This window comes from Castanea sativa, chromosome 8 (genome assembly GCF_040712315.1).
Source record: "Castanea sativa cultivar Marrone di Chiusa Pesio chromosome 8, ASM4071231v1".
NCBI lineage: Eukaryota > Viridiplantae > Streptophyta > Magnoliopsida > Fagales > Fagaceae > Castanea > Castanea sativa.
The window spans coordinates 39180921-39253009 of NC_134020.1; the positions used below are offsets into that span (position 1 = coordinate 39180921).

Sequence of the window (72089 nt, forward strand, 5' to 3'; positions counted from 1 at the left end):
CACTCTTGTCCAACTGGAAGGCCTTGATGAGAACGTCAGGATTGATGGGAGGAGTTGATCCGAAGACTGCATTTGCTATGGTGATTAGCCCAGGATTTTGACTGCTGAGACCGGAAAAGGCCAGAGCATTGGTCTCCCCTATGTTGAATTGGAAGTGAATCAGTCCAATTGGAAATACAAAGACGTCTCCCTTGTTTAGAACTTTGGTGAAGAGTTTGTTTGGGTTGGACGTGACAAATCCAACTAAGAGAGTACCCTCTATGACTACCAAAAGCTCGGTGCCGCGAGGGTGAGTGTGAGGAGGATTCAGGCCATATGGTGCAAAGTCAATGCGAGCCAAAGATATGCCAAGAGTGTTGAGACCTGGAAAATTGTTGACGCTCACAAGATTGACACTTGATCCAAGTTTATTTGCAGCTGTGTTTCCAGGAATATTGAGCCCGGAGAAGAAAAAATCGTTGGCTACGACGATTGGTGGGTCCTTGCAAAATTGTCCATTCACAAACACTGCACAAAGAAAAGTTTGTTATTATCACAAATAAGACAGTTCTGTAACAATGGACAATAGCAGGTCAAGTAGGAAAAAATAAAATCTAATGCAGATCATATAACCGTAAGGCATAATTTCATTAATGCGTAAAACTTCATTATAACGATCTCGAAAGAATGTAGATGATGATAACACTACTAAGTACTGCTAATAATAAGGAGAGTGCATGCATGTACATACCAGCAGAATCGGTGTTGTTAATTGCGACACAAAAGTCTTGCAAAGGACTAGGGTCATAAGCTGAAACAAGGGTGGTTGCCAAAGCCAGAATGGCCACAATTACAAGTTTCATCATATTTGAGGTTCTCTCTTGTTGTGTAGTATTTTGCGTATTCTTGCTTTGGTGAGGGATGGGAAACATTGCATATGGGAATGCCTATTTATTGAGAGGAGTCACTGAAGCGGTCCATGTTTTTGCACAAACGAAGCATATAACTTGGTAGTTCTGCAACTATTATAAATATTTTTTAATTTAATGGATGAACCATTCTTTAACCACTACTTGTCGTGTACTACATAGTTCGAAAACCAATCAAACGGGACCTCTTCAATGCCATTTTGCAATTTTAATGTTGACCAATCCGATTCTGTCAAAAATAATGTTTCTTTAGCCCACCCACAAATAAACCTAATGTTGATTGTATATTAAAATATTGAAAGGAGTCAGTGAAGTTGTCTATGTTTTTCACAAACGGAGCATATAAGACTTGGCAATTCTTCAAACACTCTCAATTTCTTATGTAATGGATCAACCATTCTTCATTCACTACTAGTAGTATATATATATATATATTTTTTTTTTCGAAAATGGAAGATATTTATTTAAGAAAAATTTTCTTATACAACAGAAAAGAGAAGTATTATATATTTGGTAACCATTACTTCAAGTTGGACCTCTTCAATGTCAATGTGAAACGTTGCATTGGCAAGCCCACAAATAAAGTGTATGTTGACTGTATCTTTGAAATTAAAATGAATGAAGCTCCCCTATGTTGACTCTATCCTGATTAGTGAAATGTTCCACCGTATTAGGCAGCCTATGGGGATGTGCAATCCAACTTTGCTTCCCGCAATTTCTCTATGTAGAATGGTTTGAATTTATCGTATTCTGACCTTATATTAATTGGTGGGCTCTAAATACTTTTTATTGATTTGTTTGCTTTTGCTTGAACCGATCCCGCTACTGCTCCTAAGGATTTGCCTGCCCCCCTGAATAAGTAAGGCCCAGTTAGCCTGGGCGCACATCCCCGCCCTTTTATGTTATGCAAGAATTTCACTAATTCCTTGTGTGGAATCTTTTATTTTTGGCGTAACAGCGGTGGAAGGTTAATGGCTTAATTTCTAGAACGAACACCTACCAAGGCATCTTGCATATTCTTGCCATTTTCCCTTAATGCAGACAGGGTTCGAACTTTAAATCTATTATTCGATAACAAGATATTTTATCAAGCTAAGTGGAACCTACCTTTCATTCACAAATTTAGTTAATAAAAAGTATGAAGAGAAAAGATCCCATTGCATGATTATACATGGAGTCAACCACGAAAACCAAATTAACTTCAAATGCATGCACAAAATGCAACTAATCCTAGGAATGCATGGGCATTGTTAGAATGCATGCATTGACATGTGAAAATATTGAAATGCAAATTCCAGATGATGTTCCTCTATGATTCATGAGATTATTTCAAGAATGATTCCTCTAAAAAGGATTTTTTTTTTTTTAAATGTTGTGTTGCCCATTTATCCACACGCTGTTTTTTTTTTTAACAAACTTTTTGAGTATCTGACTATTCTCTCGGATGTATATCTGCAATCTCCATGTCTCACAAGCACCGGGTTATTATAAGAAGGAATCCCAGAATGGCCTCGAGATGCACGAAAAAGGTTTTGAACCCATTATTTTACCTAATTAATCTACCTGACATGTGCATGACTGCTATTTAAGAAAGAAAATAAGATTTTATTTTTGATTTCTTGTTATTTAATGTGACGCGAAACAAATTTAACATGCGGAAATTTCTACTACTATGGATAAATGACATCATCTCATGTGATCATTTTGAGATTTGTGATGAAATAACATATCATTTGCATATATAATAAGCACGTGGATTTATGAATCAATAAGAATTAATCATATGAAGTCCTAATCTAAGACACAAGAACTTTTATAAATATCAAGGCATCAAGTTATTTCATGAATGATCTAATCTACCATTTCTCGATCAATTATGTTATGACCAAATACATGCTATCATGTTTATATGTCTTGTAGCTTAATTTGCATATCTCCATGCACAAATTGCTTGACTCTTAAGGGGCAAAGAGTTTAACCTACTGGGTTAGCAGTATATATTATAACTATTTCAACAACAAAAAAAATGCTTATATATTGAATGAATATATTAAAATGCATGACACAATTATGAGATGGCATCTGAGAATGAAATAATAAAGATTCTAAAATTCAAAAGACAACTGTCATAATTTCTATGGCTAACATTAATTATAAACTAGAAAGTAATCAAAATCAAAATGAACATTTGTTTTCTTCATTTTTCGGTTTCTTAAAGAATTCGATTTGAAGGAATGCACTTAAATTAGAAAATACCATATTAAATAAGAGAAACCTACCTAGCTATATCTAAACGCTAGGGATCGGATTACCTGCATGCAATCCTCTTTACATTAGTATGAATCATGAATGGCTTATTCTCCCTTTTCTTTTTTAAATTGTACAAAATAATATTAACACTTTTCTTCATATTTTTTTCATTATTCGTTTTTATCCAATTCTATATTTTTTTTTTTTCATTTTTAAGAGATAAAGTTTTTTATTGATTACATTAACCTTAATCATGATTGGTTTTCCTAAAAAATCAAAACAATTATTTATTCCTAGAATGATAAACAGATATTTTTAATAATATAGAAAATCCACATCATCCTGTAGGATTATGCTATGACTACATGCCCATTATTGTTGCCTTTTAGACCAATGAGAATTAAGTCTTTAGAGAACTCAAAAAAAAAAAAAAAATAGAAGAAGAAGAAGAAGTGTTTAGTGACGTTAAATTGGCCGGCATTTACTTTAAATTAATGAAACAAAACTCCCAATAGTGATATATACACACAAATACTCAAGACTAATATAAACTGCAAATATATAAACAGGACCATGATATGTGGAAAACACATCAAGTTTCAAATTTGAGTAGTAATATGATTTTATCTTAATAATAACAATATAGACAATTCAAAATATGGAACAATATCAAAATTATAATACCTAAGTCCATTATCTTTTATGTTGAATCCACACAAATAATTAATTGAAATTAATCCAAACAAATAATTAATCAACCAAAAATCATAGCTTTTAATAAGAAAAAAAATCACATTAACCTAAATAAAAAACATTTATGGTGAAGAAATAAGATCAACCTACTGAGACGTAAATATCTAAAATCTCAAGACTTAAAACTTCAAAATTTATAGAATCTCCAAATTTTACTTCAAAACCAAACCAAATTCAACAAATTTGTATACAACATACCAAATAAAAACTTATCATTCCCTAGGCTGGAAGACAATTTTTCTACTAGTTTGAGCTTTGAAGTGCATGTTGTGAGGGAATTGTTTACTAGCCAATCATGAACACCTTAGTGCATATCATATGATTTTGTGGTCGAGAAAGTGTAGCACATGCACAAAAAGAACATATGGTGTAGCCTCGAATTAATGCTAAAATTGGTGTGTACATTATTGGACTATAATAACTTCACAGTCAAATAAAATTGGTGTGTACGTTATCTTGGCTATTTTAATAAGTTCCAAAACAAATAAAATTGATGTGTACATTATGAGACAAATTCAAGAAACTTACATGACTGCAAGCTTTTACTCTAGGAGATGTGGGAGTTATATAATGTAACTCTTTAAGGGATAGTCTCTTTCAAATTTATGTGACGAATTTTGTAGAAGTTGTGATTGATTACTATCTACTTATCACCTCATATATATCTTAAGCTTTTGCTAGTTGCACACACTTCACAAGTTACCCTTTGCTAAACTTGGTACATGTTATTGTGTGTGATCTTGTTGTGCCCATCCAAGATTGAAAGAACCTTGATTTTAATGCAAAATGTGTTTAAAGTGTTTTTGAGGAAAATTTGATTGAAAATCTTACTTTTGGATAATGAGGGTTATATTCAAGGGATTTTGAAAAACTTTTCATCTCATACTCATGCATTTCATTCATAAAATACTATGCTTTGAGGAGTTTCTGCATTAAAATGCTTTATTTTTCAAAATTTTGATTTTTTTTCAGATTTTCAATAGATCGAGTGTGTTTTTCGATCGATCGAAATTGCAACTAAAATTTTGGTTTGAATCTGTCTAGCTCTATTGATGCTCGATTGATGCTGGATCAATCAAATGTAATTTTTAATCAATCAAACCTATTTTTTGATCAATTGAAAATCATTCAAAGGGCTTTTAAAACATAAGCTTTTCACGTGCTTATCACTTTTCAAACTTTTTCAAAAAGTTCTTTCTCTCTCTCTTCGATCGGTCAAGGATTCAAAGCAATTTTTTGTCAGTTTCCCTCAAAATTTTTGCAAGGCTTTTGTCTTCTAAGGCTGGTAAGACTCTTTTGCTGCTCCTTTTTCATTTATTTTCATGTTTCATGCATATTTTTTGTTAGGAAATTTAGACCCCGGTTGATCAAATTAACAAGTTTTAAATCCAAGTTGTTAATTAGATTTATTATGCATAAACTTGTTAAAACAAACAAACATCAATATCATGTCAAAATCATATGCAGCGGAAAAATAAATAAGACAAGATATGATGACCTAGGAAAACCAATGAAACCAACCAGTTTTACAGTAAAAAACCTGGGGGGAAATTTTCCTGAAAAGCAATCCACTATAGTAAAGAGAAGTTTCAAATCTAGTACAAAACCTTTGTTCCTAGACTCTACAATCCCCGTAGATGAACTCACAGCAGAAACCTTCTACTGCTTCAGAACCTCTGAACTCTTTAATATATGAACGCCACCCTCTAATGCACGGATCCCTGTACGTGACTCACTCCTTTGCACGAATCCCAGTACGTGACTCACTCACCAACTTAAGAAAGAAGAATGTTGGCTGCAAAGTTCTTCACTTCATCAACAATGAAGATCAAGAAGCACTTGGTTACAAAACCCTAAGGCGCAAAGACACAGTAGCTTCTTTCAGAGAGAATAACGCTTCGGTCACCTTTTGCATATGTTCTCCTTGTATTCTCTTGTGTGACGACCTCTAAAATATGCCTTATATATGTCTAGGGTTGTGAGAAAAGAAGCCATACACAAATACAAAAGCTTGGCCCAAAAATCAGATTTGAAAACTCTGATTTTCGTAACCTTGATAGATAGCATCTGTCGAGCCTCATTAAACCTCGATAGATAGCTATCTGTTGAGCAGCTGTCAAGAAGCTATCCAGCAGGTGTCCAGCATTAGTAAACACCTTTTCTTCACTTGTTTCTTGGTCCAATCTTCATGGTTTTAATACTAGACTTGAACAAGATGTTCTTTGAAGTATTAAAGACATCCTAGATCTACCCAAATACAAGTAAAGTGTGTTTTGACGAAGGATTAGCCAATTATGTAAATAATGAATGACATATGTTCTAAACAACTAAAACACATATGTCCTAACATTTTTCATGCATTTTGGGGAAATTTCGAACCTATGAATATTTGGGGGTTTTGGTGATTTCAAAATTTTCTTTCTAAATTGATCAATGGGTTTTTGTTGTGGGATAATATAAATATGATCTTTGCGAATTGATTTGATCATTATATTCAGTTAACTATCTTGTGTAATGATCAATTTGTTGAGTTTTTTGAAAATGGGTTTTCAAGATTTGGGGTTTTCGACATAACTGTATGCTCAAGCCAATTTTGCGATTTTAAAGTGCAATTGAACTTATTCTCACTACATTAGAGCATGCATCATCTGTTGATATTGTTCATGCATCATATAGATTGTTCTTTCCTATATTATTTCTGTTTTAACTTGTAGTCTGCCCTTGGTTTCTTCTTGTTTTTGCCTTTTATCTCTTTTCTGTCTTTCCATTCTGATCTTTAGCATCATGACTAGTAAGACCAGTGCAAATAGGAAATCCTCTTTTTCTTCTGTCCCCACCTTTGATAGTGAAAGGTTCCTTAGTGAGAAAAACCAGGAAACTTATTAGACATTGAACATTCGTAGGAATGTCTAGGCTGGGAGGAGGGTAGTGTTAGATGAGTTAGATGGTGAGATTCGGAGAAATTTTGAGTGCAGGGGTTGGCTTCCTTTGATGGAAATCTCACATCCCCCTCTGGCTGCCTTGATTAGAGGGTTCTACTCGAACCTCTTTGTCCACTCCTATGATTCCAACACTTTAGTGAGGAGTTGGATAAGGGGTGCCTTTGGTCCAGCGTCCTGTTTATCCTTACGATGAGTCTCCACCCTTTGATGACATTATGTCATATCTTACTGCGACTTCTATCCAGTGGGGTTTTGATCCTCGGATCACTTCTTACGAGTTGACCGAGATTCATTATCTCTTTTTTCGGATTTCTTGCCATTCCATCTGGCCTATCTCTCACCTGCACACTATTCCTTTGGAGAGATGTGCATTATTGTATGCGCTTGTCACGGATGCTTCTATGAGTTTTCCTCATCTTTTCATTCGTTCTTTGATTTAGGTTCACAGGAGTAGTTCTACTGCTCATGGTCTATTCTTTCCCGTTTTTATTCATCGGATTTTATTACATCTAGGATTAGATGAGTTTCCAGCGTCTAAGCTCGTTCATATTATAGCTCTTATAAGTGCCACCTTTCTTAGGTAGAGGTCTGCTCAGATGCGAGCTAGCTCTAAACGTCCTAGAGTAGATTCTTCCTCTGGTGCTCCTCCTCCTCCTCCTCTTCCTCCTTCTACAGGTGATCCGGCTGCTGATGATTATGTCGATCCGACTACTGCTGCTACTTGTCCACCTTCTACTTCGGATGTTTCTGGGTTTTGATCCTCGGATCACTTCTCACGAGTTGACCGAGAGTCATTATCTCTTTTTCCAGATTTCTTGCCATTCCATCTAGCCTATCTCTCACCTGCACACAATTCATTTGGAGAGATGTGCATTATTGTATGCGCTTGTAACGGATGCTTCTATGAGTTTTCCTCATCTTTTCATTCGTTCTTTGATTTAGGTTCACAGGAGTAGTTCTACTACTCATGGTCTATTCTTTCCAATTTTTATTCATCGGATTTTATTACATCTATGATTAGATGAGTTTCCGGTGTCTAAGCTTGTTCATATTATACCTCCTATAAGTGCCACCTTTCTTAGGTAGAGGGCTGCTCAGATGCGAGTTAGCTCTAAACGTCCTAGAGTAGATTCTTCCTCTGGTGCTCCTCCTCCTCCTCTTCCTCCTTCTACAGGTGATCCGGCTACTGATGATTATGTCGATCCGACTACTGCTGCTACTTGTCCACCTTCTACTTCGGATGTTTCTGGGTTTTGATCCTCAGATCACTTCTCACGAGTTGACCAAGAGTCATTATCTCTTTTTCCGGATTTCTTGCCATTCCATCTGGCCTATCTCTCACCTGCACACTATTCATTTGGAGAGATGTGCATTATTGTATGCGCTTGTCACGGATGCTTCTATGAGTTTTCCTCATCTTTTCATTCGTTCTTTGATTTAGGTTCACAGGAGTAGTTCTACTGCTCATGGTCTATTCTTTACTCTTTTTATTCATCGGATTTTATTACGTCTAGGATTAGATGAGTTTCTGGCGTCTAAGCTCATTCATATTATAGCTCCTATAAGTGCCACCTTTCTTAGGTAGAGGGCTGCTCAGATGCGAGCTAGCTCTAAACGTCCTAGAGTAGAATCTTCCTCTGATGCTCCTCCTCCTCCTCCTCCTTCTACAGGTGATCCGGCTGCTGATGATTATGTCAATCCGACTACTGCTGCTACTTGTCCACCTTCTACTTTGGATGTTTCTAGCATTCATCGTGATTTGGACACTGTTATGACCGTTCAGGCGGCTCATGGTCAGCTTTTGGTGGACATGCTTACCGAGCTTCAGGCTTTGAGAGCGGATTTGGCGAGTTTTAGGCGGTCACCTCCACCACCTCATTTTGATGATGAGTGAGTACGCTTTGGCAATTCGTCACAAAAAGGGGGAGTACATATGGAAAGGAGATTTTGTTGATAGGGGGAGATATAGATTGTATCTAGGTGATTGATCATGTATTTATATTTTTTGGCTCATGATGTGTTTTGTTTTATTTGAGTTGTCTATGATAGGGGAAGATACTATGATGTGTTTATTTCTGTTTCTTGTTTCACATTGTACTACATTGATTATTGATTTATATTTATGAGGTTATTCATGATATATGCCTTGTAGTTTATGATTATGTGAAATCAAGAATTTATTTTGTTTACTTGTATTTTCCACACATGCATTTATGTATTTGTTAAGTGTTATAAAAATATACAAGTTGATTTAGTCATGTTGCTGTCTACACTTGCAACTGATAGATAGTAGTTAGGTTGAATTTGTTTTTGTTGGGCAATGTTTTGTAATGGGTTGTTTTTGTAACTTTGAGCACTTTGTTTAGTTTGTGTTTTGTCATGAATTGCCAAAGGGGGAGTTTGTTGGGTTCTAAGACTTTAGGTTCAAATGTATTAGAACTTCATTTTTGTAATGTTGACAAACTGTGATCAAAACGCTTAGTCATGTTTTTAAACTTGTTCAAAGTATGTTTAGGTGTAAAGTTGGAATCGAGTCCACTGCAGGATTTACTGTGTAATGTGCTTGGCTTGATCGATCGAAAATTAGACTCGATCGATCGAAGCTCATGTAGATTGTTTTTTTATAGAATTTTCCAACTCAGCCCAAGCCTGTTTGACGTGTAGTGTTTTACGTTTTGCCCTAGGTATAAAAGGGAAAACCCTAGCCACGTTTTTAAGGTTGTTGCAGTTGTTGTTTATTCTGTGTATGTGAATCCCTTGTGAGATCTAGAGGTGTTTGCCTTCACATATACTTAGGGTTATCAAGAATCAAGATTATGTCAAGAGCTTGATGATTATTCTGCTACTGCATTAAGAGCTTAAAGATACACAAGCGAGAGTGCTTGTACTTGCTGTGAATCCAAGAGAGAAGTAATCCGTGAACTCGGAGCTGTCACGTGGTCGTGGTAGTAAGTTTCCTACTCGAGGTAGCAATAGGATGTTAGTGGTCTAAGTCACTATTGTATAAATTTCAATTCCTTCATAGTGAATCTATTTTACCTTGAGGATAGCTAGGTTAAATTTTCCCCAGGTTTTTTACCGGTTTGATTTACCCGGGTTATCATATTGTTGTGTTATTTATTTTCAGCACTATTTCAATGATATGATTTATTTGTGTCAACCTATATCTGTATAATTTACCTAAGCTAATCACTTGGCTAAATAACTAGGTTAAGTTGGTTGTGTTTAAGGGGTCTAAAAACATACAGATAGTAAGTAATAAGACTTTGCAATGTCTATTTTATTGTTCAAAACCTAAATTAAAAAATTTAAACCAACAATTCATTGAAAAATATGATAAACTTACAAACGGAGGATGCATAGGAGAGAGAAAGGGAAGCAAATTCAGTGAAGTGGGCAATCAAAGCAATCTATATATAAATAATTCCAAGAAATATTAAACAAATAATTTCTAAAGTTTAAACACGAAGAGAAAACAAATAGGAAGAGTGGAAAAACAACCTTCACCTAGGGGAGAGAGGAGAGAGAGGCAGAGATACTAATGAGTTTTAATACATGTGTTGGTGGCTTGGTGCCGTACTATGAGGTTTTTGTGACTTTTTGTGAAAGACAAAAGACTTAAAAGGAAAATGTTTGTGTTGGTGTCGTACAAAACAAACGTGCATTACATAGTTAAAAAATAATAATAATGATGAGTATGAGTTTAAGTTGGACTTGTTAGAGAGATAGAGTTTTATTTCATGTTAAGTTTGCAAAATAATTTTATTTAAATATTGTGCTAGCATGAAAAATTGTAAAAGTTTTAGAGGCTTTTGTTATATATAAATATATATATAGATAATAATAATAATAATAATAATAATAATAATAATAATAATAATAATTTATTACTATATTTTCATAATTATATGTAAATATGAAATATGTAATTTAATAAAAAGATATAAATTACATAATTATAATATATTTTTTTATATAATTGGAGGAGATGTTTTTAAAATAACTCTTTTTAAAAAAAAATAATATACTATAATCGGTTGACTAATTTAAACACATCCAGAATAATATACACCCTCATTGCATGGAACAAATTTTAATTTTAAGGTAATTGGGTGAATATTTATTATTTTTAATTTGTTTTTAGGGCTCGTATCTCTAATTTCTTCTGCCATATATTTTGTATTGTTTAGCCCAAAATTAGCAAGGTTTTTCTAAATAGAATAAAATTTCATACTTTTCAACCCAATAATTAAGGGAAAAATTTTTCTTGAGCCCAAAACTGAAAAGTCAACTTACAAAAAGAATCAATTTAAGGCCCAATTAGTCCGAACGGGACCGAATGAACTATAATCGACTACAATATACCAAATGGACCAAAAAGGATTTAATGAACTAAAGTGGACTAGATGTATTGAAGTGAACCGAAATGGACTGAATGGACCAAAGTGGACTGAAATAAAAATTTTCAAAACATTATGCCTTCTAAATAATCGTCTCCACTCTAAATTGATCTATTTCACAGTATTATATTTTACAAATTTAAAGATGTATAAACTGACATGTCATTTAAAATTTTAAATAGTGTGTTTGTACACTGTTGGATCCATAAAATAAAAAGGTTAATCATAAACTAGATGAATCAAAGAAGACTTGAAATAGAGAATCATGTTCCTTGAATAATGCTCAAGCACCTTAAAGCAGACCTTCAAGAATCAATACAATTAGTCATATATACATTTGTCATTTGTGAACCTATTAAGAACGTGTTTACTATTTCCAAAGCACAAAAACACTCCTCCAACGTACCTGAGAATCTATTTCCCAGTTGCTCAATTTCATTTTTTTAGGATTGAAGGGAAAACAATTGCTAATTCCATTAATATGAGTAATTCAGGTTTCATTTACACCATGACATACATAAATTAAACTACATCTTATGCATAAGGCAATTTCTTCATATCTTCCTTTCCTTTTTCACTAGTTTTGCCTTACCCATTTTCAAGTATTTTGTTTTTACCCCTCGTATCATTTTTTTCCATGTTACCTCGGTATGAATACATTTTCAATAGCGCTCAAAAATTTTGCTTCACAAATATAACCTCCAGGAATGTTTAACATAAAATACGCGCTATTGAACCCAAAATTTGTCCTCCCATTTCTATAAATCAAACTTAAATTTCCGTCGATTTTAAATACAATTTAGATTTGTTTATATTTAATATTTAGGTGCTTGTAATTTCGAACTCTATGGATCCAAGGAGTAATCAACATTTATTTATGCAGTAATTGCACTACATTTGCCACGACACAATGACACGCAAATAAATAAATAAATAAATAAAGAAGAAACCATTTTATTTGAAAAAAAATTATTTTTATGACATTACCGTAAGGGAAACTAGGCAAACTTTATTCAAACTATCTAGTTGTTCGCCTTCCCTGTTACATATGTATTTTCGATTGTAGAATGACTAGAATTGCTTTTGGAGATAATCAACCACACTCTTGTCCAATTGGAAGGCCTTGATGAGAACGTCAGGATTGATGGGAGGAGTTGATCCGAAGACTGCATTTGCTATGGTGATTAGCCCAGGATTTTGACTGCTGAGACCGGAAAAGGCCAGAGCATTGGTCTCCCCTATGTTGAATTGGAAGTGAATCAGTCCAATTGGAAATACAAAGACGTCTCCCTTGTTTAGAACTTTGGTGAAGAGTTTGTTTGGGTTGGACGTGACAAATCCAACTAAGAGAGTACCCTCTATGACTACCAAAAGCTCGGTGCCGCGAGGGTGAGTGTGAGGAGGATTCAGGCCATATGGTGCAAAGTCAATGCGAGCCAAAGATATGCCAAGAGTGTTGAGACCTGGAAAATTGTTGACGCTCACAAGATTGACACTTGATCCAAGTTTATTTGCAGCTGTGTTTCCAGGAATATTGAGCCCGGAGAAGAAAAAATCGTTGGCTACGACAGTTGCTGGGTCCTTGCAAAATTGTCCATTCACAAACACTGCACAAAGAAAAGTTTGTTATTATCACAAATAAGACAGTTCTGTAACAATGGACAATAGCAGGTCAAGTAGGAAAAAATAAAATCTAATGCAGATCATATAACCGTAAGGCATAATTTCATTAATGCGTAAAACTTCATTATAACGATCTCGAAAGAATGTAGATGATGATAACACTACTAAGTACTGCTAATAATAAGGAGAGTGCATGCATGTACATACCAGCAGAATCGGTGTTGTTAATTGCGACACAAAAGTCTTGCAAAGGACTAGGGTCATAAGCTGAAACAAGGGTGGTTGCCAAAGCCAGAATGGCCACAATTACAAGTTTCATCATATTTGAGGTTCTCTCTTGTTGTGTAGTATTTTGCGTATTCTTGCTTTGGTGAGGGATGGGAAACATTGCATATGGGAATGCCTATTTATTGAGAGGAGTCACTGAAGCGGTCCATGTTTTTGCACAAACGAAGCATATAACTTGGTAGTTCTGCAACTATTATAAATATTTTTTAATTTAATGGATGAACCATTCTTTAACCACTACTTGTCGTGTACTACATAGTTCGAAAACCAATCAAACGGGACCTCTTCAATGCCATTTTGCAATTTTAATGTTGACCAATCCGATTCTGTCAAAAATAATGTTTCTTTAGCCCACCCACAAATAAACCTAATGTTGATTGTATATTAAAATATTGAAAGGAGTCAGTGAAGTTGTCTATGTTTTTCACAAACGGAGCATATAAGACTTGGCAATTCTTCAAACACTCTCAATTTCTTATGTAATGGATCAACCATTCTTCATTCACTACTAGTAGTATATATATATATTTTTTTTTTTCGAAAATGGAAGATATTTATTTAAGAAAAATTTTCTTATACAACAGAAAAGAGAAGTATTACATATTTGGTAACCATTACTTCAAGTTGGACCTCTTCAATGTCAATGTGAAACGTTGCATTGGCAAGCCCACAAATAAAGTTTATGTTGACTGTATCTTTGAAATTAAAATGACTGAAGCTCCCGTATGTTGACTCTATCCTGATTAGTGAAATGTTCCACCGTATTACGCAGCCGATGGGATGTGCAATCCAACTTTGCTTCACGCAATTTCTCTATGTAGAATGGTTTGAATTTATCGTATTCTGACCTTATATTAATTGGTGGGTACTAAATACTTTTTATTGATTTGTTTGCTTTTGCTTGAACCGATCCCGCTACTGCTCCTAAGGATTTGCCTGCCCCCCTGAATAAGTAAGGCCCGGTTAGCCTGGGCGCACATCCCCGCCCTTTTATGTTATGGAAGAATTTCACTAATTCCTTGTGTGGAATCTTTTATTTCTGGCGTAACAGCGGTGGAAGGTTAATGGCTTAATTTCTAGAACGAACAACTACCAAGGCATCTTGTATATTCTTGCCATTTTCCCTTAATGCAGACAGGGTTCGAACTTTAAATCTATTATTCGATAACAAGATATTTTATCAAGCTAAGTGGAACCTACCTTTCATTCACAAATTTAGTTAATAAAAAGTATGAAAAGAAAAGATCCCATTGCATGATTATACATGGAGTCAACCACGAAAACCAAATTAACTTCAAATGCATGCACAAAATGCAACTAATCCTAGGAATGCATGGGCATTGTTAGGATGCATGCATTGACATGTGAAAATATTGAAATGCAAATTCCAGATGATGTTCCTCTATGATTCATGAGATTATTTCAAGAATGATTCCTCTAAAAAGGATTTTTTTTTTTTTTTTTAAATGTTGTGTTGCCCATTTATCCACACGCTGTTTTTTTTTTTAACAAACTTTTCGAGTATCTGAATATTCTCTCGGACGTATATATACAATCTCCCTGTCTCCCAAGCACCTGGTTATTGTAAGAAGGAATCCCAGAATGGCCTCGAGATGCATGAAAAAGGTTTTGAACCCATTATTTTACCTAATTAATCTACCTAACATGTGCATGACTGCTATTTAAGAAAGAAAATAAGATTTTATTTTTGATTTCTTGTTATTTAATGTGATGCAAAACAAATTTAACATGCGAGAATTTCTACTACTATGGATAAATGACATCATCTCATGTGATCATTTTGAGATTTGTGATGAAATAACATATCATTTGCATATATAATAAGCACGTGGATTTATGAATCAATAAGAATTAATCATATGAAGTCCTAATCTAAGACACAAGAACTTTTATAAATATCAAGGCATCAAGTTATTTCATGAATGATCTAATCTACCATTTCTCGATCAATTATGTTATGACCAAATACATGCTATCATGTTTATATGTCTTGTAGCTTAATTTGCACATCTCCATGCACAAATTGCTTGACTCTTAAGGGGCAAAGAGTTTGACCTACTGGGTTAGCAGTATATATTATAACTATTTCAACAACAAAAAAATGCTTATATATTGAATGAATATATTAAAATGCATGACACAATTATGAGATGGCATCTGAGAATGAAATAATAAAGATTCTAAAATTCAAAACACAACTGTCATAATTTCTATGGCTAACATTAATGATAAAATAGAAAGTAATCAAAATCAAAATGAACATTTGTTTTCTTCATTTTTTGGTTTCTTAAAGAATTGTATTTGAAGGAATGCACTTAAATAAGAAAATACCATATTAAATAAGAGAAACCGACCTAGCTATATCTAAACGCTAGGGATCGGATTACCTGCATGCAATCCTCTTTACATTAGTATGAATCATGAATGGCTTATTCTCCCTTTTCTTTTTTAAATTGTACAAAAGAATAATAACACTTTTCTTCATATTTTTTCATTATTCGTTTTTATCCAATTCTATATTTTTTTTTTCAGTTTTAAGAGATAAAGTTTTTTATTGATTACATTAACCTTAATCATGATTGGTTTTCCTAAAATATCAAAACAATTATTTATTCCTAGAATGATAAACAGATATTTTTAATAATATAGAAAATCCACATCATCCTGTAGGATTATGCTATGACTGCATGCCCATTATTGTTGCCTTTTAGACCAATGAGAATTAAGTCTTTGGAGAACTCAAAAAATATATATATATATATATATATACACACAAATACTCAAGACTAATATAAACTGGAAATATATAAACAGGACCATGATATGTGGAAAACACATCAAGTTTCAAATTTGAGTAGTAATATGACTTTATCTTAATAGTAACAGTATAGACAATTCAAAATATGGAACAATATCAAAATTATAATACCTAATTCCATTATCTTTAATGTTGAATACAAACAAATAATTAATTGAAATTAATCCAAACAAATAATTAATCAACCAAAAATCATAGCTTTTAATAAGAAAAAAAATCACATGAACATAAATAAAAAGCATTTATGGTGAAGAAATAAGATCAACCTATTGAGACGTAAATATCTAAAATCTCAAGACTTAAAACTTCAAAATTTATAGAATCTCCAAATTTTACTTCAAAATCAAACCAAATTCAACAAATTTGTATCCAACATACCAAATAAAAACTTATCATTCCCTAGGCTGGAAGACGATTTTTCTACTAGTTTGAGCTTTGAAGTGCATGTTGTGAGGGAATTGTTTATAGTTTTTTATCACATGATCTTGATATTGAATTTACATGCCTTTGATTGTTGGACTTGAACCTAATGAGAAATGCATAAATAACTATCTCACCACTGTTTACTAGCCAATCATGAACACCTTAGTGCATATCATATGATTTTGTGGTCGGGAAAGTGTAGCACATGCAAAAAAAGAACATATGGTGTAGCCTCGAATTAGTGCTAAAATTGGTGTGTACATTATTGGACTATAATAACTTCATAGTCAAATAAAATTGGTGTGTACGTTATCTTGGCTATTTTAATAAGTTTCAAACCAAATAAAATTGGTGTGTACATTATGAGACAAATTCAAGAAACTTACATGACTACAAGCTTTTACTCTAGGAGATTTGGGAGTTATATGATGTAACTCTTTAAGGGATAGTCTCTTTCAAATTTATGTGACGAATTTTGTAGAAGTTGTGATTGATTACTATCTACTTATCACCTCATATGTATCTTAAGCTTTTGCTAGTTGCACACACTTCACAAGTTACTCTTTGCTAAACTTGGTACATGTTGTTGTGTGTGATTTTGTTGTGGCCATCCAAGATTGAAAGAACCTTGATTTTAATGCAAAATGTGTTTAAAGTGTTTTTGAGGAAAATTTGATTGAAAATCTTACTTTTGGATAATGAGGGTTAAATTCAAGGGATTTTGAAAAACTTTTCATCTCATACGCATGCATTTCATTCATAAAATACTATGCTTTGAGGAGTTTCTGCATTAAAATGCTTTATTTTTCAAAAATTTGATTTTTCCAGATTTTCAATAGATCGAGTGTGTTTTTCGATCGATCGAAATTGCAATTAAAATTTTGGTTTGAATTTGTCTGGCTCTATCGATGCTCGATTGATGCTGGATCAATCGAATGTAATTTTCAATTGATCAAACCTGTTTTTTGATCAATCGAAAATCATTCAAAGGGCTTTAAAAACATAAGCTTTTCACGTGTTTATCACTTTTCAAACTTTTTCAAAAAGTTCTTTCTCTCTCTCTTCGATCGGTCAATGATTCAAAGCGATTTTTTGTCGGTTTCCCTCAAACGTTTTGCTAGGTTTTTGTCTTCTAAGGCCGGTAAGACTCTTTTGCCGCTCCTTTTTCATTTATTTTCATGTTTCATGCATATTTTTTGTTAGAAAATTTAGACCCCGGTTGATCAAATTAACAAGTTTTAAATCCAAGTTGTTAATTAGATTTATTATGCATAAACTTGTTAAAACAAACAAACATCAATATCATGTCAAAATCATATGCAGCGAAAAAATAAATAAAACAAGATATGATGACCTTGGAAAACCAATGAAACCAACCAGTTTTACAGTAAAAAACCTGGGGGGAAACTTTCCTGAAAAGCAATCCACTATAGTAAAGAGAAGTTTCAAATCTAGTACAAAACTTTTGTCCCTATACTCTATAATACCCGTAGATGAACTCACAGCAGAAACCTTCTACTGCTTCAGAACCTCTGAACTCTTCAATATATGAACGCCACCCTTTGATGCACGGATCCCAGTACGTGACTCACTCCTTTGCACGAATCCCAGTACGTGACTCACTCACCAACTTAAGAAAGAAGAATGTTGGCTGCAACGTTCTTCACTTCATCAACAATGAAGATCAAGAAGCACTTGGTTACAAAACCCTAAGGCGTAAAGACACAGTAGCTTCTTTCAGAGAGAATAAGGCTTCGGTCACCTTTTGCATATGTTCTTCTTGTATTCTCCTGTGTGACGGCCTCTAAAATATGCCTTATATATGTCTAGGGTTGTGAGAAAAGAAACCCTACACAAATACAAAAGCCTGGCCCAAAAATCAGATCTGAAAACTCTGATTTCCGTAACCTCGATAGATAGCCTCGATAGATAGCATCCGTCGAGCCTCATTAAACCTCGATAGATAGCTATCTGACGAGCAGCTGTCGAGAAGCTGTCCAGCAGCTATCCAGCAGGTTTCTAGCATTAGTAAACACATTTTCTTCATTTGTTTCTTGGTTCAATCTTCATGGTTTTAATACTAGACTTGAACAACATGTTCTTTGAAGTATTAAACACATCATAGATCTACCCAAATACAAGTAAAGTGCGTTTTGATAAAGGATTAGCCAATTACATAAATAATGAATGACATATGTTCTAAACAAGTAAAACACATATGTCCTAACATTTTTCATGCATTTTGGGGAAATATCGAACCTATGAATATTTGGAGATTTTGGTGATTTCAATCTTTTCTTTCTAAATTGATCAATGGGTTTTTGTTGTGGGATGATATAAATATGATCTTTGCGAATTAATTTGATCAATTTGTTGATTTTGGAAAAATTGAATTTTCTAGGGCTTGAAACTACCCGAATTGGGATTTTGTTCAATTGAACTTTAATCGATAAAATTGGCTGGTTTGTTTAATTGATTTGATCATTATATTCAGTTAACTATCTTGTGTAATGATCAATTTGTTGAGTTTTTTGAAAATGGGTTTTCAAGATTTGGGGTTTTTGACATAACTGTATGCTCAAGCCAATTTTGCGATTTTAAAGTGCAATTGAACTTATTCTCACAGCATTAGAGCATGCATCATGTGTTGATATTGTTCATGTGTCATATAGATTGTTCTTTCCTATATTATTTCTGTTTTAACTTGCAGTTTGCCCTTGGTTTCTTCTTGTGTTTGCCTTTTGTCTCTTTTCTGTCTTTCCATTCTAATCTTTAGCATCATGACTAGTAAGACCAGAGCAAATAGGAAATCCTCTTTTTCTTCTGTCCCCACCTTTGATAGTGAGAGGTTCCTTAGTGAGAAAAACCAGGAAACTTATTAGACATTGAACATTCGTAGGAATGTCTAGGCTGGGAGAAGGGTAGTGTTAGATGAGTTAGATGGTGAGATTCAGAGAAATTTTGAGCGTAGGGGTTGGCTTCCTTTGTTGGACATCTCACATCCCCCTCTGGCTGCCTTGATTAAAGAGTTCTACTCGAACCTCTCTGTCCACTCCTATGATTCCAACACTCTAGTGAGGAGTTGGATACGGGGTGCCTTTGGTCCAGCGTCCTGTTTATCCTTACGATGAGTCTCCACCCTTTGATGACATTATGTCATATCTTACTGCGACTTCTATCCAATGGGGTTTTGATCCTCGGATCACTTCTCACGAGTTGACCGAGATTCATTATCTCTTTTTTCGGATTTCTTGCCATTCCATCTGGCCTATCTCTCACCTGCACACTATTCCTTTGGAGAGATGTGCATTATTGTATGCGCTTGTCACGGATGCTTCTATGAGTTTTCTTCATCTTTTAATTCGTTCTTTGATTTAGGTTCACAGGAGTAGTTCTACTGCTCATGGTCTATTCTTTCCCGTTTTTATTCATCGGATTTTATCACATCTAGGATTAGATGAGTTTTCGGCGTCTAAGCTCGTTCATATTATAGCTCCTATAAGTGCCACCTTTCTTAGGTAGAGGTCTGCTCAAATGCGAGCTAGCTCTAAACGTCCTAGAGTAGATTCTTCCTCTGGTGCTCCTCCTCCTCCTCCTTCTACAGGTGATCCGGCTGCTGATGATTATGTCGATCCAACTACTGCTGTTACTTGTCCACCTTCTACTTCGGATGTTTCTAGCATTCATCGTGATTTGGACACTGTCATGACCGTTCAGGCGGCTCATGGTCAGCTTTTGGTGGACATGCTTACCGAGCTTCAGGCTTTGAGAGCGGATTTGGCGAGTTTTAGGCGGTCACCTCCACCACCTCATTTTGATGATGAGTGAGTACCCTTTGGCAATTCGTCACAAAAAGGGGGAGTACATATGGAGAAGAGATTTTGTTGATAGGGGGAGATATAGATTGTATCTAGGTGATTGATCATGTATTTATATTTTTTGGCTCATGATGTGTTTTGTTTTATTTGAGTTGTCTATGATAGGGGAAGATACTATGATGTGTTTATTTCTGTTTCTTGTTTCACATTGTACTACATTGATTATTGATTTATATTTATGAGGTTATTCATGATATATGTCTTGTAGTTTATGATTATGTGAAATCAAGAATTTATTTTGTTTACTTGTATTTTCCACACATGCATTTATGTATTTGTTAAGTGTTATAGGAAAATACAAGTTGATTCAGTCATGTTGCTGTCTACACTTGCAACTGATAGATAGTAGTTAGGTTGAATTTGTTTTTGTTGGGCAATGTTTTGTAATGGCCTATTTTTGTAACTTTGAGCACTTTGTTTAGTTTGTGTTTTGTCATGGATTGCCAAAGGGGGAGTTTGTTGGGTTCTAAGACTTTAGGTTCAAATGTATTAGAACTTCATTTTTGTAATGTTGTCAAACTGTGATCAAAACGTTTAGTCTTGTTTTTAGACTTGTTCAAAGTATGTCTATGTGTAAAGTTGAAATCGAGTCCACTGCAGGATTTACTGTGTAATCTGCTTGGCTTGATTGATCGAAAATTAGACTCGATCGATCGAAGCTCGTATAGATTGTTTTTCTATAGAATTTTCCAACTCAGCCCAAGCCTGTTTGACGTGTAGGGTTTTACGTTTTGCCCTAGGTATAAAAGGGAAAACCCTAGCCACGTTTTTAAGGTTGTTGCAGTTGTTGTTTATTCTGTTTATGTGAATCTCTTGTGAGATCTAGAGGTGTTTGCCTTCACATACACTTAGGGTTATCAAAAATCAAGATTATGTCAAGAGGTTGATGATTATTCTGCTACTGCATTAAGAGCTTAAAGATACACAAGCGAGAGTGCTTGTACTTGCTATGAATCCAAGAAAAAAGTAGTCCGTGAACTCGAAGCTGTCACGTGGTCGTGGTAGTAAGTTTCCTACTCGAGGTAGCAATAGGATGTTAGTGGTCTAAGTCACTATTGTGTAAACTTCAATTCTTTCATAGTGGATCTATTTTACCTTGAGAATAGCTAGGTTAAATCTTCCCCAGGTTTTTTATCGGTTTGATTTTCCCGGGTTATCATATTGTTGTGTTATTTATTTTTAGCACTATTTCAATGATATGATTTGTGTTAACCTAGATCTGCATAATTTACTAAGCTAATCACTTGGCTATATAACTAGGTTAATATGGTTGTGTTTAAGGGGTCTAAAAACATACAGACAGTAAGTTGTAAGACTTTGCAATGTCTATTTTATCGTTCAAAACCTAAATTAAAAAATTTAAACCAACAATTCATTGAAAAATATGATAAACTTACAAACGGAGGATGCATAGGAGAGAGAAAGGGAAGCAAATTCAGTGAAGAGGGCAATCAAAGCAATCTATATATAAATAATTCCAAGAAATATTAAACAAATAATTTCTAAAGTTTAAACACGAAGAGAAAACAAAGAGGAAGAGTGGAAAAACAACATTCACCTAGGGGAGAGAGGGGAGAGAGGCAGAGATACTAATGAGTTTTAATACATGTGTTGGTGGCTTCGTGCCGTACTATGAGGTTTTTGTGACTTTTTGTGAAAGACAAAAGACTTAAAAAGAAAATGTTTGTGTTGGTGTCGTACAAAACAAACGTGCATTAGATAGTTAAAAAAAATGATAATGATGAGTATGAATTTAAGTTGGACTTGTTAGAGAGATAGAGTTTTATTTCATGTTAAGTTTGCCAAATAATTTTATTTAAATATTGTGCTGGCATGAAAAATTGTAAAATTTTTAGAGGCTTTTGTTATAATAATAATAATAATAATAATAATAATAATAATAATAATAATAATTTATTATTATATTTTCATATTTATATATAAATATGAAATATATAATTTAACAAAAAGATATAAATTACATAATTATAATATTTTTTTTATATAATTGGAGGAGATGTTTTTAAAATAACTCTTTTTTTTTAAAAAAAATACTATAATTGGTTGACTAATTTAAACGCATCCAGAATAATGTACACCCTCATTGCATGGAACAAATTTTAATTTTAAGGTAATTGGGTGAATATTTATCATTTTTATTATGTTTTTAGGGCTCGTATCTCTAATTTCTTATGCCATTTATTTTGTATTTTTTAGCCCAAAATTACCAATCTTTTTCCAAATAGAATAAAATTTCATACTTTTCAACCCAATAATTGAGGGAAAATTTTTTCTTGAGCCTAAAACTGAAAAGTCAACTTACAAAAAGAATCAATTTAAGGCCCAATTAGTCCGAACAGAACTAAATTGGAACGAACTGGACTGAATGAACCATAATGGACTACAATATACCAAATGTACCAAAAAGGATTTAATGGACTAAAGTGGACTAGATGTATTGAAGTGAATCAAAATGGACCGAATGAACCAAAGTGGACTGAAATAGAAATTTTCAAAACATTATGCCTTCTAAATAATCGTCTCCACTCTAAATTGATCTATTTCACAGTATTATATTTTACAAATTTAAAGATGTATAAACTGACATGTCATTTAAAATTTTAAATAGTGTGTTTGTACACTGTTGGATCCATAAAATAAAAAGGTTAATCATAAACTAGATGAATCAAAGAAGACTTGAAATAGAGAATCATGTTCCTTGAATAATGCTCAAGCACCTTAAAGCAGACCTTCAAGAATCAATACAATTAGTCATATATACATTTGTCATTTGTGAACCTATTAAGAACGTGTTTACTATTTCCAAAGCACAAAAACACTCCTCCAACGTACCTGAGAATCTATTTCCCAGTTGCTCAATTTCATTTTTTAAGGATTGAAGGGAAAACAATTGCTAATTCCATTAATATGAGTAATTCAGGTTTCATTTACACCATGACATACATAAATTAAACTAAATCTTATGCATAAGGCAATTTCTTCATATCTTCCTTTCCTTTTTCACTAGTTTTGCCTTACCCATTTTCAAGTATTTTGTTTTTACCCCTCGTATCATTTTTTTCCATGTTACCTCGGTATGAATACATTTTCAATAGCGCTCAAAAATTTTGCTTCACAAATATAACCTCCAGGAATGTTTAACATAAAATACGCGCTATTGAACCCAAAATTTGTCCTCCCATTTCTATAAATCAAAATTAAATTTCTGTCGATTTTAAATGCAATTTAGATTTGTCTATATTTAATATTTAGGTGCTTGTAATTTCGAACTTTATGGATCCAAGGAGTAATCAACATTTATTTATGCAGTAATTGCACTACATTTGCCACGACACAATGACACGCAAAAAAATAAATAAATAAATAAAGAAGAAGCCATTTTATTTGAAAAAAAATTATTTTTATGACATTACCGTAAGGGAAACTAGGCAAACTTTATTCAAACTATCTAGTTGTTCGCCTTCCCTGTTACATATGTATTTTCGATTGTAGAATGACTAGAATTGTTTTTGAAGATAATCAACCACACTCTTGTCCAATTGGAAGGCCTTGATGAGAACGTCAGGATTGATGGGAGGAGTTGATCCGAAGACTGCATTTGCTATGGTGATTAGCCCGGGATTTTGACTGCTGAGACCAGAAAAGGCCAGAGCATTGGTCTCCCCTATGTTGAATTGGAAGTGAATCAGTCCAATTGGAAATACAAAGACGTCTCCCTTGTTTAGAACTTTGGTGAAGAGTTTGTTTGGGTTGGACGTGACAAATCCAACTAAGAGAGTACCCTCTATGACTACCAAAAGCTCAGTGCCGCGAGGGTGAGTGTGAGGTGGATTCAGGCCATATGGTGCAAAGTCAATGCGAGCCAAAGATATGCCAAGAGTGTTGAGACCTGGAAAATTGTTGACGCTCACAAGATTGACATTTGATCCAAGTTTATTTGCAGCTGTGTTTCCAGGAATATTGAGCCCGGAGAAGAAAAAATCGTTGGCTACGACAGTTGCTGGGTCCTTGCAAAATTGTCCATTCACAAACACTGCACAAAGAAAAGTTTGTTATTATCACAAATAAGAGAATTCTGTAACAATGGACAATAGCAGGTCAAGTAGGAAAAAATAAAATCTAATGCAGATCATATAACCGTAAGGCATAATTTCATTAATGCGTAAAACTTCCTTACAACGATCTCGAAAGAATGTAGATGATGATAACACTACTAAGTACTGCTAATAATAAGGAGAGTGCATGCATGTACATACCAGCAGAATCGGTGTTGTTAATTGCGACACAAAAGTCTTGCAAAGGACTAGGGTCATAAGCTGAAACAAGGGTGGTTGCCAAAGCCAGAATGGCCACAATTACAAGTTTCATCATATTTGAGGTTCTCTCTTGTTGTGTAGTATTTTGCGTATTCTTGCTTTGGTGAGGGATGGGAAACATTGCATATGGGAATGCCTATTTATTGAGAGGAGTCACTGAAGCGGTCCATGTTTTTGCACAAACGAAGCATATAACTTGGTAGTTCTGCAACTGTTATAAATATTTTTTAATTTAATGGATGAACTATTCTTTAACCACTACTTGACGTGTACTACATAGTTCGAAAACCAATCAAATGGGACCTCTTCAATGCCATTTTGCAATTTTAATGTTGTCCAATCTGATTCTATCAAAAATAATGTTTCTTTAGCCCACCCACAAATAAACCTAATGTTGATTGTATATTAAAAAATTGAAAGGAGTCAGTGAAGTTGTCTATGTTTTTCACAAACGGAGCATATAAGACTCGGTAATTCTTCAAACATGCTCAATTTCTTATGTAATGGATCAACCATTCTTTATTCACTACTAGTAGTATATATATATTTTTCCGAAAACGGAAGAAATTTATTTAAGAAAAATTTTCTTATACAACAAAAAAGAGAAGTATTATATATTTGGTAACCATTACTTCAAGTTGGACCTCTTCAATGTCAATGTGAAACGTTGCATTGGCAAGCCCACAAATAAAGTTTATGTTGACTGTATCTTCGAAATTAAAATGACTGAAGCTCCCTTATGTTGACTCTATCCGGATTAGTGAAATGTTCCACCGTATTAGGCAGCTGATGGGGATGTGCAATCCAACTTTGCTTCCCGCAATTTCTCTAAGTAGAATGGTTTGAATTTATCGTATTCTGACCTTATATTAATTGGTGGGTACTAAATACTTTTTATTGATTAGTTTGCTTTTGCTTGAACCGATCCCACTACTGCTCCGAAGGATTTGCCTGCCCCCCTGAATAAGTAAGGCCCCGTTAGCCTGGGTGCACAACCCCGCCTTGTTATGTTATGGAAGGATTTCGCTAATTCCTTGTTCTGGTTTCTTCTATTTCTGGCAGCGGTGGAAGGTTAATGGTTTAGTTTCTAGAACCAACAACTACGAAGGCATCTCGTATATTCTTGCCATTTTTTTTTAATGTAGACAGGGTTTGAACTTTAAATCTCTTATTCGATAACAAGAGATTTTATCGAGCTAAGTGGAACCTACCTTTCATTCACAAATTTAATTAATAAAAAGTATGAAGAGAAAAGATCCAATTGCATGATTATACATGGAGTGAACCATGAAAACCTAATTAACTTCAAATGCATGCACAAAATGCAACTAATCCTAGGAATGCATGGGCATTGTTAGAATGCATGCATTGACATGTGAAAATATTGAAATGCAATTTCCAGATGATGTTCCTCTATGATACATGAGATTGTTTCAAGAATGATTCTTCTAAAAAGGATTTTTTATTTATTTATTTATTTTTTATGTTATGTTGTCCATTTATCCACATGCTGTTTTTTTTTTACAAACTTGGATGTCTAAACCTTTTTGAGTATCTGACTATTCTCTCAAATGTATATATGCAGTCTCCCTACCCCACATGCACCTGGTTATTACAAGAAGGAATACCAAAAAAGCCTTGAGATGCTAGAAAGCGGTTTTGAACCCATTATTTTACCTAATTAATCTACTTGACACGTGCATGATTGCTGTTTAAGAAAGAAAATAAGATTTTATTTTGGATTTCTTGTTACTTAATGTGATTCGAAACAAATTTAACATGCGGGAATTTCTACTACTTTGCATAAATGACATCATCTCATGTGATCATTTTGAGATTTGTGATGAAATAACATATCATTTACATATATAATAAGCACGTGGATATATGAATCAGTAAGAATTAATCATATGAAGTCCTAATCTAAGACACAAGAACTTTCATAAAAATCAAGGCATCAAATTATTTCATGAATGATCTAATCTACCATTTTTCGATCAATTATGCTATGACCAAATACATGCTATCATGTTTATATGTCTTGTAGCTTAATTTGCACATCTTCATCCTCAATGTGCTTGACGCCTAAGGGGCAAAGAGTTTGACCTACTGGGTTAGCAGTATATATTATAACTATTTTTTTAAAAAAATGCTTATATATTGAATGAATATATTAAAATGCATGACACAATTATAAGATGGCATGTGAGAATGAAATAATAAAGATTCTAAAATTCAAAACACAACTGTCATAATTTCTATGGCTAACATTAATTATAAACTAGAAAGTAATCAAAATCAAAATGAACTATTGTTTTTCAGGTTCTTAAAGAATTCGATTTGAAGGAATGTACTTAAATTAGAAAATACCATATTAAATAAGAGAAACCTACCTAGCTATATCTAAATGCTAGGGATCGGATTACCTGCATGCAATCCTCTTTACATTAGTATGAATCATGAATGGCTTATTCTTCTTTTTCTTTTTTAAATTGTACAAGCGAATAATAACACTTTTCTTCATATTTTTTTCATTATTCATCTTTATCCAATTCTATATATATTTTATTTTTAAGAGATAAAGTTTTTTATTGATTACATTAACCTTAATCATGATTGGTTTTCCTAAAATATCAAAACAATTATTCATGCTTGGAATGATAAAAAAAAATATTTTTAATAATATAGAAAATCCACATCATCCTCTAGGATTATGCTATGATTGCATGCCCATTATTGTTGCCTTTTAGACCAATGAGAATTAAGTCTTTAGAGAACTCAAAAAAAAAAAAAAAAAAAAGAAGAAGAAGAAGAAGACTTTAGTGACGTTAAATTGGCCGGCATTTAGTTTAAACCAGAACCATGCATCAAACTCAATTAATCACCGCCATCATCATTATCATTCACTACCATCATCTCTAAGTACTCTACATCATTCACTGCCATATTTTCGATTTCATGGAAAAGACTTCGTACGAACAGTAAATACTCATATCGTGTGCTAGGACTACATTCCTTCACTATATATGTCTTTAGGTTCTGTCCGATGGTTCTTAGCCTTAGGCCGTAAATATTCTGCGACTTGTTCTTGTAGCAAGCACCACCATGAACAACAACCGTCAAGTTATGGAAGCATAATTTACAACGTAAAACAAGCCAAAACATTATTCTAGAGAGAAATGTACCAACCTTTAACAATCCTCCACGTTGTTGCAATAATTATTTCACTAGTTGGTACACCTTGAATTAGAGGCTCCAAATAATTACTAAAACATGCCAATAAGCTCCACATTATTAAAACAATAATAGATTTTTTAGATTGGGTTGTATAAATTTGTGCTGGGGGGCGTATACCAAGCTCCACGTCAACTTGAGTTCTAGGTTAATTTTTCTTTTTTTCTTTTTTATGAGTACTAGTCTGCTAGATCAATCCAGATTATATAACCGATTACAATGTCCCCTAATTATGACTAGTTCATGAGTCTTACATCAGACAAGTGCTAAGTCAATTTGCGTTATATATAAGCAACTAAAGAAAAAAAAAACTAGTACAATTAGAGCATAATACAAATGTGGATAAATTTTTTCTCGAGTTGTGACATGGTAAACTTATCATTCTAACTGTACTCGTTGCCTCCAATACCTCTGTAAATTTTTCATCACTTAAATAATTAGTAATAACTAGTCGCTAACTCTGGAAAAAAAAAATGAAGAAATATTTAACTTCTATACTTTTCCATAGTTTAGAAGTATTGTCTAACATTGAACGTTATTGAGTTGCAAGTGTATAGTTACCGAAACCTACAAAGTAATTTACAATTATTAAATTAATAAAAGAAAACTCTCAATAGTTATATATACACACACTCAAAACTAATATAAACTGCAAATATATAAATGAAGACCATGATATGAGGAAGACACACCAAGTTTCAAATTTGAGAAGTTATATGACTTTCTCGTAATAATAAAAATATAAATAATTCAAAACATGGAATAATATCAAAATTATAATACCTAATTCCATTATCTGTTATGTTGAATCCAAACAAATAATATATTGAAATTAATCCAAATAAATATTTAATCAACCAAAAATCATAGCTTTTAATAAGAAAACCAAAAATCATATGAACCTAAATAAAAAGCATTTAAGATGGAGAATTAAGATCAACCTACTGAGACGCAAATACCAAAAATCCCAAGACTTAAAACTTCAAAATTTATAGAATTGCCAAATTCTACTTCAAAACCAAACCAAATTCAACAAATTTATATATAACATACCAAATAACAATTTATCATTCCCTAGGCTGGAAGACGATTTTCCTACAAAAAAAAAAATGGAGATGCTTTATATACCATGTACAATAAAAAAAAAAATTAGTAGAAAATCTAAGGCACATATGAAAGCAAATTAAAAAATTCGACATAAAATATAAAATTCATTAATAACAGTATAAACAAATATTCACATATGTTGAATTGAAATTTTATAAACAATAACAACATAAACAAATTCAACTTAAAATTTGTTAATCAAAGAAGAAAGTTGAATCAGATTGCTTGCGTTTTTTTTTTTAATCCTAAAGTGAAGTTAAGTTAAGGGTTTTAAGGTGGTAATTGCTAAGGTTTTGAGAAGGGGAGAGAGAGTTCTAACAGGAGTCCTTCTCTCTCTTTTTTTCTTAGTCCTAACTTTTTTTTTTGTTACGTGAGTCTCTTTTTTTTTTTTTTTTTGAATCTTAAAGTTAAGTTAAGTTTAAAGTTTTGAGGTGGTAATCGTTAGGACTTTGAGGAGGGGAGAGAGAGTCCTAATAGGACTCTCTCTCTCTCTCTCTCTCTTTTTCTTAATCTAACGTGAGTTTTTTTTTTTTTTTTTTTTGAGTCCTATTTTCAACGTGAGTCTCTTTTTTTTTCTTTGTTTTTTTTTTTTTTTTTTTTGAGTCCTATTAGAATTTTTGTTTTTAAATAAGTTATCAAAGTTTGAATTTGAGTTTCAGGATCTGTTTGGATACCGCTTATTGCTGAAAATTGAAAACTGAAAATATTGTAGCAAAATAATTTTTAAATGTATAAATAGTGTCGTGAGACCCAATTTTAAAAATACTTTGCTGAAAAAAGTACTTGTGGGTCCCGTGAACAATGCACGGGACCCACACAAAAAAACGAATTGTTAGGTTCTAAGACCTTAGAGACTAATGTATTAGAACTTCAATATGTATATGTTGGCAAACCATGATCAAAACATAGAGTCTAGGTTTAGGCTTGCTCAAAGTATGTTTTGTTGAAAAGTTGGAATCGAGTGACTACAGAAATTATTGGTCGAATTCTGCAAGGCTTGATCGATCGAAAATTAAACTCGATCGATCGAAACTCATGCAGATTGTGTTTTCTACAAAATTTCCAACACAACCCAAGCCCATTTGACGTGTAGGGTTTAATGTTTTATGTCTCATATAAATAGAAAAACCTTAGCTACGTTTTAGAGGCTTTTAATACGCTGTATGTGTGAATTTCTTGTGAGATCTAGAGGTGTTTACCTTCATACATACTTAGGGTTATTAAGATAAGGATTAATGTCAAGAGCTTGGTGATCGTTTCAGTTGCTGCACAAGAACTCAAGGAAGATCCGAAATCTTTGATTGGAGTCTCAAAGTCACAAGTAGGAGAACTTGTGGTTGCAGTGGATCAAAGAAAGAAGTAGTCCGTTGACTCGGAACTGTCACATGGTCGTGGTAGTAAGTTTTCTACTCGAGGTAGCAATAGGATGTTAGTGGTCTAAGTCTTATTTTTTCTAGATCATCAGATCTTCGTATTCTTTATATTTTCCGCATTATATTTTTGTTACACATTGTTTTAACCTAGTGTTAATTAACAAATCTGTTCATCAACTTGGCTTAATATTAGGTTAAACATATTGTGTTAAGGGGTCTAAATCTTAATAAGTATTATCAGAGCGGGTTAGCTCTAGTGTTTAGATCCTTCGATCTAAGAGTTGATCATTGACCCCTGTTGTCATGGAATACGGTCACTCTCTTATGATCCCAACGCACTTTGATGGGAACAATTATGCCTACTGGAAACTAAGGTTGAAAGCATTCCTAAAATCCATTGATAAAGTTTGGAATTCCGTTGAATATGGATGGGAGAAACCTACTACTCCCGTAAGTGAGAGGGAAACTTCTCAAAAAGAAGCAGTCTCTTTTAATAGCAAAGTAATGAATGCTATTTTTAATGTTGTTTCTATGGAGGAATTCAAGAGGATCTTTAATGTTGAGGTTGCTTATACTGCTTGGAATATTCTCCAAACTGTGTAAAAAGGCACAAAGGTGGTTAAGATCAATAAACTGCAGCAGTTAACAACTAGATTTGAAAGCATAAGAATGTCTGATGATGAATGTTTTGATGAATTTTATGCTAAACTTAATGACATTGTTAATTTTGCTTATAATTTGGGTGAAATTTATGATCAACCTAAGATTGTTAGGAAGATTCTTAGATCATTGTCTCAGGACTTTAGGCCCAAAGTGACTGTCATCACTGAAAATGAGAATGTGGACTCCATCCCTATTGATGAGCTTGTAGGATCTCTCCAATCCTATGAGCTAGACCTACCCAAGACAAACAAATCAAAATCAATAGCTCTTAAGTCAGTTGATGATGTTGATGGGAATGGATTTGATGGTGAACTCTCTTCTATAGAGATTGCTTATCTTCCCAAGAACTTTAGAAACTTTTTTGGAAACAACAACAGAAGGGCAAGAGGAAAAAACAATGCTGAACCTAGGAATTTTAAGAGGAATGAACTCACTAAAGTGAACAATACTGATAAATCTAAAGAGAAAGTAGGTCAACCCTCTAATCATTCTTTGGGACAATAATGTTTTGGTTGTCAAGGGTATGGTCATGTGAAATCAGAATGTCCTACATTCTTGAGATCAAAGGGTAAGGCTATGGCTTTAACCCTTAATGATGATGAAGTTTTTGATCATGAATCTAATAGTGATGAGAATGGAAACTTCATTACTTTCATAGCTAATGTTGTAGTTGATGAAAGTGTTGTTGTTGAAGAGAGCCCTTCTGATGGGGAACTCTCTAAATGTGCTAATTTGCAAGAAGCTTACAATAAGCTATGCAAAGTTGCTGCAAAAATGCTATAAATGTTGATAAAGGTTTAAAGAAAATTGCTTCTCTTGAACTTGATAAGAAGGATTTGTTATTGAAATTGTCACCCCCCAAACCCAAAGGGGTCCAAAGCATGAGAAATACATCCCAAAGGTACTTGTAGATTTTTCCTTTCATTTTCACAAGATAAGAATATCTAACCATAAATTTCCACATTACAAGTCAAAGCTCTATAACATATTTATGAATAATAACTAAAAATCATGTGCCTCCACATAATACATGAATATATATTACAAAACTCTTGGATTACACAAAGTCACAATCTTATCAAGAATAAGGAATCTTAATATCGAGTTTAGGCCTACCACACCTAAGGCTAACAAACCTCATGTGACCAACCTTCAATAGAATTAATTAATGTCTCGGTGAACATAGTAAATTCAAGTCACCAACCATTTACAGCAAAAGTCTCCAAATTTAACATAGCACTTCAATCATCACCAACGAAGTAAGCTTCATATCTCAGGTATGGCTAATTACACTGAAAAACTGTTAGAGGGTGGGATGAGCTAAAGCCCAGTAAGTAGCATAATTAATGGGGGTGTGGGAAATGCAAGTTTCATCTTCAATAATAATAATATGACGAGAATGATTAAGTAATTAAACACAAAGTTTCTCAAAGTAAATACCTTGAAACTATATACCATAATCTATAATCTGTGAGCACTAACAATATAATTTTCAAAGCCATAAAAGCTAACATACGGTAAATTTTCTCAAAACTACCACACTACCACATAGACCGGTCAGGGGATCCACCCATTCACAACTGGCATGATATTGTCCTCTCTGGTATGCAGACTCTTGGTCCAATGGACAGCAGCCTAACTCATACCCTCAAGGTTTTTCTGTCCCCCTATAGGCAGCAGAGAAAGCGTGTCAAATAGGACCTCTCTTGCATGTGGTTTCTTGGCCCCATGGACAGCAGCCTCACCCACACACAATCAAGGAACCTGTTCCCCCCATGGGTAGCAGGGAAGAACGCGTCATCCAAAGTGAAAAGGCACTGATCTAGATTCAATTCCGTTATCACAAAGACTGCGAAAACCAAATCGGGTGATCACTAGGAAATCACACATGGCATGGTGTTAAAACCACATAAAGCTCACAGGTTACATATACTTTGAAACACAGTTTATATCCAGGTAGTTTCAAAAAAACCTTAAATTATCTAACTTCCACAAAGTTTATAAGGTTTTCAACTTCATTCTTGTCAAAAGCTTTTATATCAATTTCTCAATAACAAGACAAGATAAGCATCTTTAGATTTCCTAATAAACCATAAAGTTCATAATTTCCTTATCAAAGATTAAATAAAAGATGCTCATATTTTCCATGTCAACAATTCATGCATTTCCCCAAATGCAATACCAAATATGATGCATTTTCATATATATATATATATATATAATCATATATATATATATATATATATATATATATATATATATATATATATATATTAAGGTTATGACACAATAGCTTTTAGGAAAATATAGTTTCCATAGGTAGTTTCCAAAAGTGTGTTTAACCCAAAAGCAACATTTATGCAATATGATTGTTTTTCAAAAATCCCATTAAAAAGCTACTTACCTCGCAACCACAAAAGCCTAACTCTCCAAGCTCCAAGGAGATTAGCTAGAACCTAAACAATATCAAGTAAACCTATCACAATAAGTATAGAGCTTGAAATTGTATCTAGCCACAATTCAGGAATTGCCAAATAAACACTTAATTAGGTAAGCCTAGTATTTATCCTCATCAATAATACTATATACCACTTCCAAAGTTTCTCAACAAATTGATTTACAAGGCATCAACTCCAATTTATAAAGTTAACCCATTTAATATCATCTCCAACATTATGACTATCTTTCATAAAATTTACACTACATCATTAAGAGACCCATGAAAGCAAAAATCAACATATCCTCCAAGACAAGAAATTTAGAACTTCAACTAACTCCAAATAAACCCAATGTCAATGGAAAAATTAAATTTACCAACCATCACATGTTATAACTTAAAACCCCTAAATTTTCCACCATACATAAACCTTAAGTAGCCATTTTTAGCACAAATTATATACCTATTCATCAAATAATTCCACCAATACAAAATCCATACATAAAAACACATAAATATCACTTTCAATGCTCATAAATCACATGGGTATCAAATAACCTCAAACAAAAGTGTAAAACTCACCAAAAAGATTAGAAATTTTTATCTCAAATAAAATGATGAAGATGCTTAGAGGTTCCTAAATATTTTTCCGGTGATCTTGCCGGGAAAATGATGGTGAGATGGTGTGGTTTGGAATGAAGGCCAACGGGTGAGTTTGAGGGAGTGAAGAGTGTTCTACCAAAAATGAAAAAGAAGAAAAGAAAGAAAAGAAAAGAGAAGGAGAAGTGGGGAGCCGTTTAAAGAGAGTAGAGATATTTGTGAGATGAGTGGTGGGGGTCAAATGGGGTAGGTGGGCAAATGTGGTCCAAATAAAGTCTGACCACTACCTTTCTTTTTCTTTTTTTCTTTTTTTTGTGATTGGGACATTGCATTCTTCCCCTCTAATAAAAATTTAGTCCTCGAAATTTTATATACCTTGATCCTGAAAAAGATTTGGGTGTTTTGACAACATATCGTCTTCACACTCCCAAGATGCCTTTTTCTCTGAGTGATTCTTCCAAAGCACCTTTACCCAAGATATTGTTCTATTGCATAGCACTTGCTCCTTACGGTCCAAAATCTCTACCGGAACTTATTCATATGACAAGTCATCTCTAATCTGAAGAGGCTCATAGCTCAAAACATGTGAAGGGTTAGAAATGTATTTCCTTAACATAGACTCATGGAAAAAATTATGAATTCCTGACAAGGCTAGTGGTAGGGCAATTCTATAAGCAACTTCGCCCACTCTCTCCAAGACCTCAAAAGGCCCTACAAACCTAGGGCTTAGCTTACCCTTTTTACCAAATCTCATTACTCCTTTCATAGGTGCAACCCACAGGAAAAATTTATCTCCAATTTCAAGTTCCAAAGCCTTCCTTTTAATGTCATAATAGCTCTTTTGTCTACTTTGGGCTGCTCGTAGTCAATCACGAATCATATTTATCTTTCACAAGTCCTCTTAATAATCTCTGGCCCTAAGATTTTTCGTTCTCCCATCTCATCCCAACAAATCGGGGATCTACACTTTCTCCCATACAAAGCCTCATAAGGTGCTACTTTAATACTTAAATGGTAACTATTATTATAAGCAAACTCCACCAAAGGCAAGTGACTAGCCCAACTCCCCTTAAAATCCAAAACACATGCTCTCAACATATCTTCTAGAGTTTGAATAGTCCTTTTAGACTATCCATCTGTTTGAGGGTGGAAAGCCGTGCTAAAATCCAATCTAGTACCCAAGGCCTTTTGCACACCACCCCAAAAACGAGAAGTAAACCTTGGATCTCTATCTGAAACAATAGAAGTAGGTACTCCATGAAGTCTCACAATCTCATCAACATAGAGCTGAGCTAACTGATCAAGGGAGTAGTTCATCCGAATAGGGAGAAAATGAGCAGATTCTGTCCTTCTATCAACAATCACCCAAATAGCATCATGACCCTTAGGAGATCTCGGCAATCCTGAAACAAAATCCATAGTGACTTTCTCCCACTTCCATTGGGGAATAGGAAGTGGTTGCAACAAACCCAAGGGTCGTTGGTGCAATACCTTAACCTGCTGACAAGTCAAACATTGCTCTACAAAGTGAGCAATCTCCCTTTTCATATTATTCCACCAAAAGTTTTCACGAAGATCATGGTACATCTTTGTACTACCTGGATGGATTGTATATGGGGAATAGTGAGCCTCCTCTAAAATCTCCTTTTTAATCAATGGATCATTTGGCACACAAAGTCTACTCCCAAATCTCAAGGCACGATCCTCAAAGATAGAAAATTCAGATTTCTTTCCACTACGCATCTCATCCATGATTTTCTTTAAATGTGGGTCATCGGCCTATGACAATTTAATTCTTTCCACCAAAGTTAGTTGAACACTCAAACTAGCCAAGTAGGCCTTAGAATGGCCCATAACAACCTCTATCTCCATCCTTTCAAGATCCCGAATAATTTCCTTTCGAGTGGTTAGCAAAGCAGCTGAAAAACTTGAAGGTTTTCTATTAAGAGCATCAGCTACAACATTAGCCTTACCAAGATGATAGTTAATAGAACAATCATAATCCTTAACCAGTTCTAACCATCTCCATTGCCTCATATTTAACTTCTTTTGGGTAAAGAAATACTTTAAACTTTTATGATCAGTGAAAATCTCGCATCTTTCCCCATATAAATAATGTCTCCAAATTTTCAAAGCAAAAACAACTGCAGCCAACTCCATGTCATGAGTGGGGTAATTTTTCTCATAATTTTTCAACTGACGAGAGGCATAAGCCACCACCTTCCCATTTTGCATCAACACACAACCAAGTCCCTTATGAGAAGCATCACTATAAATGACAAGACCCCCTGTACCTGAAGGGATAGTTAACACTGGAGCTGTGACCAACCTCCGCTTTAGCTCTTGGAAGCTTTTCTCACATTCTTCCTTCCACTCGAATTTAAAAATCTTCTGAGTTAATTGTGTCAAAGGAGCCGCAATGCTGGAAAATCCCTCTACAAATCTTCAATAATAACCAGCAAGGCCCAAGAAACTTCTCACCTCACTCACATTTGCAAGCCTATCCCAATTAACCACAACTTCTATCTTATTAGGATCCACCATAATTCCATCCTTAGATATCACATGACCCAAGAACACCACTTGATTCAACCAAAATTCACACTTCTTCAGCTTAGCATACAATTTCTTTTCTCTTAGAATCTGTAAAACAATCCTCAAGTGTTCTTCATGCTCTTCTTGACTCTTAGAATAAATCAAAATATCATCAATGAACACAATGAAAAATCGATCCAAGTACTCATGAAATACCCTATTCATCAAATCCATAAAAGCAGCAGGGGCATTAGTTAATCCAAACGACATCACCAAAAATTCTTAATGACCATATCTAGTCCAAAAGGCCATCTTTGGTATATCCTCACCCTTAATCTTCAACTGGTGGTAACCAAAACGAATATCAATCTTAGAAAAGACTTATGCTCCTTGCAATTGATCAGATAGGTCATCAATACAAGGCAAATGATATTTATTCTTAATGGTGACTCTTTTAAGCTCACGATAATCAATACATAACCTCATAGACCCATCCTTTTTCTTGACAAATAAAACTGGAGCTCCCCAAGGTGAGGCACTAGGGCGAATAAAGCCCCTATCCAGCAATTCTACCAATTGCTCCTTAAGTTCTTTCAACTCTGTTGGTGCCATTCTATATGGTGCCTTAGAAATAGGTGCAGTACCTGGAAGCAAATCAATAGAGAACTCAATCTCATGATCCGGGGGCAACCCAGGTAGATCATCAGGAAAACATCCGAAAATTCCCTCACAATGGGAATGTCTCCTATCTCCAATTCTCTACTTTGTAAATCCACTACACTAGCAAGGAATCCTTGGCATCCCTTTCTAAGTAAGAGATTTGCTTGTATGCATGATATCACACGAGGCACAAAAGGTAAGCATGAAGCCTTAAATAAAAATTCTGATTTACTTGGAGGTCAAAACACCATCTCTTTCTCAAAACAATGCACACTAGCATGGTAAGAAGCCAACCAATCCATGCCCAAAATGACATCAAAATCAAGCAAATCTAACAACACCAAATCAGCCAATAACTCTCTACCCTCAATACAAAGAATGCGCAACTCAAGCAAAAGATTAGTCATTAAAGTATCACCAACAGGGTTAGAAACCAATAATCTCCAAAATCAAGTAGTTCAAGGCTCTCAATAACTTTTCCATCTTTAGCAACCAATTCTCTGCTGCCATTAAGTCAGGTTCACCATTAAAAATTAGAGGGTTTTGCTTATGAAACTCCCCAAAAGAACAACCCTTCTACCTATACTTACCACCCTAGACAGATCTAGCAATCCTAGCATAGATCTTGTCTGCCACCACATCAATCTCACCACCATTAGGAGTGGAAAAATCTCTCATGCCCTTGGCATTGCCTAAGGCCATGCTCTGGAGCTACAACCTCATCTACATGCCTTGCTTTATGTGCTTTCTCTTAAGGAGGTATACTGTACAAAGGTACTTATATCTATATTCAAGAAATAAGGCAAGTAAATCACAAGGCAACATAGAAGGTTAGCATAGAAAAGCTTGATAAGAATGAAGGAATAGCATGTGGACGCTGAAACAAATGTACAGAATAAAGGATTCATCAAACTCCTAATGCTCTGACTTAGATCAAAATCAATTCCTATTTTCGAAGTCTACAGAATCATAACCTAAGCTCTGATACCATAACTGTCACGCCCCAAACCCAAAGGGGTCCAAAGCATGAGAAATACATCCTAAAGGTACTTGTAGATTTTTCCTTTCATTTTCACAGGATAAGAATATGTAATCATAAATTTCCACATTACAAGTCAGAGCTCTATAACACATTTATGAACAATAACTAAAAATCACGTGCCTCCACATAATACATGAATATATATTACAAAACTCTTGGATTACACAAAGTCACAATCTTATCAAGAATACGGAATCTTAATATCGAGTTTAGGCCTACCACACCTAAGGCTAACAAACCTCATGTGACCAACCTTCAATAGAATTAATTAATGTCTCGGTGAACATAGCAAATTCAAGTCACCAACCATTTACAGCAAAAGTCTCCAAATTTAACATAGCACTTCAATCATCACCAACGAAGTAAGCTTCATATCCCAGGTATGGCTAATTACTCTGAAAAACTGTTAGAGGGTGGGATGAGCCGAAAGCCCAGTAAGTAGCATAATTAATGGGGGTGGGGGAAATGCAAGTTTCATCTATAATAATAATAATATGACAATAATGATTATATAATTAAACAAAAAGTTTCTCAAAGTAAATACCTTGAAACTATATACCATAATCTATAATTTGTGAACACTAACAATATAATTTTCAAAGCCATAAAAGCTAACATACGGTAAATTTTCTCAAAACTACCACACTACCACATAGACCGGTCAAAACTACCACACTACCACATAATGTCCTCTCTAGTATGCTGACTCTTGGCCCCATGAACAGCAGCCTCACCCACACACAATCAAGGAACATCTTCCTCCCATGGGCAGCAGGGAAGAACGCGTCATCCAAAATGAAAAGGCACTGACCTAGATTCGATTCCGTTATCACAAAGACTACGAAAACCAAATCGGGTGATCACTAGGAAATCACGCATGGCATGGTGTTAAAACTACATAAAGCTCACAGTTTACATATACTTTGAAACACAGTTTATATCCAGGTAGTTTCAGAAAAACCTTAAATTATTTAACTTCCACAAAGTTTGTAAGATTTTCAACTTCATTCTTATCGAAAGATTTTATATCAATTTCTCAATAACAAGACAAGATAAGCATCTTTATATTTCCTAATAAACCATAAAGTTCATAATTTCCTTACCAAAGATTAAATAAAAGATGCTCATATTTTCCATGTCAACAATTCATGCATTTTCCCAAATGCAATACCAAATATGATGCATTTTCATATATATATATATATATATATATATATATATATATATATATATATATATATATATTAAGGTTATGACACAATAGCTTTTAGGAAAATATAGTTTCCATAGGTAGTTTCCAAAAGTGTGTTTAACCCAAAAGCAACATTTATGCAATATGATTGTTTTCCAAAAATCCCATTAAAAAGCTACTTACCTCGCAACCACAAAAGCCTAACTCTCCAAGCTCCAAGGAGATTAGCTAGAACCTAAACAATATCAAGTAAACCTATCACAATAACTATAGAGTTTGAAATTGTATCTAGCCACAATTCAGGAATTGCCAACACTTAATTAGGTAAACCTAGTATTTAACCTCATTAATAATACTATATACCACTTCCAAAGTTTCTCAACAAATTGATTTACAAGGCATCAACTCCAATTTATAAAGTTAACCCATTTAATATCATCTCCAACATTATGACTATCTTTCATAAAATTTACACTACATCATTAAGAGACCCATGAAAGCAAAAATCAACATATCCTCCAAGACAAGAAATTTAGAACTTCAACTAACTCCAAATAAACCCAATGTCAATGGAAAAATTAAATTTACCAACCATCACATGTTATAACTTAAAACCCCTAAATTTTCCACCATACATAAACCTTAAGTAGCCATTTTTAGCACAAATTATATACCCACTCATCAAATAATTCCACCAATACAAAACCCATACATAAAAACACATAAATATCACTTTCAATGCTCATAAATCACGTGGGTATCATTATTAAAGCTTAGATAAAATAACCTCAAACAAAAGTGTAAAACTCACCAAAAAGATTAGAAATTTTTACCTCAAATAAAATGATGAAGATGCTTAGAGGTTCCTAAATATTTTTCCGGTGATCTTGCCAGGAAAATGATGGTGAGATGGTGTGGTTTGGAATGGAGGCCGGCGGGTGAGTTTGAGGGAGTGAAGAGTGTTCTACCAAAAATGAAAAAGAAGAAAAGAAAGAAAAGAAAAGAGAAAGAGAAGTTGGCAGCCGGTCAAAGAGAGTAGAGATATTTGTGAGATGAGTGGTGGGGGTTAAATGGGGTAGGTGGGCACATGTGGTCCAAATAAAGTCTGACCACTACCTTTTTTTCTTTTTTCTTTTTGTGACTGGGACATTACAATTGCTTGATGCTAGCACTTTAATTGATAAAGTGAAGACTAAGAACATGATGTTGATTAATAAGATTAAGAAATTGGAACTAGAATTATCTATTGCAAGAGAACAAACTAATAGGTTTGCTAGTTCTAAACTTGATCACATGTTGAGTGTTCAGAAGTCTTGTTTACACAAAACTGGTCTAGGTTTTGTAGAAAGCATCTCATTGTCTGAAACTCATTCCATAAATTTTGTTCCTTCTTCTGAGCCTCCTAAGAGTGAGAGTGTCAAACCAGTAGAAGTTACACTACCTCCTAAGAAGATTAAAGCTGATCTTAAAGAGACCAGGCCTAAGAATTCTAACCTCCCTAAGGATTAGTTGCATGATAGACTTGTGTGGGTTTGTCATTTTTGTGGAAAGAATGAACATATTCGTCCAAATTATTTCAAGTTGCAAGCTACAAGCTGCAAAGCTAGCAAATAAGCCAAAAGTACCTGTGCCTCAAGCACAAGATCCTGGTACTTATTGGTGAATTGGTAAAGGTTTTGAACTTTTGTACCAATCCTGGAACTGCTCAGAATTCTCATAAGAATAATAACTCCAATGCTAGAGTTGTATCTAAAAACTTTTGGATGCAAAATGCTCAATCCAATTGAGTCTTTCTGACGTGGTCCATGTGCTTCATCTCTCTATTCCTTATGACCATTTTCTTTTGCTGTTTTGTTTTTCCTTTTTGCCTTTAGGAATCGCATTGCATTACATTCATGCATTTCACATTAGGTTGTTTTTGTTTTTCCAAAAATTTAAAAAAAATAAAAGGAAAAAGAAAAGGGAAAATGTGTTTTGCTTTGTATATCTTGGATTTTGTAATCAAGGTTAGCCTTAGTATTTTTACATAACACGCTTATGTACCTTGTTTAGCCTGGATGAGCTTATTTTTACTGCACTTTGCTAGTTTTGGCTATGTGGTGCATGTTGTGTGGGAATTGCTTATAATTTTTGATCACATGATCTTGATTTTGATGTCACATGCTTTTGATTGTAAGGACTAAAAAATCCTAAGAGAAGGACATAAATAACTATCTCGCCACTGTTTACTTGTCAATCATGAACACCTTAGTGCATATCATAATATTTCATGCTCGAGAAAGTGTAGCACATGTACAAAAAGAACACAAGGTGTAGCCTCAGATATAATAAATTCAAATAAAATGAAATTGGTGTGTACAATATCTGGCCTAAATATCAATTAATCAATGAAATAAAATTGGTATGTACATTATGAGGCAAAACAAGTAACTTTCATGATTGCAAGCTTGTTTTCTAGGAGATGTGAGAGTTATATGATGTAACTCTTTAGGTGATATTTTATGTGATGAATTTTGTAGAAAGTGTAATTGATTACTATCTACTTATCACCTCACATGCATCTCACGCTTTTGCTAGTTGCACACACTACACAAGTTATTTCTTGCTAAACTTAGTACGTGATATTGTGCGTGAATGTGTTTTGGCCATCCAAGATTATATGTTCCTTGATTTTAATGCAAAATATGCTTAGTGTTTGAATTTTTTAGGACAAATCGTGTGAAAATTTTGTTTGTGGAAGATCTGGGTTAAATTCAACTGTTTTGGAAAAACTTTTTATCTCATATTCGTGCATTCCATTCATGAAACATTGAGTTCTGAGAAGTTTTTTCATTAAAATGCCTTGTTTTTCAAAAATTTGATTTTTCAAGATTTTCGATCAATCGAATCTATCTCTCGACAGATCGAAAATGTGATAAAAAAATTAGGTTTGAATCTGCGTAGCTCGATCGTTTGGCCTATCTCTCACTTACACACTATCCCTCTTGAGAGATATGCATTTTTGTACGCTCTTGTCAACGATGCTCCTATGAGTTTTCCTACTCTTTTCATTCATTCTTTGGTTGAGGTTCATAGGGGTAGTGCCAAATCACATGGTCTTTTCTTTCTTGTTTTCATTCATAGAATTTTGTTAGAATTAGGTTTAGAGGATTTCCCAGCTTTCGAGCTTGTTCATATCATTGCTCCTATAGGTGCCACCTTTCTTAGGCAAAAGGCGGCTCAAATGAAAGCTAGCTCTAAACGGCCTAGAGTTAAGTCTTCCACAGGTGATACATCCCAGCCTCCTTCTTTAGGTGACCCTACTGCTGAGGAGTATGTCGACCCTACCGCCGTTGTTGATCTTCCACCTTCTTCTTCGAGCGATGCTTCTCTACGGAGTATGATGGACACTATCTTGATCGTTCAGGTGGCTTAGGGACAGATTTTGGTGGATGTGCTTGCTGAGCTTCAGGCTTTACAAGCTGATTTGGCGAGTGCTAGACATTTTCCTCCACCTCCACCTTTTGATGATGAGTCATGATTGCTCTTAAGCAATTCGTCACAAAAAGGGGGAGTACTTATGCATGTTGATAGGGGGAGTTTTGAGTTTTTGTTGATAGGGAGAGTTGTTTTTGTTTTGGAGCTAGATTGTATTTAGGTGCTTCTTTGATATATTTACTTTATATGGATTGTATATGTTAGGGGGAGACACTTTGTTTTTATTTGTTTTATTGTTTCTTGTTTCACATGTGATACATTGGTTAATGATTTATATTGTGAGGTTATTCATGATATATATCTTTTATTTTATGTTTTGTGAAATCAAGAATTTATTTTTTTTACTTGTATTTTCCACACATGCGTTTATGTGTTTGTTGAGTGTTTCAGGTATATACAGGTTAATTTAGTCGTGGCTGTTGTCTACACTAGCAACTGATAGATAGTAGTTAAGTTGAATTGTGTTTAGGGCATTTTAATTTAAATGGGCTATTTTTGTAACTTTGAGCATTTCATGTTTGTGATGTGTTTTGTCATAGATTGCCAAAGGGGGAAATTGTTAGGTTCTAAGACATTAGGGACTAATGTATTAGTACTTCAATATGTATATGTTGGTAAACCATAATCAAAACAAAGAGTCTAGTTTTAGGCTTGCTCAAAGTATGTTTTGTTGTAAAGTTAGAATTGAGTGACTACAGAAATTATTAGTCAAATTCTGCAAGGCTCGATCAATTGAAAATTAGACTCGATCGATCGAACCTCGTGTAGATTGTTTCTTCTGCAGAATTTCCAACTCAACCCAAGCTCGTTTGACGTGTAGGGTTTTATGTTTTATGTCTCATATAAATAGAAAAACCCTAGCTACGTTTTAGAGGCTTTTGATATGTTGTATGTGTGAATCTCTTGTGAGATCTAGAGGTGTTTACCTTCATACATACTTAGGGTTATCAAGATCAAGATTGATGTCAAGAGCTTGGTGATCGCTTCAGTTGCTGTGCAAGAACTTAATGAAGATCTGAAATTTTTGAGTGGAGTCTCAAAGTCACAAGTAGGAGAACTTATGGTTGCAGTGGATCAAAGAAAGAAGTAGTCTGTGGACTTGGAGCTGTCACGTGGTCGTGGTAGTAAGTTTTCTACTCAAGGTAGCAATAGGATGTTAGTGATCTAAGTCTTATTATGTAAACTTCAATTCTTTCATAGTGGATCTGTTTTACCTTGAAGATAGCTAGGTTAAATCCTCCCCAGGTTTTTTACCCGTGTGGTTTTCCTAGGTCATCAGATCTTTGTGTTCTTTATATTTTTCGCATTATATTTTTATTACACATATTGGTTTAACCTAGTGTTAATTAACAAATCTGTTAATCAACTTGGTTTAATATTAGGTTAAACATATTGTGTTAAGGGGCCTAAATCTTAACAAGTGGTATCAGGGCGAGTTAGCTCTATTGTTTTGATCCTTTGATCTAAGAGTTGATCCTTGATCCCTGTTGTCATGGAACACGGTCAGTCTCTTGTGATCCCACCGCATTTGATGGGAACAATTATGCGTACTGGAAAGTAAGAATGAAAGCATTCCTGAAATCCATTGATGAGAGAGTGTGGAATTCTGTTAAGTGAGTGGGAAACTTCTCAAAAAGAAGCAGCTATTTTTAATAGCAAAGCAATGAATCCTATTTTTAATGTTGTTTCTATAGAGGAATTCAAGAGAATCTCTAATGTTGAGGTTGCTCATACTGCTTGAAATATTCTCCAAACTGTGCATGAAGGCACAAATGCAGTTAAGATCAATAAACTGCAGCAGTTAACAATTAGATTTGAAAGCATAGAAATGTTTAATGATGAATGTGTTGATGAATTTTATGCTAAACTTAATGACATTGTTAATTCTGCTTATAATTTAGGTGAAATTTATGATTAATCGAAGATTTTTAGGAAAATTCTTAGATCCTTGATTAAGGATTTTAGACCAAAAGTAACTACCATCACTGAAATCAAGGATGTGGACTCCATCCCTGTTGATGAGCTTGTAGGATCTCTCCAGTCCTATGCGCTAGACCTACCTAAGATAAACAAATCCAAATCAATGACTATTAAGTCAGTTGATAATGTTCATGGGAATAGATTTGATGATGAATTCTCTTCTACAAAGATTGCTTATCTTGCCAAGAACTATAGGAACTTTCTTAGGAATAACAACAGAAGGGCAAGAAGCAAAAACAATGTTGAACCTAGGAATTTTAAGAGGAATGAACCCACTAAAGTGAACAATACTGATAAATCTAAAGAGAAAGTACGTCAACCCTCTAATTATTCTTTGGGACAACAATGTTTTGGTTGTCAAGGGTATGGTCATGTGAAATCAGAATGTCCTATGAAAGGGTATGGTCATGTGAAATCAAGGGTATGGTCATGTGAAAGGGTAAAGCTATGGCTGTAACCCTTAGTGATGATGAAGTTTCTGATCATGAGTCTGGTAGTGATGAGAATGCAAACTTCATTGCTTTCACTGATACTACTGTAGTTAATGAAAGTGTTGTTGTTGAAGAGAGCCCTTCTGATGGGAAACTCTTTGAATGTGCTGATTTGCAAGAAGCTTACAATAAGCTATGCAAAGTTGCAGCAAAAGATGCTATGAATGTTGATAAAGGTTTAAAGAAAATTGCTTCTCTTGAACTTGATAAGAAAGATTTGTTGTTGAAATTGCTAAGAAAGATTTGTTGTTGAAATTGCTTGATGCTAGCACTTCAATTGATAAAGTGAAGACTAAGAACATGATGTTGATTGATAAGATTAATAAATTGGAACTAGAATTAGCTGTTGCTATAGAACAAACTAATAGGTATGCTAGTTCTAAACTTGATCACATATTGAGTGTTTAGAAGTCTCCTATAGATTAAACTGGTCTAGGTTTTGTAGAAAGCATGTCATTGTCTGAAACTCATTCCACAAATTTTGTTCATTCTTCTAAGCCTCCCAAAAGTGAGAGTGTTAAACCAGTAGAAGTTACACTGCCTCATAGGAAGATTAGAGTTGATCTTAAAGAGACCAAGCCTAAGAATTCTAACCTCCCTAAGGATAAGTTACATGATAAACCTATGTGGGTTTGTCATTTTTGTGAAAAGACTGGACATATTAGTCCAAATTGTTTCAAGTTGCAAGCTGCAAAGCGAGCAAATAAGCCAAAAGTACTTGTGCCTCAAGCACAAGATCCTATGGTACTTATTGGTGAATTGGTAAAGGTTTTGAACCTTTGTACCAATCCTAGAATTGCTCAGAATTCTCATAAGAATAATAACTCCAATGCTAGAGTTGCATCTAAAAAGTTTTGGATGCAAAAGGCTCAATCCAATTGAGTCTTTCTGACATGGTCCATATGCTTCATCTCTTTATTCCTTGTGACCATTTTCTTTTGCTGTTTTGTTTTTCCTTTTTGCCTTTAGGAATTGCATTGCATTACATTCATGCATTTAACGTTAGGTTGTTTTTGTTTTTCCAAAAATTAAAAAAGAAAGGAAAAAGAAAAGGGAAAATGTGTTTTGCTTTATATATCTTGGATTTTGTAATTAAGGTTGGCCTTAGTATTTTTATAGAACATGCTTGTGTACTTTGTTTAGCCTGGATGAGCTTATTTTTACTGCACTTTGCTAGTTTTGACTATGTGGTGCATGTTGTGTGGGAATGGTTTATAGTTTTTGATCACGTGATCTTAATTTTGATGTCACATGCTTTTGATTGTAAGGACTAAAAAATCCTAAAAGAAAGGCTTAAATAACTATCTCACCACTGTTTACTAGCCAATCATGAATACCTTAGTGCATATCATAAGATTTCGTGCTCGAGAAAGTGTAGCACATGTACAAAAAGAATACAAGGTGTAGCCTCAGATATAATAAATTCAAATAAAATGAAATTGGTGTGTACAATATCTGGCCTAAATATCAATTTATCTATGAAATAAAATTGGTGTGTACATTATAAGGCAAAACAAAAAACTTTCATGATTGCAAGTTTGTTTTCTAAGAGATGTGAGAGTTATATGATGTAACTCTTTAGGTGATATTTTATATGATGAATTCTGTAGAAAGTGTGATTGATTACTATCTACTTATCACCTTACATGTATCTCACACTTTTGCTAGTTGCACACTACACAAGTTATTCCTTGCTAAACTTACTACATGATATTGTGTGTGAATGTGTTTTGGCCATCCAAGATTATATGTTCCTTGATTTTGATGCAAAATATGTTTAATATTTGAATTTTTGAGGACAAATTGTGTGAAAATTTTGATTGTGGAAGATTTGAGTTAAATTCAACTGTTTTTGAAAAACTTTTTACCTCATTCTCATGCATTCCATCATGAAACATTGAGTTTTGAGAAGTTTTTGCATTAAAATGCCTTGTTTTTCAAAAATTTGATTTTTCAAGATTTTCGATCGATCGAATCTGTCTCTCGATCGATCGAAAATGCGATTAAAAATTAGGTTTGAATCTGCCTGACTCAATTGCTGCTCGATTGATGCTGGATGGATCGAATATGTTTTTCAATCGATCAAGGCTTACTTTCGACCGATCGAATTTTGGTCAGAAGGTTTTTTAAAAGGTGATTTTTCACGTGCTCATCACAGTTTTCAAACTTTTTATAAAGTTTTTCCACTGTTCCTCCTTGACCGATCTAATGCAAGCCTATTTAGTCATTTTCTTCCTAAATTTTCTCAAGTTTTTTTGTCTTCAAGTATAGGTAAGACCTTTTTACCCCTTCTTTTTCAATAAAATCACAATTTTCATACATTTTTCATTGGAATTTTCGAACAAAAGAGATTGGGATTTTTTATTTTTCAAGTGTTTTTGATCATTTTTGTTCAATGGGTTTTTGTTCCTAGATGATATAAACTTGATTCCCATGCATTAATTTGATTAATTTTGTGATTTGGGAAATATTGGAATTTCTAGGGATTGAAACTATAAGAAATTGGGGATTTTGTTCAATTGGGCTAAAATTGATGAAATTGACTTGTGTTATTAATCGATTATGTCATTATATGATGTTATCTAACTAGTGTAATGATAAATTGATCAATTTGGTTTAAATTTTGACATCGGGATTTCCAAATTTTTGGGTTTTTTGGAATAAAACTCTATGTTCAAGTCAATTGATGGTTAATGGAGTAAAATTGAACAAATTTCATTGAATTAGAGCATGCATCATATGTGCATTTCATTACATGCTTCATATAGATTGTTATTTATTAAGATTTTTGTACTCTAATCTTTTCTATTGCAGTCTACCCTTGTGGTTCTTTCTTGTTTTTGTTTTCCTTTTGTGTCTACTCTCTTAGCACCATGGTTAATAAAACTAGGGCAAATAAGAAAACCTCCTCTACCTCTACCATTTGTTTTTTAGAGTGATAGGTTCAGAACTGAGAAAAATCAAGAAACCTATGAGAAACTTAATATCTATAGGTTAGTTTGGGCTAAGTGTAAAGTGATTTTAGATGAGCTTAATGGGGAGATTAGGAGGAACTTTGAGAGTCGGGGTTGGTTACCACTCTTTGATGTAAAGCATCTTCCTCCAGCTGCCTTGATTAGAGAGTTTTATTCAAATCTCTCTGTCCACTCCGATGATTTCAACACTCTGTTTGTGCGGAGTTGGATAAGGGGTGAAGAGTATGTCATTACACTTGAGGCAGTGGCATATGCTCTTGGTGTACCTTTGGTACGGTAGTCCGTGTATCCTTACACCGAGACCCCTACTCTTGATGACATTATGTCCTTACTCACCGGTACTACCATTCGATGGGGTACTGATCCTTGGATCACTTCTTATGAGCTTATTGAATGGACCAAAATGGACTGAAATAATAATTTTCAAAACACTATGCCTTCTAAATAATCGTCTCCATTTGAAATTGATCTATTTCATGATATTCTATTTTACAAATTTAAAGATGTATAAATTGACATGTCATTTAAAATTTTAAATAGTGTGTGTTAGGTTCTAAGGATTTAGGATCTAAATGTTTTAGAACTTCAATGTGTATATGTTGGCAAACCATGATCAAAACATTTAGTCTAGATTTTGGCTGCTCAAAGTATATTTAATGTAAAGTTGGAATCGAGTAATTTCAAAAAATTACTGTTCACTTTCTGCAACGCTCGATCGATTGAAAATTAGACTCAATCGATCGAAGCTCGTGCAGATTGTTTTTGAGCAGAATTTTCCAACTCAGCCCAAGTCCGTTTGACGTGTAGGGTTTTATGTTTTGCCTTAACTATAAATAGAAAAACCCTAGCCACGTTTTTATGTTGTTGTTGTTTATGTTGTGTGTGTGAATCTCTTGTGAGATCTAAAGGTATTTGCCTTCATACATACTTAAGGTTATCAAGATCAAGATTGATGTCGAGAACTTGGTGATCGTTTCAGTTGTTGCATAAAGAACTTCAAGAAATACTAGTGGTATACTTATGGATTCTGTGGATCTGAGGAAGAAGTAGTCAGTGGACTCGGAGCTATCACGTAGTCGTGGTAGTAAGTTTTCTACTCGAGGTAGCAATAGGATGTTAGTGGTCTAAGTCGCTATTGTAAAATTTCAATTCTTTCATAGTGGATCTGTTTTACCTTGAGGATAGCTAGGTTAAATCCTCCCCAGATTTTTTACCGGTTTGGTTTTCTTGGGTTATCATATTGTGTGTTATTTACTTTTCTGCACTGCTTTGCATGATATGATTTACTTGTGTTAACCTAGATTTGAATAATTTACCTAAGTTAATCACTTGGCTAAATAACTAAGTTAAACAACTTGTGTTTTAAAGGATCTAAAAATGTACAGTGTGTTTGTACACTGTTGGATCCATGAAAATAAAAAGGTTAATCATAAATTAGATGAATCAAAGAAGACTTGAAATAGAGAATCACGTTCCTTGAATAATGCAAACTTAAAGCAGACTTTCAAGAATCTAAATGTATTAGAACTTCAATGTGTAATGTTGGCAAATTATGATAAAAACTTAGAGTCTAAAATTAGGCTACTCAAAGTGTATTTATTTGTATAGTTGGAATTGAGTGTACTGCAAGATTTATTATGTAAATTTGCAAGGCTCGATCGATCGAAAATTAGACTTGATCGATCGAAGCTTGTGCAGATTGTTTTTTTGCAGAATTTTCCAACTCAGCCCTAGCCCGTTTGACGTGTAGGGTTTTATGTTTTTCCTTAAGTATAAAAGGAAAAACCCTAGCCACGTTTTAATGTTGTTGTTTATGCTGTATGTGTGAATCTCTTGTGAGATCTAGAGGTGTTTGCCTTCATACATACTTAGAGTTACCAAGATCGAGATTGATGTCGAGAGCTTGGTGATCAATTCAGTTATTGCATAAAGAACTTTCAAGAAATACAAGTGGTGTACTTGTGGATGCTGTGGATCTGAGAAAGAAGTAGTCTGTGAACTCAGAGCTGTCATGTGGTCGTGGTAGTAAGTTTTCTACTCGAGGTAGCAATAGGATGTTAGTAGTCTAAGTCGCTATTGTAAAACTTCAATTCTTTCATAGTGGATCTTGTTTTACCTTGAGGATAACTAGGTTAAATCCTCCCTAGGTTTTTTACCGGTTTGGTTTTCCTGAGTTATTATATTGTGTGTTATTTATTTTTCCGCATTGCTTTACATGATATGATTTGTGTGTGTTAACCTAGATCTGAATAATTTACCTAAGTTAATTACTTGGCTAAATAACTAGGTTAATCTGTTTGTGTTTAAGGAGTCTAAAAAACATTCAAATACCATTAGTCATATATACATTTGTCACTTGTGAACCTATTAAGAACGTGTTTACTATTTCCAAAGCACAAAAACACTCCTCCAACATACCTGAGAATCTATTTCGCAGTTGCTTAATTTCATTTTTTTAGGATTGAAGAGAAAACAATTGTTAATTCCATTAATATGAGTAAGTCATGCTTCTTTTACACCATGACATACATTAAACTACATCTTATGCATAAGACACTTTATTCATTTCTTCCTTTTCTTTTTCACTAGTTTTGCCTTACCCATTTTCCAATATTTTACCCGTTTTCAAGTATTATTTTTTTTCCACGTTACCTCGGTATGAATACATTTTCAATAACGCTAAAATATTTTGCTTCACGAATATTACCTCCAGGAATGTTTGACAAAAAATACGCGCTATTGAACTCAAAATTTGTCCTCCCATTTGTATAAATGAAACTAAAATTTCTATCGATTTTAAATACAATTTAGAATAGTTAATATTTAATATTTAGGTGCTTGTAATTTCAAACTTTATGGATCCAAGGAGTAATCAAGATTTATTTATGCACTAATTGCACAACATTTGCCATGACACAATGACACGCAAAAAAAAAGAAAAAAAAAAAAAAGAAGAAACCATTTTATTTGAAAAAAAAAATATTTTTATGACATTACAGTAAGAGAAACTAGGCAAACTTTATTCAAACTATCCAGTGCTTCGCCTTCCCTGTTACATATGTATTTTCGATTGTCGAATGACTAGAATTGTTTTTGAAGATAATCAACTACACTCTTGTCCAATTGGAAGGCCTTGATGAGAACATCAGGATTGATGGGAGGATTTGATCCAAAGACTGCATTTGCTATGGTGATTAGCCCAGGATTTTGACTGCTGAGACCTGAAAAGGCCAGAGCATTGGTCTCCCCTATGTTGAATTGGAAGTGAATCAGACCAATTGGAAATACAAAGACATCTCCCTTGTTTAGAACTTTGGTGAAGAGTTTGTTTGGGTTGGATGTGACAAATCCAACTAAGAGAGTACCCTCTATGACTACCAAAAGCTCAGTGCCGCGAGGGTGAGTGTGAGGAGGATTCAGGCCATATGGTGCAAAGTCAATGCGAGCCAAAGATATGCCAAGAGTGTTGAGACCTGGAAATTTGTCGACGTTCACAAGATTGGCACTTGATCCAAGTTTATTTGTAGCTGTGTTTCCAGGAATATTGAGTCCGGAAGATTGGCACTTGATCCAAGTTTATTTGTAGCTGTGTTTCCAGGAATATTGAGTCCCGAGAAGAAAAAATTGTTGGCTACAACAGTTGCTGGGTCCTTGCAAAATTGTCCATTCACAAACACTGCACAAAGAAAAGTTTGTTATTATCACAAATAAGACAGTTCTGTAACAATGGACAATAGCATGTCAAGTAGGAAAAAATAAAATCTAATGCAGATCATATAACCGTAAGGCATAATTTCATTAATGTGCAAAACTTCATTATAATGATCTCGGAAGAACGTAGATGATGATAATACTACTAAGTACTGCTAATTATAAGGAGAGTGCATGCATGTACATACCGGCAGAATCGGTGTTGTTAATTGCGACACAAAATGTCTTGCAAAGGACTAGGGTCATAAGCTGAAACAAGGGTGGTTGCCAAAGCCAGAATGGCCACAATTACAACTTTCATCATATTTGAGGTTCTCTCTTGTTGTGTAGTATTTTGCGTATTCTTGCTTTGGTGAGGGATGGGAAACATTGCATATGGTAATGCCTATTTATTGAGAGGAGTCACTGAAGCGGTCCATGTTTTTGCAAAAATGAAGCATATAACTTGGTAGTTCTACAACTGTTATAATATTTTTTAATTTAATGGATGAACCATTCTTTAACCACTACTTGTCGTGTACTGCATAGTTTGAAAACCAATCAACTGGGACCTCTTCAATGCCATTGTGCAATTTTAATGTTGTCCAATCCGATTCTATCAAAAATAATGTTTGTTTAGCCCACCCACAAATAAACCTAATGTTGATTTCATATTAAAAACTTGAAAGGAGTCAGTGAAGTTGTCTATGTTTTTCACAAACGGAGCATATAAGACTTGGTAATTCTTCGAACATTCTCAATTTCTTATGTAATGGATCAACCATTCTTTAATCACTACTAGTGTGTATATATATATATATATATATATATATATATATATATATATTCGAAAATGGAAGAAATTTATTTAAGAAAAATTTTCTTATACAATAGAAAAGAGAAGTATTATATATTTGGTAACCATTACTTCAAGTTGGACCTCTTCAGTGTCAATGTGAAATGTTGCATTGGCAAGCCCACAAATAAAGTTTATGTTGACTGTATCTTTAAAATTAAAATGACTGAAGCTCCCATATGTTGACTCTATCCTGATTAGTGAAATGTTCCACCGTATTAGGCAGCTGATGGGGATGTGCAATCCAACTTTGCTTCACGCAATTTCTCTATGTAGAATGGTTTGAATTTATCGTATTCTGACCTTATATTAATTGGTGGGTACTAAATACTTTTTATTGATTAGTTTGCTTTTGCTTGAACCGATCCCGCTACTGCTTCTAAGGATTTGCTTGCCCCCCTGAATAAGTAAGGCCCTATTAGCCTGGGCGCACAACCCCGCCCTGATATGTTATGGAAGAATTTCACTAATTCCTTGTGTGGAATCTTTTATTTCTGGCATAACAGCGGTGGAAGGTTAATGGTTTAATTTCTAGAACTAACTGCTACCAAGGCATCTTGTATATTCTTGCCATTTTCCCTTAATGTAGACAGGTTTCAAACTTTAAATCTCTTATTTGATAACAAGAGATTTTATCAAGCTAAGTGGAACCTACCTTTCATTCGCAAATTTAATTAATAAAAAGTATGAAGACAAAAGATCCAATTGCATGATTATACATGGAGTGAACCACGAAAACCTAATTAACTTCAAATGCATGCACAAAATGCAACTAATCCTAGGAATGCATGGGCATTGTTAGAATGCATGCATTGGCATGTGAAAATATTAAATTGCAAATTCCAGATGATGTTCCTCTATGATACATGAGATTATTTCAAAGAATGATTTTTCTAAAAAGGATTTTTTTTTTTTAATGTTATGTTGCCCATTTATCCATGCATGCTGTTTTTTTTTTAACAAACTTGGATGTTTAAACCTTTTCGAGTATCTAACTATTCCCTCGGATGTATATATACAGTCTCCCTCTCCCACATGCATCTGGTTATTAAAAGGAGGAATCCCAGAATGGCTTCAAGATGCTAGAAAAAGGTTTTGAACCTAGTATTTTACCTAATTAATCTACCTGACACGTGCATGACTGCTATTTAAGAAAGAAAATAAGATTTTATTTTGGATTTCTTGTTATTTAATGTGATGCATAACAAATTCAACATGCGGGAATTTCTACTACTATGCATAAATTAATGACATCATCTCATGTGATCATTTTGAGATTTGTGATGAAATAACATGTCATTTACATATATAATAGGCACGTGGATTTATGAATCAATAAGAATTAATCATATGAAGTCCTAATCTAAGACACAAGAACTTTTATAAAAATCAAGACATCAAATTATTTCATGAATGATCTAATCTACCATTTCTTGATCAATTATGTTATGACCAAATACATGCTATCATGTTTATATGTCTTGTAGCTTAATTTACACATCTTCATGCACAAAGTGCTTGTAGCCTAAGAGGCAAAGAGTTTGAGCTAATGGATTAGCAGTATATATTATAACTATTTCAACAAAAAAAAAAATGCTTATATATTGAATGAATATATTAAAATGCATGACACAATTATGAGATGGCATCTGAGAATGAAATAATAAAGATTCTAAAATTCAAAACATAACTATCATAATTTTTATGGCTAACATTAATTATAAACTAGAAAGTAATCAAAATCAAAATGAACATTAGTTTTCTTCATTTTTCGGTTTCTTAAAGAATTTGATTTGAAGGAATGCACTTAAATTAGAAAATACCATATTACCTGCATGCAATCCTCTTTACATTAGTATGAATCATGAATGGCTTATTCTCCTTTTTCTTTTTTAAATTGTACATGCAAACGAATAATAACACTTTTCTTCATATTTTTTTCATTATTCGTTTTTATCCAAATCTATATTTTTTGTATTTTTAAGAGATAAAGTTTTTTATTGATTACATTAACCTTAATCATGATTGGTTTTCCTAAAATATCAAAACAATTATTCATGCTTGGAATGATAAAAAAAAATATTTTTAATAATATAGAAAATCCACATCATCCTCTAGGATTATGCTATGATTGCATGCCCATTATTGTTGCCTTTTAGACCAATGAGAATTAAGTCTTTAGAGAACTCAAAAAAAAAAAAAAAAAAAAAAAAAAAAAAAGAAGAAGAAGACTTTAGTGACGTTAAATTGGCCGGCATTTAGTTTAAACCAGAACCATGCATCAAACTCAATTAATCACCGCCATCATCATTATCATTCACTACCATCATCTCTAAGTACTCTACATCATTCACTGCCATATTTTCGATTTCATGGAAAAGACTTCGTACGAACAGTAAATACTCATATCGTGTGCTAGGACTACATTCCTTCACTATATATGTCTTTAGGTTCTGTCCGATGGTTCTTAGCCTTAGGCCGTAAATATTCTGCGACTTGTTCTTGTAGCAAGCACCACCATGAACAACAACCGTCAAGTTATGGAAGCATAATTTACAACGTAAAACAAGCCAAAACATTATTCTAGAGAGAAATGTACCAACCTTTAACAATCCTCCACGTTGTTGCAATAATTATTTCACTAGTTGGTACACCTTGAATTAGAGGCTCCAAATAATTACTAAAACATGCCAATAAGCTCCACATTATTAAAACAATAATAGATTTTTTAGATTGGGTTGTATAAATTTGTGCTGGGGGGCATATACCAAGCTCCACGTCAACTTGAGTACTAGGTTAATCTTTTTTTTTTTTTTTTTTAACGAGTACTAGTCTGCTAGATCATTCCAGATTATATAACCGATTACAATGATCCCTAATTATGACTAGTTCATGAGTCTTACATCAGACAAGTGCTAAGTCAATTTGCGTTATATATAAGCAACTAAAAAAAAAAACCCTAGTACAATTAGAGCATAATACAAATGTGGATAATTTTTTTCTCGAGTTGTGACATGGTAAACTTATCATTCTAACTGTACTCATTGCCTCCAATACCTCTGTAAATTTTTCATCACTTAAATAATTAGTAATAACCAAGGAAGTCAATACTGTACTGGAGGCTGTACCGGTTTGGCCATCGGTACGGTATATTTCAGATACCGGTCAATACCGGTGTACCGTTTCGGGTTTACCGCTATTTTATATATATATATATATATACACACACACACACACACATACACACAAAATCTCTATTTACCATAAAACATTACCATACACACATACACAGTAAACAATTTGTTATTTATCACAGTAACCCAATTCATGAACACAATAAATAACAAACATCATCAGAATCTCTATTCCACATGAAATATAATTCCACTAAAAAAATTAAAGTTTATACCTGAGGCTGAGAGTGAGAAACAGAGCCAACAGACTGGCCGAGAGACCTAGAGCAACTGAGAAAAAAAAAATTCAAACAGATTATGAAAAAACAAAAAAAAAAACAAATAGATTTTTATACATTATGTCATTCACATGCAAAAAAAAAAAAAAAAAAAAAAAAAAAAAAAAAAAAAAAAAACCTCTTAACTAGTAACAAAGCAAAAAAATCGAACCATAGCAAAGAAAGCCAAAAAAAAAAAAAACATGACAGAACCAAATCATATTAAAGTTTAATATAATTTGGTTCTGTCATGTGAGTATGTGACTCATGTTCAATTCGAAAATACAAATTCGAAATCGAAATCATATAAAAAAAATAAAAAATAAATAAAAAAACAAGCACATACCAGTTCCGACGGCAGTCACGGCACTCTTCCAACTTCCGACCAAGGACCTCGATGCAGAGAGTGAGAGAAGTGAGAAATGTAAAAGAAATTTTGTTGAGACTTGAGAGTGAGACGCGGAGAGGGAGAGAAGTGAGAACGAGAGAGTGAGGGAGAAGAGAAACCGAAGCAGAGAGTGAGAGAAGTGAGAACTGTAAAAGAAATTTTGTTGACTCAAGTCAGTGAGACGCAGAGAGGGAGAGAAGTGAGAACGAGAGAGTGAGGGAGAAGAGAAACCAGAGAAGAGAAAGAGAGAGGGAGGCTGCGGCAAAACACAAAATAGGAATTGGGTGATTTTAGGGTTAAGCCAAAATTACTATCCTGCCCTTAAAAAAAATCCCCAATTACAAAAAAAAAAAAAAAAAAAAAAAAAAAAAAAAAAAAAAAAAAACCAGAAGCCAGAACACATTTCGGACTAGTATTCCTTTACCGGCCGGTACGGCCGAAATCTTCCGATACGACTGGTACAAGGCCGGTACACCCGGTATTTGGCCCGGTACAGTATGGGGGTTGTACCTGTACCGGCCGGTACGGTATGAAATCGCCCCCTGGTAATAACTAGTCGCTAACTCTGGAAAAAAAAATGAAGAAATATTTAACTTCTATACTTTTCCATAGTTTAGAAGTGTTGTCTAACATTGAACGTTATTGAGTTGCAAGTGTATAGTTACCGAAACCTACAAAATAATTTACAATTATTAAATAAATAAAGCAAAACTCACAATAGTTATATATACACACACTCAAAACTAATATAAACTGCAAATATATAAATAAAGACCATGATATAAGACACACCAAGTTTCAAATGTGAGAAGTAATATGACTTTCTCGTAATAATAAAAATATAAATAATTCAAAACATGGAATAATATCAAAATTATAATACCTAATTCCATTATCTTTTATGTTGAATCCAAACAAATAATATATTGAAATTAATCCAAATAAATATTTAATCAACCAAAAATCATAGCTTTTAATAAGAAAACAAAAAATCATATGAACCTAAATAAAAAGCATTTAAGATGGAGAATTAAGATCAACCTACTGAGACGCAAATACCAAAAATCCCAAGACTTAAAACTTCAAAATTTATAGAATTGCCAAATTCTACTTTAAAACCAAACCAAATTCAACAAATTTATATATAACATACCAAATGACAATTTATCATTCCCTAAGCTGGAAGACGATTTTCCTACAAAAGAAAAAAAAAATAGAGATGCTTTATCTGCCATGTACAATAAAAAAAAAATTAGTAGAAAATCTAAGGCACATATGAAAGCAAATTAAAAATTCGACATAAAATATAAAATTCATTAATAACAATATAAACAAATATTCACATATGTTGAATTGAAATTTTATAAACAATAACAACATAAACAAATTCAACTTAAAATTTGTTAATCAAAGAAGAAAGTTGAATTAGATTGCTTCCGTTTTTTTTTTTAATCCTAAAGTGAAGTTAAGTTAAGGGTTTTAAGGTGGTAATTGCTAAGGTTTTGAGAAGGGAAGAGAGAGTTCTAACATGAGTCCTTCTTTTTTTCTTTTTCTTTTTCTTAATCCTAACTTCTTCTTCTTTTTTTTACGTGAGTCTTTTTTCTTTTTCTTTTTTGGAATCCTAAAGTGAAGTTAAGTTTAAGGTTTTGAGGTGGTAATTGTTAGAACTTTGAGGAGGGGAGAGAGAGTCCTAATAGGAGTCTCTATACCCACCTGTGGTTTGGGCGAAAATCACTTTGCCTACCCATGATTTGAAAAGTATCACTTAATCCACTTGTGGTATGTTCCATTTGTTTTCCGTAACCCACCTCTGTTAAATTCAGGAGTAAATAGGTATTTTTACTCAAATTTTATGTCTCTTTCCTTCCAAAACAAAAAATAGCACAAAAATGCAAGAGAAACAAGATCCAAAAGTGGTATTAGTCTCTCTCTTAATTTACATAAATCTTAAATATGAAGAACATACCTAGTTTTCTTAACAACCAAACAGAAGCAGAAAATAAATTTTATGCAAAAAAATAATAATAAATTCATATATTAACTTTAGCATAATAGAGGCAAGCATCTAAATTCAAGTACCATAAATCATTTGATGGGGTACTGGTTTTTCCCATCTTGAAGCCGTCCATAGAGGTCGTCCGTGACCCAACAGTATTGCAAGCACCCCTGAAAACCTTACCTATAACCATCTCGTCCAAAGAGGAAGAGACTAGGACGAGGTCCTCGTGACCAGGGAATGAGACACTCGTCCAGGGTGTCGGCGATCTCGTCCTTAATAAATTCATCCGTAGACGGAACGACCCCTATTCATGAGCTAAGCACACTCGACAAGGGGATACTAGGACGAGGGTGTCATACTTAGGAAAATCTCCGAGTATAATGTGATAATTCCTTATTTTACGTGTAACTTCTAGGTATCCGTTGTAGTACATAACTCCTAAACGGTTATGGAAGTTATTTTTAAATACTTACGCCTCCTTGAATCCAGGAGAGGTTATAATTGCGATAACCATTTATTAGAACACTATATAAACGTTTATTCAGACAAAGCAGAGGTACGTTTTTTATTGCTCCCAAAAAGTTGGAACTCCAAAAATATAGAGAGAAAACTAACTTTGCCATCGGAAGGTTCTTGGCCGGCAGTCCCGGTCACCTTTGATCGCTTTTCTTTCTTTTTTCAGGCCGTTGAGAGAGCAAGTGGTCCTTTCAAGTCCGAAGCATCCAGCCTACTGATTTTCTTTGCATCATCAGTTGGCGTCGTCTGTGGGGAAGAAAAACAAACGAGCACTGTTCACTGTTCTTTTCATTCAACTGTGTATTTGTTGTCAAGGATTAGTCTTTCCCAGATAAAAGGCTGAATGGTTCGAACAAGATCAAGGGCTACAAGCCCAGGCCACCAGGAGAGTAGGGATGCTTCTAGCAACCCCCTTCGCGATCGCAGGTCAGCTCCTGTCATGCAACCGCCTTCCATTCAACATATACAATCCATGGCCGCCGCTATGGCAGAACTGACACGTTAGAACCAGGAGTTGAATAGGGAGATCAACCTCAGGAGGCAGCGCCAAGATGGGCACGCGGATGGATGGGCACCGAGTCAGGAAGGTGGAGGAGAAAATGTTGAGTCAGAAGATCAGACAAGGGGTACCGCTTCAAGAAGAGTGCCACACTTGGAAAAAGAGATGGACCAAATGAGAAAAGCCATGGATGAAATGAGGGAAAACATGAGGCGGGCGAACCTAGTGGATGATATGGTTCACCGAACGGACTCCCCTTTCACGGCTTCCATCAACAGTCACCCCTACCTCCAAAATTCAAAATTCCTTCTTTAGACTCGTATGATGGAAATTGCGATCCTTGCGATCATATTGCGACCTTCAAGACGACCATGCACCTACAAGGAGTCCCAGACGAGATTATGTGCAGAGCTTTTCCCACCACACTTAAGGGACCAGCGCGAGTGTGGTTCGGTAAGATACCACCAAACTCGGTGGGATCATTTGAAGAGTTGAGTAAGTTGTTTGTCAACAATTTCATTGGGGGACAGCGTCACAAGCGTTCCTCCTCTAGTCTACTGACTATGGAGCAAGGGGAAAATGAGAGTTTGCGATCCTTTATCACCCGGTTTAATAGGGAGGGCTTGACGGTGGACGAGATGGATGACAAGTTATTACTGGCCGCTTTCCACAATGGGATCAATTCTGACTTGTTCATTCATAAGCTCTACGAGCAGGAACCACAGACTATGGCCGATCTCATCCATTCGGCCCAGAATTTTATGGTTGCTGAGGACGCTATCATAGCCAAGAAAAGAAAAAGGGCAGAATGCTTGGAAGCGGGTCACCATCGTTATTCGGATCAAGGACCTCGTCCAAAGAAAGCTAGGGTAGACGAGAAGAAAGATAAGGATGGTAAGAAGGCGAGTTCCTCCGCAAGGAATCAGCAATACACGCCCCTAACAATGCCACTAGAGCAGGTTCTTATACAGATCAAGGATGATCCGTCCTTGAAGTGGCCGGATAAAATGAAGGGAGACCCCAACAAGTGTAATAGGAGCAAGTACTGCCGCTTTCACAGAGACCACGAGCATGATACGGACGAGTGTTTTGACTTGAAGCAGGAGGTAGAAAATCTCATTAGACAAGGAAAACAGAGGAACTTCCTTGGACGAGACCAAAGAGATGAGAAAATGAAGGCCAAGGTGGAAGAATCATCACGTCCCCTACTAGGAGAAATAAGGGTAATTGTAGGAGGAAACTCGACAACGTAGTCATCCAAATCAAGGAAGACATACCTGAAGGTGGTGCAGAACATCCAACTGTCCGGACGACCTCCTAGGACGAGGGAAGTAGACCAACAGGCCGTTACGTTCATGGACGAGGAAGCAGGACGACTTCACCACCCACACGATGACGCGATAGTCATCACCCTACTCATCTCTGACTACATGACCAAGAGGGTGTTGATAGACAATGGCAGTTCTGCAGACATTCTCTACTACCCCGCATTCCAGCAAATGAGGCTAGGACGAGATCAGCTTCGGCCAGTGAATTCGCCGTTGGTAGGATTCGGAGGAATGAAGGTGCAACCGGTGGGTACCATCACACTACTAGTGGTTGTTGGAACATATCCACAGCAGATAACCAAGGAGGTAAATTTCCTTGTTGTTAATTGTGCATCGTCATATAATGCAATTATTGGAAGACCAACCTTGAATAGCTGGAAAGCGGTAATCTCTACCTACCACTTGTCCATCAAATTTCCAACCGAGCACGGAGTAGGCCAAGTACAAGGAGATCAGTTGGCCGCCAGAGAATGCTACTTAGCTATGCTGGCGATGGACAAGTACATACAAGCAATGAGTATAGAAGGGAGAAGGATCGCGGTGGAGCCCATTGAAGCATTAGAAGATGTCCCTTTGGACGAGAACCAGCCTGAGAAGTTTACAAGAGTTGGGGCGAGCATGGAAGAGGGGGCAAAGCACGCTTTGGTCCGGTTTCTCAAGAAAAGCCTCGATGTCTTTGCATGGAGTCATGAGGACATGCCTGGCATTGATCTAAGTGTCATTACCCATAGCCTGAACATGTGCCCCTATTCAAAACCAGTGTGTCAGAAGAAAAGGATTTTTGCTCCTGAGTGAGACAATGCCATTAAGGTAGAAGTACGGAAGTTGGTCGCCGCGGAGCTCATCCGAGAAGTTTATTATCCAGATTGGTTGGCGAACGTGGTCATGGTCAAGAAAGCTAACGGCAAGTGGCGAATGTGCGTGAACTTCACTGATTTAAACAAAGCTTACCCCAAGGATAGTTACCCATTGCCACGCATTGACCAGTTGGTGGACTCGACGGCAGGTCACAGAGTGCTTAGCATCATGGACACTTTCTCAAGTTACAACTAGATATAGATGGATGAAGCGGATCAGGAGAAGACCTCATTCATTACGAGCCAAGGATTTTATTGCTACAAGGTAATGCCCTTTGGTTTGAAGAACGCAGGGGCGACTTACCAAAGGCTAGTTAACCATATGTTCCGCCCTCAAATCGGGCGAAATGTGGAGGTTTATGTAGACGACATGCTGGTAAAGAGCCAGGACGAGGATAAACATCTAGACGACCTTCAAGAGACTTTTGATACATTGCGGCGGTACAACATGAAATTAAATCCAAGCAAGTGCGCTTTTGGAGTTTCGTCAGGAAAATTTTTGGGGTTCATGGTGTCGCACAGAGGAATTGAAGCAAATCCGGAAAAAATCCAAGCGATACTGAACATGGAACCACCAAAAAATATCAAGGAAGTCCAGTCTCTTACCGGGCGGGTTGCCGCCCTTAACAGGTTTGTCTCGAAAGCTACTGATAAGTGTTTGCCTTTCTTTAAAGTCCTTAGGAAGGCATTTGAATGGACAGACGAGTGTCAAAGGGCCTTCCAAGACTTGAAGACATATTTCATGACAGCGCCGCTATTGAGTCCATCTGTACCTGGGGAAGTGTTGTATTTGTATTTGGCAGTGTCCCCACACGCAGTAAGTTCAGCATTGGTCAGAGAAGAAGGGAGAGTCCAGAAACTGGTTTATTATACAAGCCGTGCAATGAGAAGAGTAGAAGGACGATACCCGATGATGGAGAAGCTAGCATTTACACTGATCACGGCTTCTAGGAAGCTGAGGCATTATTTTCAGGCTCACATCATCAACGTCCTAACAGACCATCCCATAAAGAAGGCAATGAACAAGTTGGAAGCTGCTGGACGACTAGTACAGTGGGCCGTTGAGCTTAGCGAGTTTGATATCAGATACCTCCCAAGGAGTGCGATAAAGGCGCAGGCATTAGTAGATTTCATCGTAGAGTTCACCCCCAGCCAGGATGAGCTAGACAAGGACGAAAGTGCTGAGAAATGGGTGATCAATGTCGACGGGTCGTCCACACTGTATGCAGGAGGAATTGGGGTTATACTGAAGTCCCCTGAGGGTGACAGGCTGGAGTATGCAGCCCGTTTGCAGTATCAAACTACCAACAACGAGGCTGAGTACGAGGCTCTACTCAAGGGATTGGAATTGGCTAAGTCCTTAGGGGCGGAGTCGGTAACAATTAGAGGAGATTCTCAGCTGGTCATTAACCAAGTAAATGGAATGTGTGATACTAAGGAAGATCGAATGAAGAAATACCTCAACAAAGTGAAACGACTTGCACGAAAATTTTCAGCTGTAAGTTTTGTTCAACTACCTAGGGAGGAAAATACGGAAGCGGACACCTTGGCAAAAGCAGCTTCGGCAGGGGTGACAGACGAGTACGACAACATCCAATATATGCCGAGCATAGACATCCCTGACATACAGCAGATAGGAGGAGGAGAAGATTTGATAAGTCCAATAATGATTTATCTCAAAGATGAAAGGCTTCCAGAGGACAAGGATGAAGCGAGAAAGTTGAGGGTCAGGATAGCCAAGTACGTCCTCATAAATGAAGTATTGTACAAGTGAGGTTTTTCCCAACCTTACTTAAGGTGCTTGGCTCCTGATGAGTCAAACTATGTTCTAAGGGAAGTTCATGAAGGAGCATGTGGAAATCATTTAGGAGCAAGGTCACTAGTCCATAAGATCGTCTGTGCCGGCTACTATTGGCCTACAATGCAGGCAGATGCTAAAGCCTATGTCAAGGTATGTGACCAGTGTCAGCGCTATAGCAATGTACCTAGGCAGCCGTCAGAGTACTAGACCCCAATGATGGCCCCGTGGCCCTTCGCACAGTGGGGACTAGATATCCTAGGCCCTTTCCCCATGGGAACCCGGCAAATAAAGTTTCTGGTGGTAGGAATCGATTACTTTACCAAGTGGGTAGAAGCCGAACCTCTCGCAACAATCACTCAGCAAAATGTGAAAAATTTCGTATGGAAGAACATTTTATGTAGGTTCGGAGTAACCACGGTATTAGTATCGGATAGCGGACGTCAATTCGACAACGCACCCTTCAGAGACTTCTGCAATTATTTCGGAATCAAGAATCACTATTCCTCGCCCTTCCATCCACAGGCAAATGGGCAAGCAGAAGTAGCGAACCGATCCCTGCTGAAAATCATCAAGACTCGGCTCGAGGGGGCAAAAGGGATTTGGCCAGACGAGCTACCAGGCGTTCTTTGGGCCTACAGGACGACAGTACGAACCCCAACAGGAGAAACTCCCTTTAAGTTAGCCTACGGAAGTGAAGCCGTTATACCGGCAGAAGTCCATATGGCTAATCACCAAGTGATGAAGTATCAGGAAAGAGAGAATGCGGAGCAACTCCGTCTTGACCTCGATCTTATCGACGAGGTAAGAATGGACACGGAGCAAAAGACAGCAAGATACAAGAACCTTATGGCCAGGCAGCATGACGCCATGGTAAAACCCAAGCGGTTTAGTGTTGGGGACCTTGTTCTCAAAAGAGTCTCCACCAGGAACCCAGCTCATGGAAAGTTGAGACCTAATTGGGAAAGACCCTACAGGGTAATTAACTGCAAGAGGCAGGGGTCTTACTACCTGGAAGCTCTGGACGGACGGAAGTTAGAGCATCCCTAGAATGTGGAACACCTAAGGAGGTACTATAAGTAACGAGCAGGGACGAGAGAAATCACTAGCAAAGTTGCAGCTATAACCTATGTTCACTTATACTTACTGTTGTGTTCTTACTACTATTATGGTGTGTTATGAATAAAAAGTGCACTAGTTCTTAAAATTTTGCACCGCTTATAGACTAGCTTATGAAAGACGAGGTTATGTATTTTTCTTAAGTATTTTAATAAGGCACTAGCTTATAAGGATGTGCCACATTTGTGAACAATGTTCATGTAATAATATGGTTTGGATTTCTTATGTATTTGATGCATAGATCTAGTTTCCATAATAATACCCACAGAAGAGGCAAAAGCCTAAGACGAATAGAAATCATCGGACGCAGAAGAACTCGTCCAAGGCTTTCCTTTAAATAAGGATAAAGCAAAGAGAAATAAGCCAAGGCATACTCGTCCAAGGCTTTCCTTTAAATAAGGATAAAGCAAAGAGAAATAAGTCAAGGCATACTCGTCCAAGGCTTTCCTTTAAATAAGGATAAAGCAAAGAGAAATAAGCTAAGGCATACTCGTCCAAGCTTTTCCTTAAATAAGGATAAAGCAAAAATGCTTTCCTCTAAATAAGGATAAAGCAAAAAGAGAAAGCCAAGTCCCACTCGTCTAAAGAAAAGAAAAGAAAAAAAAAAAAAAAAAAGGGTAGGCGTTATGGCATAACAGAGACGAGAAGTTAGTCAAGACGCCTCAATATATTAAGATGAGTAAAACATAAAATCCTTATGGAAAAACGAGAAATGATTGCCTAAAGGACAAGAAAAAGCAATGCAGTCATCAATATCGTCCTAAGTGGGTCGTCTACGAGGAAATCACATAGACGATCATTCGACACTTGGAACAAAAGCATAGATAAAAGTAATGCATAAACTCGTCCATGAAACGACAGCAACAAATGAAAATATACATTCATTAAAGATCAAAGGGTAGACAACCACCGTCCAAAAACCCTTATAAAATAAGCATTAAAAGACAATTGTTAATAAACTCGTCCAAAACACTCTAGACGAGGTAATTGTATTTGAATACATTTTAAATATAAAAAAAAAAAAGAGAGAAGAAGAGAAGAAAACACTTTGAAAGGAAATAATAATAAAATCTTCGGATAGCAAGGGCATCAAGCATCGGGGTCGTCCTGGGCAGGCTTGGTCGAGGCATCGTCTTCAATATTAACATCTTCAGAGCTAGTCTGAAGAAAAGAACTAGCAGCACCCCTTAATTGAAGGACGATAGGGTTGAAATCAACCTCTGGAAACTTCTCCTTCGCCTCCATGCGAAAATCTTCAAATCCAGCCACGTAGTTGGCGTCCAGAAGGTCAGTTAATTGCTTCGAGGCCTTGAATTCCTCCACAGCATCGTCTTTAGCCTTCTCAAGGGAGTTGCTTAACTCGTCGGCCTTCCTCTGAAAGTGGTCAAGACGAGTGTATTTCTCCACTATGTTAGCTCTTAGCTCCTCGACGAGGTTCAGCAAACCCTTGGCCTCGTCCTTAGCCTTAGCCGCTGTTTCAAACCAGCCTTTGCAGTCGTCCCTGACTTCCTGTATCCTCCTCTCCAATAAAAGCCTCATCTTATCCAGCTCAGTAGCCTGCCTGGACGCAGCTATGAACTTTGACATGGCCTGCACAAGCAATTACGAATTTTCGTATTAAGCAAAGCAAATAAGCTTAATGACGAGGAAAATATAAAAAATAAAAAATAAAAAAAAGAGAAGAAATTTATATCAATTACCTTGAAAAGATCGTGGACACCTGAGTGTTCAAAATCTTTCAAGGACATGTTATAGCATGCAGCCACGTCCTCGCCAGAAACTACCTTTTCAAACCTCTCCTAGGCCAAGTCCTCACTCTCACGGAGGTTTGACGCAACTTCAATAGGAGGCTGGGACGAGGTAGGAACACTAGTTTTAGACGGAGGAGGGTGAGTAGGCTCAGACGACTCCACGTCAAGAATCTGGATGGACGGCGATTGAGATGGAGGAGGAACAGGGACAGCAAGAGAGACGACCCCAGGCTTGGACGACCTCCTATGCTTCGCTCTCCGGCTGGGGAGATTTTCAAGATTAATAGCCTTCGACTGGCTTCTCTTGTCACCAGTAGCAGGACGAGCTCTAGTTTCGGCGTCTTGCCTAGTAGGCTCGTCCGCGACTCCCTTGCCTTTGTTCTCCTTCATGGTAGCCATCCCTACAAAAAAATAGATGAATAAATCAACAAATGTGCCTATGATGGCATGATTAATTTGATGGCAAAACAATAAAAAAAAAAACCCAAGGCAAGAACTTACGTCGACGGATTGTGATTTCGTGAGCTAAGGCTTCTGGAGAAGGTTCTGGGCCAAGTCCCCAAGTCGCAAGACGTTGAAGGGTGACCAAAGAATGGAAGTCCCTTTCTGGGTGGAGACGAGCCTTTTGAACACGTCCCAAATAAAACTTGTTCAAAGACGGCCTTCTAACACCTGCAGTAAGGACGAGAAGCTTAGTTAGTGTAAAAAGACATGTGATAAGGGTAATGTTACAATGGTGATAAGCATACCTTCAGGACGAAGGTTCCCTAACTCTCCTGTATAAGGGGCAAATGGATCCCTGCCCACCTCAACAGGGTGCCCTGCCCAAAAACCTGAAACAAAGAAAAACACCGTCTTCCAATTCCTATCCGATGTAACCAACGACTTTATAATCCTACAATCTCTTCTCCTAGCTGTAAACTGATAAAAGCCCCAAGATTGGTCAATTTCAGAGGGTTTGTAGCAGAAAAGGAATTCGTCCACGGTAAGAGGACAATCCCCTTCAAAAACCTCTCTCCACAAAATTTGCATAGAAATGATTAGTCTCCATGCATTGGGATTAAGCTGACATAGTGCTAAACCCAATCTAGTGAGCAACTCCCTAGCGAAGGCATTGAGAGGCAACCTAAGACCTCCTAGGAGATAGGCTTCATAAACTCCAATGCCAAAATGAGGTTGGCAACACCACTCGTCACGGACGGCCAACCTAGGGTTTAGCTCGTCTTAGCAGGAACCCCCACAACACAGCTGTATATGGTCTCAACCTCGTCCTTTTGAGTGGACAAGGGCGCACCGGAGGGACCAGCCCCAGACCCAGACGCTACTCTCGTCCTAAATTCCTCTTGGAAGACTTCTAGGGGAACCCCAGAAACATACTCGTCTGTGGTATTACCCCCACTACTACTACTATCACTGCTAGAACCACTGTAACTAGTTGAATTGTGGTATTCGTCTATCTCCCTATCAACACTATTACTAGACAAAGAAACAACTTCTGACATTGTGGAAATTCAAGGGAAACCTAAAGACGAGCGTAGAGAAAGTACCTGGCTCTAGACGAAGGAAAACTAGGGACGCTGGAATACTTCTAGATGAGTCGATGGACGAGAAATGTCAAACAAGAAAATTTGGAAAAATGGAGAGGGTATGGGAGGAAATCCACTATTTATAGGCGTTGAAAAATGAAACCTGGAATGAAGCACTCAATCAGGAAGAACCACGTGGCAACTTCCTCGAAAACTCAAAATGACACAATGGTTAACCCATATAATGATGACGCGTGGCGCAATCTGGAGTCACTGGAACCCCACCATATAGATCGAGACACGTGGGGTGGTGTAATGAGACATGTCTAAAAACCAAAAGCTTTGGACGACCCTTGGATGAAGGGGCAACTGATGGGGTACTGGTTTTTCCCATCTTGAAGCCGTCCATAGAGGTCGTCCGTGACCCAACAGTATTGCAAGCACCCTTGAAAACCTTACCTATAACCATCTCGTCCAAAGAGGAAGAGACTAGGATGAGGTCCTCGTGACCAGGGAATGAGACGCTCGTCCAGGGTATCGGCGATCTCGTCCTTCATAAATTCGTCCGTAGACGGAACGACCCCTATTCATGAGCTAAGCACACTCAACAAGGGGATACTAGGATGAGGGTATCATACTTAGGAAAATCTCCGAGTATAATGTGACAATTCCTTATTTTACGCGTAACTTCCAGGTATCCGTTGTAATACATAACTCCTAAACGGTTATGGAAGTTATTTTTAAATACTTACGCCTCCTTGAATCCAGGGGAGGTTATAATTTCGATAACCGTCTATTAGAACACTATATAAACGCTTATTCAGACAAAGCAAATGTACGTTTTTTATTGCTCCCAAAAAGTTGGAACTCCAAAAATATAGAGAGAAAACTAACTTTGCCATCGGAGGGTTCTTGGCTGGCAACCCCGGTCACCTTTGATCGCTTTTCTTTCTTTTTTCAGGCCGTTGAGAGAGCAAGTGGTCCTTTCAAGTCCGAAGCATCCAGCCTACTGATTTTCTTTGCATCATCATCATTAAACCAGATTTTTTTTCTTCACATTCCCAAGTTCTCTCAAATTTTCTCAGCAACCATATAACTATAAATGAAATCAAACTCTTCAATCTTAGTCTTAAACACTCATTTGGCTCAACTTTCAATAAATCTCTCATCTTTACAAGAACCTTAAAAACATAAATCACAAAACCCAAAATTTCTTTCTCCTTCCCAATCAAAAACAAATCAAAAGTTTCAACCTGTACACAGCAATATAAACCTCAAATAGCACAAACTACAATACCCAATATTTTTTTTCCCTTTTATTTTCTTCGAAACCAAACAAAGAGAGAAAATTGAATAATGGATATGTATTAAACCTCAAAACAAAAACAAAAAAAGCTTACCAACATACAAGGATGATTTGGAGAAGAATTTAGAGAAGCCAGGTGTTTAATATAGCTGTGGTGAGATTGAGATTGTGAACCCATAACCAAATTCTCTAAAACTCAAAACCTCTATCTTTCGTTTCACTCTATTGTGAACCCATAACCAAATCCACCAATAACCACTGGTCACTGTGATATCTGCAAAAAAATAATAATAATAAAGCAAACCCAAATGCAAAAATCAACAAAACCCACAAATGGTGACACAAAACCACCAAATGGAGAGCCACAACCCATTAATGGCGAGAAAATTTGTAACCACTTATTGAGAGTCAGAACCACTGTGACGAGATGAAACCACCGGTCCCGGACAGGCCGAAAAAGAGATATAAAAACCACGAAGAACACATTGATCACACCACAGGTCTCTCTCTCGAAAAGTTTCTGAGTTTTGGGTGTTTTGATTTGCGTTATGTTGTGTTTTGGGATTAAAAAGTGTTTTTGTAATGGCTAGGCTTGAGGTGGGTTACAGAGATTGACGAAAACATACCACAGGTAGGTTAAGTGATACTTTTCAAACCACGGGTAGGCCAAGTGATTTTCGCCCAAACTACAAGTGAATGTGTAATTACCCCTTTTTTTTAGCCTATTTTCAACGTGAATCTTTTTTTTTTCTTTGTTTTTTTTTTTTTTTTTTTTTGAGTCCTATTAGAATTTTTGTTTTTATATAAATTATCAACTTTTGATTGTTTTTTTTTTAATCCTATTAGAATTTTTGTTTTTATATAAATTATCAACGTTTGAGTTTGAGTTTAAGTTAGACTTATTAAAGAGATAGAGTTTTACTCCTTGTTAAGTTTCATGATAAGTCATCAGCCTACCTGCGATGAAAGAAAATAAATTTCAATATAATAAAAACTTATAAATAATATAAAAACTAAAAAAGATACTTGTTGAAACTAACTGCTCTACTTGAATATAGCAATATTATAACTTCGTAAAGATAGTGGAAAACAAGAAAATCCCTGGGCACATCCCCATGTGCACCCATGACTCATGTACTGTATCTCTTGTTGGCTATGGACAGTAAGTAGTAAGACTCTGCAAAGTCTATTTTATCGTTCAAAACCTAAATTAAAAAATTTAAACCAACAATTCATTAAAAAATATGATAAATTTAGTGACAATCTCTCCTTTTCAATGCACGGCTCCCAGTACGTGACTAACCAATTGCGCGGATCCTAGTACGTGACTTCAATCACCAACTAGAGAAGAATGTTGGTTGCAAAGTTCTTCTGTTCTTCAACACATGAAGATCTTGAAGTTGCTTGGCCACAAAACCCTACAGTATACAAAACACAGCAGCTTCTCAAGAACTAGGGCAAACTAGGTTTCTAGTCACACTTGATGAATTATGCTCTTATGCAATTGTGCTCTTCATTGTGTAACCTGATACGACCCTTAAAATAATCTTTTTCTATGTCTAGGGTTGTGAGAAAAGAAAGCTCAAACACATAATCACGGATTAGAGGAAAAACAGACTCGAAAATCTGAGTTTCATAAATCTCGACAGATACCCTATTTGTTAAGCTGTTGTCGAGCCACGGGCTAGAACAGCTCTTCAAAGCTTGATAGATGCTAACTGTCGAGTTTTAATGAATAGCACTTTTTACACTTGAATCTTGAACAAACTTGCATGGCTTTAACACTTAATCTTGAAATAAGGTTTCTTGAAGTATTAAACACATCTTAGATCTATCCAATTACAAGTAAAGTACGTTTTGTCAAAGGATTAGCCAATTACATAAATAGTGACATATGTTTCTAACATTTAATCACATATTTTTGAAACACTTAAACAAAACTCATCAAGGCATCTATGTGTGAAACAGAAATAAAAGATTGCATACAATAAATAAGACGCATGTGCATAAAGAGAGAAAAGAAACAACACATGTAAGAGTAGGTGAACAACATACATGCAACAACATATAAAGAAGATAAGTACAATGTATGTCAAAATGGTCACAAGAGCCATGTACAAGAGATAATGTATCTAAAGTAGAAAGAAAAGAAAAGATACAAGTATACTCACTACATCCCTTAATATCAACACTCCCCCTAACTAAAATCTCTTCTACTAACTCTCCCCCTAACTATGACTACTCTTGTAACCAAAAAAACTCCCCCTTTTTGTCATGAGTGACAAAGGGTAAGAGTATCAAGTAGACATCTCGTCAACATTGGAAGAGCTAGCATCACCATCCTCCTCATTCTCGGAAGCAGTAGCATCATCAGCATCATCCTCATCCTCAAAAACCTCAAGAGTAGGTGGAGGAGAAGCAATGAAGCCACCCATGACCGCCTGCCGTTGTGCAATATGACCAACACAGGTGTTCACCTGACACAACTCATCACTAAGAGTGTCGAGGCGAGCATCTATGTGTTGAAGCTACGCCATGATATCCTTGAGAGTCACACCACTAGTAGAAGAAGAGGGAACGGATGTGGATGGAGTGAAA

General features: G+C 35.4%; 3 protein-coding genes, 1 long non-coding RNA gene and 1 pseudogene across 4 annotated transcripts in view; all 5 read right to left on the reverse strand.

Annotated features, from left to right (window-relative positions):
• The window catches only part of LOC142608252 (germin-like protein subfamily 1 member 20), a 953-nt gene extending 42 nt beyond the window's left edge, over positions 1-911 (reverse strand). The window contains exons 1-2 of the mRNA XM_075779989.1: positions 731-911; positions 1-507 (exon numbers count right to left, since the gene is read on the reverse strand). The exon at positions 1-507 is cut by the window's left edge and continues 42 nt beyond it. Of these exons, the coding sequence (XP_075636104.1) occupies positions 1-507; positions 731-911 (688 nt within the window). The remainder of the gene's footprint in view (positions 508-730) is intronic.
• An 11413-nt stretch (positions 912-12324) lies between these two features.
• LOC142608199 (germin-like protein subfamily 1 member 20) lies at positions 12325-13290 on the reverse strand. Its single transcript, XM_075779921.1, has 2 exons — positions 13084-13290; positions 12325-12860 (listed from the first exon to the last, which is right to left on the reverse strand). Exons 1-2 carry the CDS (start codon positions 13262-13264, stop codon positions 12325-12327), a joined length of 717 nt encoding a protein of 238 aa, XP_075636036.1. The 5' UTR covers positions 13265-13290.
• Positions 13291-23789: 10499 nt separating this feature from the next.
• On the reverse strand, positions 23790-24762 carry LOC142608240 (germin-like protein subfamily 1 member 20). The gene is made up of 2 exons (XM_075779980.1): positions 24582-24762; positions 23790-24358 (listed from the first exon to the last, which is right to left on the reverse strand). The coding sequence occupies exons 1-2, from the start codon at positions 24760-24762 to the stop codon at positions 23823-23825; spliced, it is 717 nt and encodes a 238-aa protein (XP_075636095.1). The 3' UTR covers positions 23790-23822.
• A 7244-nt stretch (positions 24763-32006) lies between these two features.
• On the reverse strand, positions 32007-40447 carry LOC142605544 (uncharacterized). Its single transcript, XR_012839077.1, has 5 exons — positions 40318-40447; positions 39668-39719; positions 38972-39130; positions 33423-33474; positions 32007-32867 (listed from the first exon to the last, which is right to left on the reverse strand). It is a non-coding gene; the product is annotated as an uncharacterized LOC142605544 (long non-coding RNA).
• An 11041-nt stretch (positions 40448-51488) lies between these two features.
• On the reverse strand, positions 51489-52460 carry LOC142605719 (germin-like protein subfamily 1 member 7; annotated as a pseudogene).
• Between the last annotated feature and the right edge of the window lie 19629 nt (positions 52461-72089).

What these genes read in the sequence shown, in the direction of transcription:
- LOC142608240 (XM_075779980.1), bottom strand. Translation starts at nt 24,762, where the DNA reads ATGTTTCCCATCCCTCACCAAAGCAAGAATACGCAAAATACTACACAA. An exon ending in TAACAACACCGATTCTGCTG is followed by an intron (nt 24,359 to 24,581) that starts GTATGTACATGC and finishes TTCTTTGTGCAG; the next exon opens with TGTTTGTGAATGGACAATTT.
- LOC142608199 (XM_075779921.1), bottom strand. Translation starts at nt 13,264, where the DNA reads ATGTTTCCCATCCCTCACCAAAGCAAGAATACGCAAAATACTACACAA. An exon ending in TAACAACACCGATTCTGCTG is followed by an intron (nt 12,861 to 13,083) that starts GTATGTACATGC and finishes TTCTTTGTGCAG; the next exon opens with TGTTTGTGAATGGACAATTT.